This window comes from Apodemus sylvaticus, chromosome 22 (assembly GCF_947179515.1).
Source record: "Apodemus sylvaticus chromosome 22, mApoSyl1.1, whole genome shotgun sequence".
In the NCBI taxonomy this organism is placed as follows: Eukaryota; Metazoa; Chordata; class Mammalia; order Rodentia; family Muridae; genus Apodemus; species Apodemus sylvaticus.
In genome coordinates this window covers 21,087,007-21,159,095 of record NC_067493.1, presented here as the reverse complement: position 1 = coordinate 21,159,095, position 72,089 = coordinate 21,087,007, and the positions used below count along the sequence as shown (strand labels likewise).

General features: G+C 42.6%; 1 protein-coding gene across 1 annotated transcript; it reads right to left on the bottom strand.

The window, feature by feature from the left end:
* Positions 1-19,413: 19,413 nt before the first annotated feature.
* LOC127673009 (cytochrome P450 3A11-like) lies at positions 19,414-52,223 on the bottom strand. The gene is made up of 13 exons (XM_052168523.1): positions 52,153-52,223; positions 50,231-50,324; positions 48,050-48,102; positions 46,091-46,190; positions 42,278-42,391; positions 42,110-42,198; positions 41,691-41,839; positions 38,831-38,958; positions 37,869-37,938; positions 34,990-35,150; positions 23,996-24,222; positions 22,034-22,196; positions 19,414-19,509 (listed from the first exon to the last, which is right to left on the bottom strand). The coding sequence occupies exons 1-13, from the start codon at positions 52,221-52,223 to the stop codon at positions 19,414-19,416; spliced, it is 1,515 nt and encodes a 504-aa protein (XP_052024483.1).
* Between the last annotated feature and the right edge of the window lie 19,866 nt (positions 52,224-72,089).

Genomic DNA, 72,089 nt, shown 5'->3' with positions numbered 1-72,089 from the left:
ATTTGGAAGAAACTGAGTGTGTGTTGCCTAAATTCTGGAATCTGATACTACTCTTCCAACCATAGTTCATTTTTCTTGCAAAATAAAAACAATCTCTATTTTACACATTCTCAATAGTCTTTCATTACCAAACCTAAGTGAGAGGGCACACATTCGTGCACACATGGGTTGATGTAACATATACAGACATACATACCTACATTTATGGGACATAAATGTAGATATGCAGACACACCCATGTACACATAAACACACATATATATGCATGGAAACACATGCATGCACACACAGAATTTATACAAACATATATGCACACACAGAAATACATGCTTGCACACACAGACACACATTTACACAGACATAGATATATACATACATATATGCAGACTGTACTGGCTAGTTTTGTGTGTCAATTTGACACAGGCTAGAGTTATCAAGAGAACGGAGCTTCATTTGGAGAAGTGCCTCCATGAGATCCAGCTGTAGGGCATTTTCTCAATTAGTGATCAACGGGGGAGGGCCCCTTGTTTGAAGTATCATCCCTGGGCTGGTAGTCCTGGGTTCTATAAGAGAGCAGACTGAGCAAGCCAGGGGAAGCAAGCCAATAAGGAACAGTCCTCCATGGCCTCTGCATCAGCTCCTGCTTCCTGACCTGCTTAAATTCCAGTCCTGACTTCCTTTGGTGATGAACAACAATGTGGAAGTGTAAGCTGAATAAACCCTTTCCTCCCCAACTTGCTTCTTGGTCATGATGCTTCATGCAGGAATAGAAACCCTAAGACACAGACATATATGTACACATGCAAATACCCAGACACACTTATGTATAGACATATATATATATATGTTGTCCCTGAGCTGTGACTCTCTTTGGAGATGCCCCTCATCCTTCTACATCCATCTTTGGTCCTGATCTGTGATTGGAGAGCTTATCACACATACCTCCTGGAGTTGCTGCAGTGATTACCTGAGATCTGGGCATCTCACTTGAGGATGAGTGGGAGCAATATTAGTAAATGACAAGCCTTGTGGAGGGAATAATGAAGACAGGTCCAGTGCACATCATTACGCATTAACCATGGAAAGCAGCATCCAAGCAGAAATGTGTAATTCATGTGCTTCTTGACTTAGAACAAGGCTATGACTGATAAAAAGTGGGGGCATATACTGGACCCACCTGACTTATCACCTGACTGTACTGAGCATACTAAATATTTATTGCATCTTGTCTCGCCTAATATTGAGATGGGTTCATGGAGCATGCTTAGTTTAGCAAATCAGAACTTGCACGCTCAGAGAGAAAAGTCCCAGTTGAGCAGGACGTAAGGCAACAGCAGTGGGCTTAAGTCTTCTGTTTCAAGCCCATCTCTGGGATGTCTCCACATCTTAAATGTACATGTTAGCAGATCACATTGGGAGAACAAGGGGGAATCCCAGTCACCACCTCTGTGGCTGAGACCAAAACCTCACAAACGGAGAGCAGATTCAATAATGGCCATTTTGACCACTTGGAACATGGTCTCTTGGTATCCAGATTTTCTTAGAGGAAACTGTCTGAAACAGTGTCATGATCTAAAGGATGAAGAGGCTTACTGAAAACACCAGCTGAGGCAACAGGTTCACGCCAGCTGGCTGTAGAGTCCAGAGAAGCTTTGCCTCAGGTCTGCACACTGCTGCTGCTTAGTGCTCTTTCCAGACTGTAGGTCACAGGGCTGTGAGGTTGGTGTGAAGGTTGGCGAGATGATACAGATCTGGATCTTCTGGGACTCCCTGTAAAATACCACCAGCATTCTCCTGACACAGGTTGCCAAGGTGACCCGCCCGAAATCACTATGAATCTATGTATCCACACCCAGGCATGTGCATGCATTCACATGTATGCCATCTCAGGACTAGAGAAGGCAGGTGTGGATGGACAGAAGATGCCTGGATGAAGTCCAACTAGAATGTCCAGGCACTCACAGAAAGACCAGGCTCTGCAGTGCCAATGGCTCTCATTGTCGAATTGCATTCCTTCTAAGGGACATCAGGCATCAGGTGACAGAAGCTCAAAACTTGTGGCAGCTGGAGTTCAGTTGAAGTCGATGCAACATCCTGCAAAGAGTAACCAGTGTGAGGAGAACCTACAAACCAAGATCACATTCATCTCCAAGGGCTGTTTGGCACCAATGTGGCAGAATGGCTCCAGAGGGTCCCTATGGTACAGAGATTTTAATGTCACCAGCAAACTCATGTGATGCTGGGATTCAACCTGTAAACCAGAAACACATGGGGTGCTAACCATGTATCACAGGGCCTCACTCTCTGAGTTTTAAGCAATAAATCTGGGGTCAGTCTGTAGTTTCACTGGAGTATGTACCCATGAGGTGGTGATGGTGGTGGTGGTGGTAATGGGCCACCCTCAAAAGAGCCATTGTTCACCACAACACTGGAAACACACACTTCTTTCTACCCATGAAGTATTATGTTATTGAGTGATGGATCCTGTATTGACTGGTTTTGTATGTCAACTTGACACAATCTGGAGTTATCACAGAGAAAGGAACTTCAGTTGGGAAAGTGCCTCCATGAGATCCAGCTGTAAGGCACTTTCTCAATTAGTGATCAAGGGGGAGCTTCCTTTGTGGGTGGTGCCATCTCTGGGCTGGTAGTCTTGGGTTCTATAAGAAAGCAAGCTGAGCAAGCCAGGGCAAGCAAGCCAGTAAATAACATCCCTCCATGGCCTCTGCATCAGCTCCTGCTTCCTGACCTGCTTGAGTTCCAGTCCTGATGTCTTTTGGTGATAAACAGCAAGGTGGAAGTGTCAGCTAAAAAAAAAACCCTTTCCTCCACAAGGGAGGATTCTTGATTCTTGATCCTGATGTTTGTGCAGTAATAGAAATCCTGACTAAGACAGTTCCCATTTTGATGACTTGATGCCAGGAAATGTTCAAAAGAAGAATAAATAACAAGGAACAAAGAATTGGGAAAATAACAAGAAGTGAATACAATTCAATGAAAAACAAATGATTTAGGCAATTTGGGGTGATTTTCCTTGAAGAAGAATGCAATAATATTCAACAACTATTTTTTCAAAGATTTTTAATTATGTGTACTTGTGAGGTCTTGGTGGGTATGTGTATAAGAGTGCAGTGCCCACAGAGGCCAGAAGTAGGCACCCAATCCCCTGGAGCTGGGGTTTCAGGTGCTTGTGAGCCAGCTGACATAGGCTCTGGAAAGAACTCAGCTCCTCTGGAAGAGTATAGATGACCTTAACCACTGAGCTATTTCCCTAGTCAACCTCAACACATCTTTTCAAGCTAAAAATGTAGCTTGGAAGAATCCTGAGATTAGGAAATGCCTCTATTCCTCTGGACAGTAGGCCCAGACGATAACAAAAATTCTAATGCAATGAGAAAAACTCAAGCTTAGGTATATTAAAATACTGCTGAACATTGAAGGAGAGTTCACAGTCTCCATTTACAAAAATACCTTGACCCAGATTCATGTTTGATTTAGGAAAACTCAACTTTATTTGTTCCTTTCCAAGTAGTAGACTGTAGAATGCAAGAATAAATATACTGTGCTTCAAATGGCCCTTAGAAGGAGGCTACAGTTGGATCAGGAGCATCTCTCTCTCTCTCTCTCTCTCTCTCTCTCTCTCTCTCTCTCTCTCTCTCTCTTTCTGTCTCTCTGTCTCTCTCTGTCTCTCTGTCTCTCTCTCTCTCTCTCTCTCTGTCTCTCTCTCTCTCTCTCTCTCTCTCTCTTCTCTCTCTCTCTCTCTCTCTCATTTACCCCAATAACCTCATGAAGTCTGTAGAAGACTGATCCCTGTCTCTCCCTGTAGGAAAAGTTTACATTTTCAGCCACCCAAGTAGGACTCCCCTAGACTCAAAATATGTTATTTAGTTTTGAAATGTATACCCAAACTTTACTGAAAATTCTATAAGTGTTTTGGGTTTGGTTTTTTTTCCTGCTGGTGGTGGTGGTACTGGTGGTAGTGGTGTGTGTGTGTGTGTGTGTGTGTGTGTGTGTGTGTGTGTGATTAATTGAAAGGTACCGGACACATAAAGAGGGCATATGAAGATTTTTAATTATGTGTACTTGTGAGGTCTGTGTGGGTATGTGCACATGAGTGCAGTGCAGAGTTTGAGCTTAGAGGATGGAGAGATGGCTCAGGGATCTGGAGCACTGGCTGCTCTTCCAAGGACCCAGGTCAAGTTTCCAGCATCCCCATGAAGGCTCACAACCTGATGTAATCTAGTTCAGGGGATCCCATGCCCTCTCTGGCCTCTACAGGAACTGCATTCACATGGCACAAAGGCATGGGGAGCAAAATAACCACAAAAATGAAATGAAATGAAATAAATGCTACGACTCTCATTTGTTTTCTTGCAAACTTTAAAATCATGTCTTTTAATGTGGGGTTTTATGGGTCCTGGTTCCTTGACACATGGCACTTTCTTTCCCAGCGGGAGATCAGAACAGATGGAAGAGATCTCCTCAGTGGTGACAGACAGACAAGATAAAACAAGACAATTAATCTGTCAAGTGTCCAGAGACTATTACTCAAGACCAAACCCTTTACCTGTCACAATCCTTAGGTTTCGATAGCTGTGATAAAACACTGACCAACAACGACTTGGGGAGGAATGGATTTATTTGACTTCCATTTCCTCGTCACAGACCAGCACTAAGGGATTCCAGGGCAGGAACTCAGGGCAGGAACCTGGAGGCAGGAGCTGAAGCAGAGGCCACAAGGGAGTACTGCTTACTTGCTTGCTCCACTTGGCTTCTCAGCTTGATTTTTTTTTTTTGCAACCCAAAGCCATGTGCCTTGGAGTAGCACCTCCTACAGTGAGCTGAGCCCTCCCATGTCAATCATTAGTCAAGAAAAGGAAGCACACACTTGCCTGAAAACCACCCCAATGGAGATATTTCCCTGGTTGATCTTCAAGCCTCTTCCCCATGACTGTCAAATCTAACTTCCCAGATGCCATATCAAGTTGACAAGAAACTAACCAGCACAGCTTTGACTCAAACTCGAGATGCCAGGGCAGAGGAGACTAAGATTTTAAAGCCAGCATGTGCTTCAAGGCGCCATCTGTCCCCAAGCTAAAAACAAAATGGAGGCAATAGTACTAGTTGTTTCAACAGCAGCTAAAAACAAAAGACTACAGAGGAAAGATTCTGGTGTATGGTTGGCTGGCAAGACCGTGAATGTGCTCTAATCTGTATGCATATTGTTTTTGTACCCCGTGTAAGGTTTACTCTTGTGTTATTTCAAATGCTGGTTTTTCTAGCCCAATTATCTGGGTTCCATCCTGACATAGATCTGTTGTTTATTCTTAAATGCTCATTGCTCCTCATTCCTTCTCGGCCTTGTCAATAAAGGCCAATGAGCCAATACAGAGCTTTAGAGGAGAGATGGTGGGATTTCCTATTCTAGGACAGATAGCTATAGAGACAGAAAGCTAAAGAGTGGAACCATGAGGAGAGGTACAAAAAGCATCAGGAGAGAAGACTTTGATCAAGAGAGGATTAAAAAATGCAAGTAATCTGGAAATGGTGTCTGTGAGGAACCCTGAGGAGCTTGAAGGGTTAGAATGAAATGATATTTGCTCAATATTTGACTCAAGTCTATTTTAATAAACCTTACTTTTCTGTATGGTTGTTGGGGACTATGAAATAAAAGAAATAGAGCTGGCAGATTAATTTATTTCTTAGATTTATTTTAAAAAATAATTAATTTTACACTAATTCAGTCTCCCCCTTCTATTACATTTATTTTTTATTAGATATAATTTATTTACATTTCAAATGATTTCCCCTTTTCTAGCCCCCCACTCCCCGAAAGTTCCGTAAGCCCCCTTCTTTTCCCCTGTCCTCCCACCTACCCCTTCCCACTTCCCCGTTCTGGTTTTGCCTAATTAATACTGCTTCACTGAGTCTTTCCAGAACGAGGGGCCACTCCTCCTTTCTTCTTGTACCTCATTTGATGTGTGGATTATGTTTTGGGTATTCCAGTTTTCTAGGTTAATATCCACTTATTAGTGAGTGCATACCATGATTCACCTTTTGAGTCTGGGTTACCTCACTTAGTATGATGTTCTCTAGCTCCATCCATTTGCCTAAGAATTTCATGAATTCATTGTTTCTAATAGCTGAATAGTACTCCATTGTATAGATATACCACATTTTTTGCATCCACTCTTCTGTTGAGGGATACCTGGGTTCTTTCCAGCATCTGGCAATTATAAATAGGGCTGCTATGAACATAGTAGAGCATGTATCCTTATTACATGGTGGGGAATCCTCTGGGTATATGCCCAGGAGTGGTATAGCAGGATCTTCTGGAAGTGAGGTGCCCAGTTTTCAGAGGAACCGCCAGACTGATTTCCAGAGTGGTTGTACCAATTTGCAAACACACCAGCAGTGGAGGAGTGTTCCTCTTTCTCCACACCCTCTCCAACACCTGCTGTCTCCTGAATTTTTAATCTTAGCTATTCTGACTGGTGTAAGATGAAATCTCAGGGTTGTTTTGATTTACATTTCCCTAATGACTAATGAAGTTGAACATTTTTTAAGATGCTTCTCCGCCATCCGAAGTTCTTCAGGTGAGAATTCTTTGTTTAACTCTGTACCCCATTTTTAATAGGGTTGTTCGGTTTTCTGGAGTCTAACTTCTTGAGTTCTTTATATATATTGGATATTAGCCCTCTATCTGATGTAGGATTGGTGAAGATCTTTTCCCAATTTGTTGGTTGCCGATTTGTCCTCTTGATGGTGTCCTTTGCCTTACAGAAACTTTGTAATTTTATGAGGTCCCATTTGTCAATTCTTGCTCTTAGAGCATATGCTATTGGTGTTCTGTTCAGAAACTTTCTCCCTGTACCGATGTCCTCAAGGGTCTTCCCCAGTTTCTTTTCTATTAGCTTCAGAGTGTCTGGCTTTATGTGGAGGTCCTTGATCCATTTGGATTTGAGCTTAGTACAAGGAGACAAGGATGGATCAATTCGCATTCTTCTGTATGCTGACCTCCAGTTGAACCAGCATCATTTGTTGAAAAGGCTATCTTTTTCCCATTAAATGTTTTCAGCCTCTTTGTCGAGGATCAAGTGGCCATAGGTGTGTGGGTTCATTTCTGGATCTTCAATCCTGTTCCATTGATCCTCCTGCCTGTCACTGTACCAATACCATGCAGTTTTTAACACTATTGCTCTGTAACATTGCTTGAGGTCATGGATATTGATTTCCCCAGACTTTCTTTTGTTGCTGAGAATAGTTTTAGCTATCCTGGGTTTTTTGTTGTTCCAGATGAATTTGATAATTGCTCTTTCTAACTCCGTGAAGAATTGAGTTGGGATTTTGATGGGTATTGCATTGAATCTGTATAGTGCTTTTGGCAAAATGGCCATTTTAACTATATTGATTCTACCAATCCATGAGCATGGGAGGTTTTCCCATTTTTTGAGGTATTCTTCCATTTCCTTCTTCAGAGTCTTGAAGTTCTTGTCATACAGATCTTTCACATGTTTGGTAAGAGTCACCCCAAGATACTTTTTGTGGCTATTGTGAAGGGGGTCATTTCCCTAATTTCTTTCTCAGCCTGATTATCCTTTGAGTATAGGAAGGCCACTGATTTGCTTGAGTTGATTTTATAACCTGCCACTTTGCTGAAGTTGTTTATTAGCTGTAGGAGCTCTCTAGTGGAGTTTTTTGGGTCTCTTAGGTAGACTATCATGTCATCTGCAAATAATGATAGTTTGACTTCTTCCTTTCCAATTTGTATCCCTTTGACCTCCTTATGTTGTCGAATTGCCTGAGCTAGTACCTCAAGTACAATATTGAAAAGATAATGAGAAAGGGGACAGCCTTGTCTGGTCCCTGATTTCAGTGGGATTGCTTCAAGTTTCTCTTCATTTAGTTTGATGCTGGCTACGGGTTTGCTGTATATTGCTTTTACTATGTTTAGGTATGGGCCTTGAATTCCTGTTCTCTCCAAGACTTTAAGCATAAAAGGATGCTGAATTTTGTCAAATGCTTTTTCAGCATCCAATGAAATGACCATGTGGTTTTGTTCTTTGAATTTGTTTATGTAGTGGATTGCATTGATGGATTTCCGTATATTGAACCAACCCTGCATTCCTGGGATAAAGCCTACTTGATCATGGTGGATGATCGTTTTGATGTGTTCTTGGATTCGGTTGGCAAGAATTTTATTGAGTATTTTTGCATCGATGTTCATAAGGGAAATTGGTCTGAAGTTCTCTTTCTTTGTTGGATCTTTGTGTGGCTTTGGTATCAGTGTAATTGTGGCTTCGTAGAAGGAATTGGGTAGTGTTCCTTCTGTTTCTATTTTGTGGAATAGTTTGAAGAGTATTGGTGTTAACTCTTCTTTGAAGGTCTGATAGAATTCTGCTCTGAAACCATCTGGTCCTGTGCTTTTTTTGGTTGGAAGACTTTCTATGACTCCTTCTATTTCTTTAGGCATTATGGGACTGTTTAGATGGTCTAGTTGGTCCTGATTTAATTTTGGTATTTGGTATCTGTCAAGGAAATTGTCCATTTCCTCCAGATTCTCCAGTTGTGTTGAGTACAGTCTCTTGTAGTAGGATCTGATGATTTTTTGGATTTCCTCAGTTTCTGTTGTTATATCTCCCTTTTCATTTCTAAGTTTGTTAATTTGGATACTTTCTCTGGGCCCTTTGGTCAGTCTGGCTAAGGGTTTATCTATCTTGTTGATTTTCTCAAAGAACCAGCTCCTGGTTTTGTTGATTTTTTGTATGGTTCTCTTTGTTTCTACTTGATTGATTTCAGCCCTGAGTTTGATGATTTCCTGCCTTCTACTCCTCCTGGGTGAAATAGCTTCTTTTTGTTCCAGGGCTTTCAGGTGTGTCATTAAGCTGGTAATGTATGCTCTCTCCATTTTCTTTTTGGAGGCACTCAGGACTATGAGTTTTCCTCTTAGCACTGCTTTCATTGTGTCCCATAGATTTGGGTATGTTGTGTTTTCATTTTCATTGTGTTCTAAAAAGTCTTTAATTTCTTTCTTTACTTCTTTCTTGACCAAGGTATCATTGAGTAGAATATTGTTCAGTTTCCACGTGTATGTGGGTTTTCTGTTGTTTTTGTTGCTATTGAAGACCACTTTTACTCCATAGTGATCTGATAGGAGGCATGGGATTAGTTCGATCTTCTTATATTTGTTGAGGTCTGTCTTGTGACCGACCAATTATATGGTCGATTTTGGAGAAGGTACCATGAGGTGCTGAGAAAAAGGTATATTCTTTTGTTTTAGGATAGAATGTTCTATATGTATCTGTTAAATCTAATTGGTCCAAAGCTTCAATTAGTTTCATTGTGTCCCTGTTTAGTTTCTGTTTTCCTGATCAGTCCATTGAGGAAAGTGCAGTGTTGAAGTCACCCACAATTATTGTGTTAGGTGCAATGTGTGCTTTGAGTTTTAATAACGTTTCTTTTACGAAAGAGGGTGCCCTTGCATTTGGAGCATAGATGTTCAGGATTCAGAGTTCTTGTTGTATTTTTCCTTTGACCAGCAAGAAGTGTCCCTCAGAGTCTCTTTTGGTGACTTTGGGTTGAAAGTCAATTTTATCTGATATTAAAATGGCTACTCCAGCTTGTTTCCTGAGACCATTTGCTTGTAAAATTGTCTTCCAGCCTTTTACTCTAAGGTAGTATTTGTCTTTGACCCTGAGGTGTGTTTCCTGTAAGCAGCAAAATGTAGGGTCCTGTTTACGTATCCAGTCAGTTAGTCTGTGTCTTTTTATTGGGGCATTAAGTCCATTGATGTTAAGAGATATTAAGGAATAGTGTTTGTTACTTCCTATCATTTTTGACGTTATTTTTTAAATTTGATTGCTTAACTTCTTTTGGGTTTGAAGAAAGGTTACTATCTTGCTTTTTCCAGGGTGAAGTTTCCCTCCTTGTATTGGTGTTTTCCCCCTATTATCCTTTGTAGGGCTGGGTTTGTGGATAGATATTGGGTAAACTTGGTTTTGTCATGAAATATCTTAGTTTCTCCATCTACGGTGATTGAGAGTTTTGCTGCATATAGTAGTTTTGGTTGGTATTTGTGTTCTCTTAGAGTCTGCATGAGATCTGCCCAGGACCTTCTAGCCTTCATAGTCTCAGGTGAAAAGTCTGCTGTGATTCTGATAGGTCTTCCTTTATATGTTACTTGGCCTTTTTCTCTTACTGCCTTTAATATTCTTTCTTTGTTTAGAACATTTGGTGTTTTGATTATTATGTGACGGGAAGTATTTCTGTTCTGGTCCAGTCTGTTTGGAGTTCTGTAGGCTTCTTGTATATTCATGGGCATCTCTCTCTTTAGGTTAGGGAAGTTTTCTTCCATAATTTTATTGAAGATATTTGCTGGCCCTTTAAGTTGTAAATCTTCACTCTCATCTATGCCTAAAATCCTTAGGTTTGGTCTTCTCATTGTGTCCTGGATTTCCTGGATGTTTTGGGTTACAAGCTTTTTGCATTTTGCATTTTCTTTAACTGTTGAGTCCATGGTTTCTATGGAATCGTCAGCATCTGAGATTCTTTCTTCTATCTCTTGTATTCTGTTGTTGATATTTGCATCTCTGTCCCCTGATTTCTTCCCAAGGCTTTCTATCTCCAAAGTTGTCTCCCTTTGAGTTTTCTTAGTTGTTTCTACTTCTGATTTTAGATCCTGGATGGTTTTGCTTAGCTCCTTCGCTTGCTTGTTTGTGCTTTCCTGTAAGTCTTTAAGAGATTTTTGTGTTTCCTCTTTCATGACCTCAGCCTGTTGACCAAAGTTCTCCTGTATTTCTTTAAGTGTTTTTTGCGTTTCCTCATTGTTGGCTTTTGTATTCTCCTGGATTTCTTTCAATGATTTTTGTGTTTCCCTTGCAAGGGCTTCTAACTTTTGATCCATTTTCTCCTGAATTTCTTTAAGTATGTCCTTCATGTGTTCCTGTACCAGCATCATGACCAGTGATTTTAAATCCAAATCTTGTTTTACTGGTGTGATGGGGTATCCAGGACATGTTGGTAGAGGAGAATTGGTTTCAGATGTTGCCATATTGCCTTGATTTCTGTTAGTGACGTTCCTGCGTTTGCCTTTTGCCATCTAGTTCTCACTGGTGTTAGTTGCTCTTTTCAGTGCTGGACTCACCAGTGCAAGCTGCCCCTTCCCAGTTGGCCTCTGGTGCACAGTTTACCTCCTGCACTGCCTGTAGACAGGGTGCTGCTGCCCAGGCTGTTCAGATCCTGAAGCAGGCACCCGAAGGCTCCTGCTGGGGCCTGCTGGATTCACGGGAGCACACCGACTTCTCTCTGCTGGCCGCCTGGAAGCCCCTCTAGCCTCTTGCAGGACCTGGAGATGTGGTGCCTCCGCCCTGGCTGATCTCAGTCTGTCCGATCTCTCTGGAGTCCGAAACCAAGATGGAGGTGAGCCTCTCCTGACTCTTCTATTACATTTATGTTGTTAGTTTTGGATATGGGCACCATCACTCAAGTCTTACCTGTACAAAGGAAGACTGGGGAAGCATAACTGACTTGGAAAAAGTGAAGAAACTCCAAAGAGACACTGCACCCTTCCCTTGAGATTCTGGAAAATCAAAGCAGGCACATCAGAAACATTTGGAATCCCTTGGGAAGTTTCCTGTAGACATAAGGGCCTGGTACTGGCAGGAGGAGAAGCTTGGCTCCCACAAAAGTCTTGCAGAGTTCTGGTCACTTGTCACTAGTGTTGTACACTTCTTGCTTTGTATTACAAAGGAACCCTCAAGTGAGGACCCTAGGTTGGGGTGCAGTGACCTTGGAACACATTATTTGCTCCTCTTTCCAGTGTGCTGACTAGAATCACATCTCCTTTCCTTGCTACTTTTTGTTTTTTCTTTGTTTTTTGATCTTGAGGGAGTCCATTATATAGCTTGACTCTCCTGGAACTCATTATGTAGAATTCACAGGCATCCACCTGCCTCTGGCTCCTGAGCACTGGGGAAAAGTCACTCAACACCATACCCAGTCTCTTTCTGTTCCTCACTTTTGTCAAACAGATCCGTGGAAAATGGGTGGCCCCAGTCTAGGTTCATAGGGCTGCCAGGGCACAGACTCTGACCCTAAAAACCCTGGGGGATTCCCTTCTATGTGCCCTCTGGTGGATGTCTTGGGGACAGGAGCAGATATTTGAGGAGCTGGGGTGTCAGGAAACAAGCACTTCTGGCTGGTGTCTGGTGGCATCTTGGGTCAGAGAAGCCCCCACAGTTTCCCTGGGATGCTCAGCCATTCTCCCGTGGCTCCCCTGGGAAAACATATGGAACCAGACAACATGGAGCTGGTGTCTCAGCCCCAGCCTGTGTAAGTGAACGTGGACTTTATATGAACACAGGTTGGAAAGGGGCCGTCATCCAGATCCACCCAGAAGACACAAGGTGCTTCGATGGCCTTGAACATGGGACATGCCCCAGCATTCCTAGATAAAGCTGAATCTGTCTGGAAATATACTGCTGAAGAACTCCCATTACTTGTCCTCTACAGCCTCTGCTGCAGGAAAGGAACTGTCAGTGCTGGTCAGTCCAGTGCTTCTGCAGAAGATGGGATTGACAGCTTTCACAGCTGCAGGGCCCCTTGCTCTGCAGAGAATAAGATAACCTGAAAGGTACATTATCTTATTTCATCTTCACTGCCTATCAAGAGCATCCGAGACAGGAATGAAGCCTCTGCCCCAATCCTGTTCTGTTGAGCTCACTGCAGTGGCCACCCCAAGCCCCATCCCTATCTGAAATGTCACTAAGTTGCTAGCACACAAGTCAGGGAGGCCCTCCTGTGCTTTCATGGAGAACCACCGCCCTCTAGTGGCCACAGATGCAGCATCCTATTCTTGGGAAGAGGCTCACAGGCACTCAGTCCATTTTTGTCAATTAACCTGTTGTTAAAGATATTTATCCTTCCTCACATTGCTGCTGGGAGAGAATTTGTACAATTTCCTAGGTGCACAATTTATCAAACCTTAGTTAAAAAAAACATATGCTCTCCAAAGTATGTCAGGCTCTATTAGTATAACCAGAGAAGTCTGGACAAATCATTTGTTCTAGAAATTTCTATGGACTATGACCAGGAGTACTGTGCTCCGCCCATGCCCCCCCCCAAAGCTGTTGGGTTTTTGTTACTGCCTCACTGCATGACTGTCTTCTAAGGCCAGGCTCTGAGAGGCCTTCTAATGGGTCTCCACCACCATGCTGTGGGGAAGCCAGACCACTGCTCTCCCAGCTGGCAGACAATATACAACCCCTTGGCATGCCCAAGTTATGTAGACTTTAGACCCTTGAAACCTCATCTGGTGGGAAGCCAACCTGTATCCTGGGATCAATTCTATCAATCTGCAATGAGCTCTCACAGAATAGGGATGGTCAACACCTCACATTGGTAATGTATGATGGTTTTGATATAATTTAAGTAAGGAGACAGAAATTAATGACACTCACTACCATGTTATATCAAAGAACCCAGCTGGAAACTTTCTTCTGGGTGGCACTGGACACTATTGTGATTTGTACAATGCAGTAGTCTGACCAGTAAATTACTAAAAATGATCCTGAGAGATGGCTCAACTGTTAAGGGCACTGGCTGCTAGGGCAGAGGACCTGGGTTCAATTCCTTGCACCCACCAAGCAGCTCACAACCATACATCCTTCTTTCCCCATTGGACTCCATTGATCCCATTTACCTCCCAATAGTGTTTCATGCTGTGTATACCAATAAGAATTTTTGATATTTCTATAAAATCTAGGAACCACAAACTCCTCTCTTTTTCCTTCCTTCATTGTCTATTTTTGCACAGAAGGATTACCTTTTTCATTTCCCTTCAACAATCTGAGACTGATTGAATATGAATATATTTTAAATATGAATATGATTTAAAATATAAATATATTTTAAAGTACTCATCAAAGATTTAGGATATGGATGGTCTTCCAAAGTCTTCATGTTAGTGCATTGTTTTTCCTCAGGGTAGGGAATGTTGTTTTGAGCAGTGCATGTGGGATCCTGCTATACCACTCCTGGGCATATACCCAGAGTATTCCCCAGCATGTAATAAGGATACGTGCTCTACTATGTTCATAGCAGCCCTATTTATAATATCCAGAAGCTGGAAAGAACCCAGATATCCCTCAACGGAGGAATGGATACAAAAAATGTGGTATATATATACAATGGAGTACTATTCAGCCATTAGAAACAATGAATTCATGAAATTCTTAGACAAATGGATGGAGCTGGAGAACATCATACTAAGTGAGGTAACCCAGTCTCAAAAGATCAATCATGGTATGCACTCACTAATAAGTGGATATTAGCCTAGAAACTTGGAATACCCAAGACATAACCACATATCAAATGATGTCCAAGAAGAACTGAGGAGTAGCTCCTGGTTATGGAAAGACTCAGTGAAGCAGTATAGGGCAATACCAGAACAGGGAAGTGGGAAGGGGTGGATGGAGGAACAGGGGGAGGGAAGAGGGCTTATGGGACTTCCAGGAAGTGGGAAGCCAGAAAAGGGGAAATCATTTGAAATGTAAATAAAAAATATATCAAATTAAAAAAAGTTGAAAAATACAAAAAAAAAGAAAGAAAGAAAGAAAAAAATGTGCAAAGATGATATAAAATCAGATAAAATCCCCTGGATGCTCTAATACCAGCATTCCACATCTGCCATTCAAAAGCAAGCATTACACAGAGGAACATTCAGATCTAAAGCAGCTTTGGTTGAGGCTCTGGCTGTCACCGCAGTTATTCTCTCAGCAGATACCTAACATGACATACAGAACCAAGTATCCCTCACATCTCAGGAGAGATATAGACAGATTCAAGCCATAAAAATGCTAAGAAATCAGTGCGTGTTCCCAGAGTCATACACAGCATGTACTCAAGAAAATAGGAGAGTAGGCTGCTTTCCTGACTCTGTTTTTTAATTTGAAACTCATCATCACCATCATCATCATCACCATCATCATCATCATCATCATCATCATCATGATCATCACTACCACCACCTCAAACACCATCATCAGCATCACCACCACCACCACCACCACCACCACCATCATCATCAATGTATATGGGTGTTTTTGCTACATGTGTATGTGTGCACCACATGAGTGATTTCTGCCCAAACAAGCCATAAGAAGGCCCTGCATCTGCGTCCCCTAGGACTGTAGTTATAGATAGTTGTGAGCCACTGTGTGGATGCTGGGAATGAAACCCAAGTCCTCTGTTAGAACAGCCAATGCTCTTGACTGCTGAGCCATTTCTCTATCCTCTCCCCTAACATTTTGTTTGTTTGGGTTTGTTTTTTCAGAGACAGGATTTCTCTGCAGATTAGGCTGGCCCAAGCTCATTGATTTGCCTGTCTGTGCCTCCTGGGTGCTGGAATTAAAGTTGTGTACCACCACAACCAACTTCCTCTCTACTAACATTTTATAGCATGCTTCATTTACCTGACATTGGACACCTACCCGATTCAATTTGGACTTCAAACTATATGGATCTCTTAGGAATCAGGAGTCATGGGTCCTATTCACAACAGCTTTAAAAAAGTAACACCTAGCTAAAAAGGAACAAGATCTCTACAGTGGGAAAAGAATAAGATAACTAGAAAATGGAAAAATCTCTCATGCTTATGGTTTGGCAGGATTAAAAGATGAAAATGTTTGTATTGCCAAACTCTATAGTTCCTAGACAATTCTAACCAAAATTCCAATGATTACCTCACAGACCAAGAAAAAAGTTTACATTTCAGATGGAAACTCCAAAGTCTCTGAATAACCTAAACAATCCTAAGCAGAAAAAGGCAATGCTGGGGTGAGATAAATATTTGATTTCAAGATTTCAAGGTGAAAAAAATAGCATGGCACAGATCAGATGGGGGAAAGTTGATCAGTCAGATAGACTAGGCCAAGAAATGAACCCACCCAACTACAGCCACTTGCTCTGTAAAAATATATTTGTTTTCAATTTATGTTGGGGTTGGGGCATGTGTGTGTGTGAATGTGACTGTCTTTGGAGGCCAGAAGATGGCTTTGGATGTCCTGGAGCTGGAGCTACAGGTGTTTGTGAGTTGCCATATTAGATGCTGGGAATGAAAGCTGGGTTCTCTGTGGGAGCAGCAGTCCTTTTGTAACCGCCAAGCCATCCTCCAACCCCCACCTTACTTTTGACCAAAATGCCAAAAACATACATTGGAGAAAATGAAATTTTTAGAAAATAACTAGATCTGGATATTCACATGCAGAGGATGAAATTAGATTCTCATCTCCTCTCCAACAGAAAGAGCAGTTCAGACTAGACAAAGATCCTAAGCTGAGACATGACACCGCAGATAAGGCCACAGAAATCACCTTAAGATATGGGTGTAGGCATGAACATTCTGAGAAGAAATCCAATAAACAATAGAATCCAAAGAATCAACAGAGTACATGAAAGGCAGACCACACTCTGTCAGAAAGGAAGCCATCTCAGTGACAGACTGGCAGCTACGTCAGTTAGCAGATTAATATCTAGGATCCAGGAACTCTAAAGATTAAACATCCCCAAATCATCCAATCAATAAATGGATGACTTGAACAGATCCTTCTATAAACTACAAAAAACCATTAAGCATTTGGTGGAAAAATGGTTCAATAACACACGCCTTTGGGGAAACTCAAATTCACATTGTGTGGTGATACCATCTTATTCCAGTGAGAATTATTATATTAAGAAATCAAGACCAGCCAGGAGGATGTGGGGGAGGGCTCTTCTACCCTGCTGGTTAGAGGGTAAATGGATGTGGTTGCCATGGAAACCACTATGGCACTTGTTGGTGACTTCTCTCATTGCTGTGACAGAATACTTGGGAAAAGCAGACTTGACAGAAGGCAGATGTATCTTGCCTCCTGGTTAAGTGTTTAGTCTATCATGGTGGGTATGGAATAGGGACAGGTGTCTGAAGTGGTTGGTCCCATTGCCTCTTCAATCGGTTAAGCAGAGAAAGGTGAAGCCTGATACTTTGCCTTCACTTTACTTTTTAACCAGTCAGGAACCCTAGCAAGCTCATGGGATGGTACTGTTCAGATCCAGGGTGGGTCTCCCCTTCTCCATTAAACCTCTCTGGAAACAGCCTCTGGGTGTGGCTTCTAGAGTATTCCTGAAGCAGGGGAATCTAGGAGAAGGAGGGGATCAACTGTCATAGGAGGTTACAGAAAAGAAAAAAAAAAACAAAACAAAAAACCCATAAAAACAAAATACCTACAGGAAAAACAAATAAAGCCACTGAAGGCCAGAAATATTTAGTTCTCTGGTGTCTGGTAGACATGACAACATTACACTCATGAAGTCACAGAACCTATGGTTACTTGCACAAAACCCACCCAAGATCAAGCCAGTAAACATCCCAGCAGGGGTTGCAGAGACACATGAGTCTTCATCACATAGCTGAGGAACTTGTGAGAGTTGATGGCTGCTAGAGGAAGAAGAGTCAGTTTTTCTTCCAAGGACACAAGCCCAGATAGTAGTCTCTGCTCCAATGGATGGTCCCCAATCTATGCACATATGGACAGCACTAATTAGACTTAGTGGGCTATAAACAGAAAAGAAGATATAAATTTGGGGGGATGGATTTGGGGGGCATTCAAAGGAACTAGAGGGGAGAGTAGGGGATGTATACAAACAAAATATATTGTGTTCGTATTGAACACACATATGAAATTCTCCAGGAATAAAATGCTTTACTAGATTTTGTAAAAATATTCTGTTTCTTATTCTCCTTGATCTATCTATCTATCTATCTATCTATCTATCTATCTATCCACATATACATATATATACATATACATATATATATATATATACATATACACATATATACATATACATATATACATATACATATATATATATACATATATATACACACACACACATATATGTATATATCTTGCCTTTTACTATATGTCAAACCCTCAGGTCACTGGGTCATAGTCACAGTACTGGAAGGTGCTATACACAATACTGGATTGGAAAAGTAATAATCATTCTCACCCGACTGTGAACCTCTGAGCTACAGTAATTACTTGACTGAAAGACAAGCCCACTAGAGCAACTATGATACAGATGTTATGGGAGTAACCAATCACTTTATTAGTTGGATGTCAGTCCCACTCCATGAGATGAAACCTATAATTTATAGGGTCTATGAGGCCACAAACCTGAGACTAGATACATCCTGTGTCCTAGGAAGAAACCTACTACTATTAACCTATTAAATGGATGTAGCAATAAAAAGATTCTAATGAAATACTGCCATATCCATAGAATAGTGTATTACTCATTAGAAAAGTTTCTTCATTCAGTAGTCCATTCAGTAGTATTTAACAAGAAAACCTACAACTTGTCAACAAAAAGAGACTTTGGAATGCACAACTCTAAGTAGGATGACTAGATCATACATCTTGCCTTAAAGCTCAGGGATCTACCAAAAAAATGGAAAGAAGAAAGATTGTAAGAGCCAGAGGTAGTGGTTGACTTTAAGGAAACAGCACTTCCAGACAGATGTCAGGTACACATATGAACTCATAGAGGCTGTGACAAAATACACACAATCTGCACAAGCTTAAGCCAAACAAAATCCTAGCTGAGAGGAGTTTAAGGTCCTACCCCTAGTCAAGGAGATATGGTCATCTGAGAGCTCCTGACAGAAGAAATGTCAGCTTTCTTCAAAGGAGTGACACTGGATATATGAACTACATTCCAGGATAGGCCTCACACCCAGGAATAGCCCTCCAGCACAAAGTGGACTACACAGATTTGGTTTGGTTTGGTGTGGTTTGTTTTGTTTTGTTTTGGTTTGTTTTGGTTTAGTTTGGTTTGGTTTGAAATAGTGTGAGAGAATATAAAGTGAGTGGTAATTGACATGGATTAAAATCTAGGAAGAGTTGGGGGAAAGGAATTAATATAATCAAAATACATTCTATGAGGCTCTCAAAGAATACAAAAACACTTTTAAAAGGAGTATTTTTTTTAAAGAAGTGTTTATTTACATTTTCCATGCAGCATTTATTGTAGAATATGGCAACTAAAACATCTAATTACAAACATATGGTTACTATCAAAAGAGATCAAAAGAAATTAACAGAGACTACAAGATGAGGATGGGGATGGTCCCACGAGAACCAGTGAAGGCGAAATTCCTGTGCTGTCACTGACTTAACTCATCTCCTTTATATTAGATGGCAGCTTGTATTGTCACTGAGAAAGCTCAATGGATGTGCTGAATCTTTAACCATACATCAAAACCAATCAATTAAGCCCCATTTTCATCTGAATTTTATTCATGGTGAAAGTCAGTGTCCAATGTTCTTATACTCTGCCTTTCTGAAGAACTCAGCAGAACTTGAGGAAAAGTCACGCTCCAGTTATGACTGCATCCCGAGGCACGACCTTTAGAACAATGGGTTTTTCTGGTTGAAGAAGTCCCTTTCTGCTTAATTTCACAGGTATCTGCAACAGGGAAGGAAGACTGTTGAGAACCAGTGAATGAAACAACAACATCACCAAAAGAAAAGTAATAAACCAGTGTTAGGGATAATATGCAATGCAGAAACAAAAAAAAGCTGCATTTTAAGTCATATGTTTTTACTTCTTTTTTCTCCAAGCTGTCTCAAGTGGATGGTGAGAGTATGCATCCAAACACACGTTGTGCAAAATGGTGATTAAGAATCTACTGTGTTCACAACCTGAAACAAACTCATGCTGGTTTATATTAATATTCTGTGCTGATTTAAAGTAAAACAAATGAGTTTCACATTTTTATCTTTATTCTTAGTCTTTATGTCATATTAATTTTTTAAGTCATGAAAAGTTATTTTTGGTTTTGAAACTTGCAAGATAACCATGGAAGGATAAATTTCAACTCTATTAACAATCCTCAGCTCCAAGATTATGTATCACCACTATACTCAGCATGTTCAGGGCAAGTCTTCTGGAAGAGACATATGTTACTTGCTTTTCTAGCATCTATTCTTGGCTTCCAAAGATATGGTAAAAGTGAATGTCTGACTCCACAGGGTTTTCAATAGTACTTTAGCATCATACTCTTTAGTAATGAAGGGGAAAGCTTCCAATAGACAAACCTTCTATTCAGAGAAAAAGGAAGGGGAGCAATCCTCTCATGGAGACAGAGAAGTATCAATTTTAAGACGACTGGAACTTGAAAGAGCATCTGCCCTATGCCAAGTTTGCTATGGGGTCTCAAAACAAGAACTGTGTTTTGTCTGTCTAAATCCCTGTGCATAATGTAAATGCTTTACCAATAAATACTAAAATAAGTGGGGTTATGTGTAGATAAAGCTATACAACTGTCTTAAGGAACAGATCAAAGAATAAACACTTCTGTCCTTTTGTCCAGAAAAGACTTCCATCAATAAAGAGGAGCCATACTCTAAATACACAAGTCCTGTAATTTTAGCCATACCTTTACATGAAACAAGAATAAGATATTCAGGAAAATGCAATGCAAATGCTTTTTCTAAATGTCTTATTTTACTCATTTATAATTTAAGTACTATACACATGATTTTGATGGAGAAATGCAATAAAGATATACATGTAAATACTTACATAAATAATACTAATTTTTAAAAGAATGTTTTTATGAAATAATATTATAACTGTAAGCCATACTTTCAAACAGTTACCAGGTATTCAATGTGAAAACTCTCCTCAAAGAACTATTTGGAGTGCAAGGAAAGAATAATATGAGGTGCGATAGAAAAGAGAGGGAATATCCTTCAATACAAAGAGAACAAACATAAAACAACTGGAGGTTTTAATGATATAGAGGTGATGAAAACAGCCTACAGGACCCAAAAGCTGAACATGGAGTAAACAAGGACAGAAACCTAAGACGAAGGTTCACTTGGAGAGTGAACAAGGACCTGAAGTATGAGAACAGAATAAAAGGAAGAATAAATATACATACTTTATGGAAATATGCCAACTACCTATTTTCTAGAGAAATGAGCCAGAATAATCAAAATGTTCCAGGTTGAAGTTCATCATAAAAAGCAAATTTATAAAGACATATAGTTTATGTATAGGAGTGTTTTCCCAGCACTTTGTACATATACCATGTGTGAATTCTTGAGAAGCCAGAGTGGGCCATCAGAGCCACTGGAATTGGACTTACAAATGGTTGTGAGCCATTATGTGACTTCTGGAACCTGAACACAAGTCCTTCTAAAGAGCAGAAGATGCTCTTAACCACTGAGCAATCTCATGAGACCAAGCAATTGGCTTTTAAAATAATAATTCTCAACTTAGCATGACATGGGGAAACCAGAGATGAGCTTTTAAAGCCACATTTTGGGTGAATTGTTTTAGGATTGCTGAAATGACAAGGCATCTTGAGTTTCTGACTTCTTTTTGAGACACACAGCCTATGTTTGCTTCATATACACTAAGTGGCCAAGGATAACTTGAAATTCTGATCCTCTATCCTCTAAATCCTGAGTGCAGGGATTATAGGTATGTACCATCACAGCTTGTTTGTGTAGTTCTATGGATTAGAACCAGACATTAGTGCAAAATTAGTAGGCATCTTGCCAACTGAGAACATCCCAGACCCCATATGAGTTTTAAAGGTCTTCTGTAACTCTAATGTACATACATTGGTTGAAAAGACTGTGAAAGGAGGGCTTCTGTGAACTACGGAAGAAGAAGACAATACAACAAAGACTGAAGACATGACCATTGCACCTCTGCTTGGCACATCATATACACAATCTCAGTGGACATGACTAGATTTTCACACTGGTCTCCTCTGACTCTTCATAGTGCTAAATTCTAGTCTATACAGACCTAGAACAAAGAGCCCCTTAGCTAATACCTAGATACAAATATCTTAGATAGCCAAAAATCAAATTATTAGACCTCAAACACTCATTATTATTTTTAGACATAGAACCTTAAGTTCTAAAAAATCCTCCCATAAAACACTGTTTATAGAGATAGCTTTCTCCCTCACCTGTGTTTCCTTGCAAGGCTGGAAGGAGAAGTTCTGCAGTACTTTCGTGAGAGCAAGTTTCATATTCATGAGAGCAAACCTCATGCCAATGCAGTTCCTGGGTCCATTTCCAAAGGGCAGATATACATAAGGATCAATGCTGCCCTTGTTCTCCTTGCTGAACCTGGAGACACAATAAATGATTAGTTGACAGAAGATGAAAGCATAAGAGGTACACATGTGAAGTTGCCTTTTGACATCTAACCAGTAACTCACAGGTAGTTTGGGAAATGTTCATTGAATTTCTACTTGCAGGTATTTGGCTATGAGAATTTTACACTAAAGATCCTTTCAACTCTCTTTCCTTATAAGACTCTCCATGTGGCTGAGATAAGATAAATGCTGTTTGAAAAACTGTATCCTTATGTGGGCACACACTAGTGTATTATGGGGTAGGGGGAAACTAACCATTTAATGATTGGTTGATGGGCCAGTTCATTGGGGAAATTAATGTCTAGCTCTGAAAATCTGTTCAAGAACCCACAGTTGCAGACATCATAGAGAAGAATGCAGAGCTGTTGTTTTGCTACTTGGACATGATGCCAAAATGCCTTCTAAATATTTATCTTTACACACAAAAGATTACTGCTGATCTCAGTCTGGGTCAGTAAAGCTTCAGTTTGCAGTGGGAGACAGTTAGCGCAGAAACTCATGACTGGTCATAGTGCTGAGAAGTGGTGGTAGCAGGCTGGCGAGATGGCTCAGTGGTTAAGAGCACTGACTGCTCTTCCGAAGGTCCTGAGTTCAAATCCCAGCTGCCACATGGTGGCTCACAACCATACATAATGAGATCTGACACCCTTTTCTGGTGTGTCTGAAGACAGCTACAGTGTAATTACATATAGTAAATAAATAAATCGAAGAAAAAGAGGAAGAGGAGGAAGAAGAAGAGGAAGAGTAGGAGGAAGAGGAGGAGGAGGAGGAGGAGGAGGAGGAAGAAGAAGAAGAAGAAGAAGAAGAAGAAGAAGAAGAAGAAGGAGGAGGAGGAGGAGGAGGAGGAGGAGGAGGAGGAGGAGGAGAAGGAGAAGAAGGAGAAGGAGAAGGGGAAGAAGAAGAGGAAGAGGACTCAGCCCCTTCAAGATTCAGGAAACATCACAGAAGGGGCAGAAAAATGTAATAGACAGGGCATGAAATGGATGGGAAGTACTATCTTCTGGACACGACATGCCCATTGCACTCATGAACTCATAGCATCATTGTGTGGATACCTACACAAGACTAGACACATCATCATTCCATTATGGGAGGGAAATAGAGTTCATGAGATGCCACCTCACTAAGGAGCTGTTGACAATAAATGCTTGGTGAAGGTGGAGAAGTTTTTCTTCAATGGAGCAGCCACTGGTGAGTTGACCATTCTCCAGGAAAAACCCCTACACCTATGCTTATGTGAGCCTAAGTAAACTCACAAGTCACCAAAAAAAATCCAAAAATACATGATACAGGAGGAGGACTGGTTGAAGACAGACAGGGATTCCATATGAGTGGGAGGGAGAAGAGGCAGGGCAATGTGAAGTGAAAATGACCAGAATTCATTATCCATTCAAGAGATTGTCAAAAAATACAAAGGAACAAGAAAGGAACTACATCTTTAAACACTAAAAATCCATTTGGGATGATGCTGTGTCCCAACTCTGAAAAGCACATTTCATTTCAACTTCAGGAAAAGTGGGTTTCTGACCCACACTTAAGCGGGTCCTTAACTATTTGAGGAAGAGGGAGGAAAGCATTCTGTAGCTAATGAGCCATACTTTCTTCGCATCTCACTTCCTCTCTCCTCTCTTTTCTTCTTTCTCTACCATTCTCATCACAGAATGCAAATGGATACAAAATGATACTTAGATCATCTTCCTATAAGAGGCATCATAGAGTACACAGGCCTGTAGAGTACAGAGTGGGTTCCTGCCCATGAGGTTCTGATACCTTTCAGGGCGGAATTCCTCAGGCTGTGGCCAGTGCTGTGGGTCATGCTGGAGAGCATAAGATGGAATCATCACTGTTGACCCTTTGGGGATAAACACACCATTGATTTCAACATCTTTTTTGGAGACTCTCTCCAGTCTACTAGCAATGGGATATAATCTGAGGGTTTCACTCAGCACCATATCCAGGTATTCCATCTCCATCACGATATCATAGGTGGGAGGTGCCTGGAAAGAAAGAAAAGGATTTGTGCTAAGATCTTAGATTAACTTACAACTGTGTCTAGTGTTGAATTCTCAGCACCCCCAAAGTCAAGCTCAGCAGCTCAAAGGATTTAGTTAGTACTTACAATTCATTTTAAGGCATTTTTAGTTGTTTTAATTCATAAATGTAGATTTTTTTGTATATGTTTATGTAAACCATATGAGTACAGCACCCACAGAAACCAAAAGAGGGCACTGTAGTAAGCCACCCTTTGCTCATCCTCATTACAAGATGGCGCTGGCCAGATGCAGCTCCCTGGTAGTAAATTACTTTAGTACATGCACAGTGTGCTGTATTCGTTATCACACTTACATGCTAATGAAGAATTCACTTAGTTTGCCTATGAGGAAACGACTGGTCATCTCTCCATGGCAGACGGGGCTGACTAGGATATATAAGGTCAGGCAGGGAGAATGTTGGGGGCCGCCAAAAGAAGAAATAAGCTTAATTCAAGGTTCCCGAAATAAACCATAAGAAGGAAAAAACTCCCTGGTGTTGCGTCCTCCTTGCTGGTGAGGGTGGGCATGACATTTTGGTGACCCGTACGGGGAGTACCTTCTATGGTCGGGGGTAGTGCACACTGGTAAATTCCTGGTAAGTGGGGTTAATTAAAAATTCCCAGTATATGGGAGGAATTAAGATCCCGGTAATGGGACAAGCTACAGCTCTAGGTATTAAGAGGCTATGAAGATGCCGGTAATGGGACAAGTTTAAATTATAAAAGGAAGGTCAAAAAGAAAAATTAATCGGTAAAAGAGTCCACAGAGTCTCCTGTCTGAAGTACAGACAACAGAGGAGAGTGTGGCTAGTTAGCCCCACCCTGCAGATTAAGGCTGAGAGGGAAGAAGTTCATGGCAGAACAAAAGGAAAGAGGATTTGCATAGTAATGTACTAAAAACAAACTCTGCAGTTAAAGTGAGAATTACAAGAAAGTTTATGACCCTGCTTTTACCGCAGTGCACTTTCTGCTAGCCTGTGCGGTTAACTTGGGGGAGCAGTTTAGATTCTGCCACTAATTACGCAATAGCAGTGATAAAGAAACTTATTGGGATGGGGACTTCCCAGTCACATCCGATTTTTCTGGCTCTTCATTGACCTATCTTTGAGAAGGAAGATTCTGAGAGTGAAGGAGAGATTCAGGCTCTCCTGAGCCAGTTTAGAGACAGGCGGTCATAAGAAGAAGAAGCAAACTTTAGAACAAAAGACAAAAGCCCGCCAAGGTGTCAAATTTCCACTCCGCTCTGCCAGCCCTGCCTCCCTACCAGGAGGGTGTTTCGTTGGTGCGTCCCTCCCCACCCCCTGCACTTTCTGGGCATTCCTTTTGCCCAGAAGTCTGTGGGTGGGTCGGGTGAAACCATTCTAGAGTACCCTGCCCTTTACAAAGAAAAGAGAACTCTCCCTGGGGCTCCCAAAGGGAGGGAGAGCTTGCTTTAGGAATAGACCTCTTAAAGGAGCTCCACAGAGAGCTAGCTCACACCTGAGGAATTTATGCAGCTTACCAGAGATAAATTCTCCCAGTCAGAGACAGTTAAAACGGCCTGAGAAATCAAAAGTAAAAACCACTCAGGCAGAATGTAAGTCTTAAATTACAAAGAAATTCCTGGGCTCTCCTCCCCTCCTACCTCTCTCCACATGGTCATGGCCAGTATACTGTGTCTGTGTGTTCACCCTAGGCACCCCCTTCTTCACATTTTTTAAACCTCTTTCTCTTTTTATGAACCTAATATGGGTTAAAAAAGCAGGACACTATAGAATAACTATCAGTGGTTGCCACTATGTCTTCCCTCCCTTCTCTGGCAGAACTCCCAGAAGAAAAAGAAGATAAGAAGTTAACTCTTAAACAAGAGAAAAAGCAGGTTTCAGAAAAGCAGTTTCTCCATGTACAGGACATGGTATCAAAAAGTATAATGATAATAATAATAATAATAATAATAATAATGGTTAAAAGCTAATTTCAAAACTCTCCAAGAAAGAGAAGAAAATGGGAGACATCCTATTTTCTCTCTGAATCCTACTGGAGATATCCTTAGTTCTGGTTAAGATATTTGGATCTTTTTGGGACATCAAGTTCCATTTCTGTCTGTTGCCTATCTTTGGTGCACCAAACTTGTCACAGAGTTAGAAAGAGCAATTATCAAATTCATCTGGAACAACAAAAAACCCAGGATAGCTAAAATTAGTCTCAGCAACAAAAGAAAATCTGGGGGAATCAGTATCCCTGACCTCAAGCAATACTACAGAGCAATAGTGTTAAAAACTGCATGGTATTGGTACAGTGACAGGCAGGAAGATCAATGGAACAGGATTGAAGATCCAGAAATGAACCCACACACCTATGGCCACTTGATCCTCGACAAAGAGGCTGAAAACATCCAATGGAAAAAAGATAGCCTTTTCAACAAATGGTGCTGGTTCAACTGGAGGTCAGCATGCAGAAGAATGCGAATTGATCCATCCTTGTCTCCTTGTACTAAGCTCAAATCCAAATGGATCAAGGACCTCCACATAAAGCCAGACACTCTGAAGCTAATAGAAAAGAAACTGGGGAAGACCCTTGAGGACATCGGTACAGGGAGAAAGTTTCTGGACAGAACACCAGTAGCGTATGCTCTAAGAGCAAGAATTGACAAATGGGACCTCATAAAATTACCAAGTTTCTGTAAGGCAAAGGACACCATCAAGAGGACAAATCAGCAACCAACAAATTGGGAAAAGATCTTCACCAATCCTACATCAGATAGAGGGCTAATATCCAATATATATAAAGAACTCAAGAAGTTAGACTCCAGAAAACCAAACAACCCTATTAAAAAATGGGGTACAGAGTTAAACAAAGAATTCTCACCTGAAGAACTTCGGATGGCGGAGAAGCATCTTAAAAAATGCTCAACTTCATTAGTCATTAGGGAAATGCAAATCAAAACAACCCTGAGATTTCATCTTACACCAGTCAGAATGGCTAAGATTAAAAATTCAGGAGACAGCAGGTGTTGGAGAGGGTGTGGAGAAAGAGGAACACTCCTCCACTGCTGGTGGGGTTGCAAATTGGTACAACCACTCTGGAAAGCAGTCTGGCGGTTCCTCCGAAAACTGGGCACCTCACTTCCAGAAGATCCTGCTATACCACTCCTGGGCATATACCCAGAAGACTCCCCACCATGTAATAAGGATACATGTTCTACTATGTTCATAGCAGCCCTATTTATAATTGCCAGATGCTGGAAAGAACCCAGGTATCCCTCAACAGAAGAGTGGATGCAAAAAATGTGGTATATCTACACAATGGAGTACTATTCAGCCATTAGAAACAATGAATTCATGAAATTCTTAGGCAAATGGATGGAGCTAGATAATATCATACTAAGTGAGGTAACCCAGACTCAAAAGGTGAATCATGATATGCACTCACTAATAAGTGGATATTAACCTAGAAAACTGGAATACCCAAAACATAATCCACACATCAAATGAGGTACAAGAAGAAAGGAGGAGTGGCCCCTGGTTCTGGAAAGACTCAGTGAAGCAGTATTCGGCAAAACCAGAACGGAGAAGTGGGAAGGGGTGGGTGGGAGGACAGGGGAAGAGAAGGGGGCTTACGGGACTTTCGGGGAGTGGGGGGGCTAGAAAAGGGAAATCATTTGAAATGTAAATAAATTATATCGAATAAAAAAAATCATAGAAGAGAAAAAAAAAGAAGTTAACTCTTAAACAAGAGAAAAAGCAGGTTTCAGAAAAGCAGTTTGTCCATGTACAGGACATGGTATCAAAAAGTATAATAATAATAATAATAATGGTTAAAAGCTAATTTCAAAACTCTCCAAGAAAGAGAAGAAAATGGGAGACGTCCTATTTTCTCTCTGAATCCTACTGGAGATATCCTTAGTTCTGGTTAAGATATTTGGATCTTTTTGGGACATCAAGTTCCATTTCTGTCTGTTGCCTATCTTTGGTGCACCAAACTTGTCTATATGTGTGTCGATTCATGTTATCCATTGTTTGATTGGCTGAATGATTATTGTGTTTATGTTATATGTTGAGAAGAAAAAAATAAAATGGTAAAAAAAAGGCATTATCTACTGGCAGTCATGCCAGTCTGCAATTTACACAGAAGAAGATGATTTAAGGTGCTTCACATTCTTAACTATGAGTTAAACACAGCTGGAGAAAAAGCTACTTTTTAAGAGGCCAGCAGCCTCAAACTCAGTGGTTAATTCTCCTGGAAAAATTTCTACCATGGTGATGGTTGGGTTCAAGGTGTTTTATTCCCCTGAAATTACAGCTGGAAAAAAATATATATTTGGTTTAAATTAATGAGATTTGTGTAATCGCTTCATCTTTATTTCTAATTGGTCTTATAGGTAGAAATGTTTTACATGCCTTGACTATAGAGTATTGACTCATAAGTTATTGAACATAATTTAAAAAAATATAATAATGGTAACAAAAGATAAGTTTAAAACTAACAATTTAGGGTTAAAGCTATCTTAAGCAACACGTGGCATGACAAAAGCCAAGAAAAACAGGTGTCTAAGGTATTTCTAAATTGACATAATGTTTTATGTGATTCTTATCCTAGAACTCAGACTTATAAAAAATTAAGACTTAAAATAATGTCTCTTCAATAAGTTACACTGTCATACACTCAAACACACAAACTGATAGACAAACTTTGCAATATGAAAATAATATGTTTGCTATTATTTTAAGGAGAAAAGATTATTTAAAACTGGGTTTTGCTTTCAAAAATTGTAGTTATGCTTTGATATTACAGGTTCTTTTGTTATTTGACCTTCATACAGTGGGGTCTGGTTACAGGCTACTCCTTGCAAGATTGATGGGTGTAGGTCTGGCCTTATCTTACAGGCTTCACCTAGAGAGTTCTGGCCAAAAGAACATTTTTAACAGATTCACTCAGATGTGGTTCAAAATAAAGTTTCAAACTTAGATCTATAAAATGTTAATAAGGCTATATAGAAATTATAAAGGCATTACAATTCAGCCTTAGATCCACCCCGAATATTAACACAGGAGGCTAGAGTAGCCCTCAAGAGAGTAGAACAAGAGTTGCAAGACACAATATTGTTTCGCTACAAGGAAGGAGAGAAAATTGCTTTATGCATTTTGTCTACATTTTTGCAGCCTACAGGCCTGCTAATGGCAGGAAGGTCCCCTGTTGTGGGTGCATCTTAGAGCCTTACCAGTAAAATCTATTGATCATTACCCTACTGCAGTTGTTAAATTGGCCCTTTTAGGGATACAACAATGTCTACAATTTTTTGGGAAGGATCCTACATCACTGATCGTTCCCTATACTGCCTCTCAGGTACAGGTTTTGTGTGGGACGATTGGTGGCTGGGCCATATGGCGCTGCTGTTTTGATGGATTAATAGATAATCATTATCCCAGACATCCTTTGATTTCATTTTTTTAAGGAACATCCTGTGGTGTTTCCAAAAGTAACTGCCCAAGCACCTTTGCCGGGTGCTCCCAATATATTTACAGATGGATCAAAAACAGGCTGTGGAGCTTATATGATCGAGCCTAATGAGCCCGTTTTGTGTCAATATCAGCCTGGCTCCCTACAGGTGGTTGAGTTGCAAGTTGTGTTAGAAGTTTTCAAAAAATGCTCCTTTCCATTTAATTTACTTTCGGATTCATCTTATGTGGTAAATGCTGTTAGGGTATTAGAAGTAGCTGGCTCCATAAAACCTACTAGTACGGTGAGTCATCTTATGAAGGAATTACAGAAAATTATCTGGTCCAGGGATTCAAAATTTTTTATACAACATATTAGAGCCCATTCTGGTCTGCCAGGCCCGCTGAGTAAGGGCAATGACCTTGTTGATTGATGCACCAGAATGAAATATGCCTTCCTGGCCTCATCCCTGGAAGCTGCATGAAAATTTCATCAGCAATTTCATGTTTCAGCTAGGACATTACAACAAAAATTCCATCTTTCCCATGCAGATGCACAACAGATCGTGCTGGAGTGCCAGCAATGTATAGTTTTTCACCATCCCCCAAGTCTAGGAGTTAATCCAAAGGGCCTATTGCCCCTAAAATTATGGCAGATGGATGTGACTCATATATCTGAGTTTGGAACCTTAAAGTATGTTCATGTTTCTGTGGATACATGCTCTGGCATTATCTATGCTACTGCTATGGGTGGAGAGAAGGCTCGCAATGTGATTGGACATTGCTTTGAAGCATGGGCTGCCTGGGGGCAGCCTTGTCAGTTAAAAACAGATAACGGTCCAGCTTATACTGCTCAGTCATTCCAGTCTTTCTGCAAACAGATGAATGTACAGTTAAATCATGGCCTTCCCTATAATCCCCAAGGTCAGGACATTGTAGAGCGTGCCCACCGCACCTTGAAAGAATGTTTAATAAAACAAAAAAGAGGAATAGGGAATGGAAGAACTCCAAAGAACGACTCTCATTAGCTCTCTTCACTTTAAAAATTTTAAATCTGGACTCACAAAATCAGTCTGCAGCTGAGCGACATTCGCTTCACTGACCTCAATCGACTGAAAAGGTAAAATGGAAAGATATATTGTCCAATCTATGGGTTGGCCCAGATCCCGTCATAACGAGATCTAGGGGAACTGTTTGTGTTTTCCCACAGGACCGGAATGATCCCATTTGGGTGCCAGAATGACTGACACAAAAAGTGATACTTCAAAAGAGCAGAGAAGATGCTGAGGCTCCAGTACTAAGGGATGCTGATCTTGATACTTTGTCTCCCCCTAGTGTTGACAGAGAAGCTCACACTTTAGGCCATAGCAAAAGCCTGGCCCATACCACTCCCTGTTCATTATAATTGCACCCTGCTGCCTACACTGTTTTCCACTTCTTATGACAATGGTCTCCCATGTGTTAAGCTGACAGGAGAACCTGCGCATTTGTATACAGCCTCAAATTATTCGCTCTTAGGAACCTTATGTTTTACGGTTAAAAATAGTTCTTTGCCATGCATATGGATAGGCAATGGCACCTTGGGCCACTGGATAAATCCTCTCAAGAATTATCAAGCATCCCCAGGCATCTTGGCAGCGGCACTCACAGAAATTAGTCAAGGAGCTGCTAAAGGAGATGGAGGTGGAGGCAGTTCTTCTAATATTAACATAACTACCCTTCTATTTCTACACAATAGCCTTAGACCAGGAGAACCGGGAATCATTTACACTCAGCAGACCTTCCCTCAAAAGAGACTACTGCCTACTTGCTTGCCTTTTGTGAGTTTTCCTCTACAGATGACTCAATGCCAATCACCTTTCTCTAGAGATAGGTCAATTATTCCAGGATTTAGTTTCTCTCCACCTGTAGGACACTATAAGTTTAATTAGAATCAAAAGGGAGCACAGAATGCATGGCCATGGTATGATTGGATCTTGTCAAATTACCAAAATGCTTTTACCTCACTAGCTCCTCTTGCTTGCATTAAGGAAGAAGATTTTTTTTTCTTTATAATATATCTGCTGTTAGGGACGTTAAAAGAAGGGCAGTTAGACTTCTTAATATAACCATAAACTCCCTTTTGCAAAACATAAGTTATTCCTCTGCCCCGGTTTGCCTCAAACCACCCTTTTTCTTCTTTATTAATACCGATGTGTCTGGTGATCGCCTAGATTGTAACAGCACTCATACACAATGCTATCTATTGGAATGTTGGGATGGCGGCAATGATACTGCCTTGGTAGTTCACCTACTCATGTTTGTGCCCATTCCAGTCATAGAAGACCGAGACACTTTTCCTGTAGGACAATTGTTCCATGTCAAGAGAGATTTTGGTATTACTGCTGCCATTATTACAGCCATTACTATATCTGCAGCAGCCACTGTTACTGCTGCAGTTGCCATGGCATCTCAAGTGCAGACTGCAGAGGTAGTGGATAGTATAGTTGAGCGGTCTGCATGAGCCTTACAGACTCAAAATCAATAAAATTCCCATTTAGAAGCTGGAATACGACTTTTGAATCAGAGAGTAGATATTCTACAAGAAGAAATTGATGCACTTGTAACAATGGTGCAGGTATCTTGTGTTAAACATACCCCAGGATTGTGTATTACTCCCCTCCAGGTGAATATGACAGCTCTAAAAGAAAGTCAGTACAATATCAGTGAATTCCTTAGAAAAAATTGGTCTCTTGAGGGAGAATTATTACCAAACAGCTTGTATTTCAGATAGCTTCGCTTAATGCCAGAAGACTGAAGCCAATCACCATGGAGGACCTGACCTCATGGATCTCCAGTGCCTTTTCTTGGATCAAAGAGTGGGCTGGGTTGTTAGCTATAGACGCCCTTATGTGCTTAGCAGCTTTCATCTGCCTTTGGTGCTTCTGCCGTATTAGACGAGATCATGCAGTTCATAGAGCCGTAGTTTATCAGGCTCTTGCAGCTATGGATGCTCAGGAAGACGTCTCTGTGTGGCTGGCCTCTCTAAAATCTTAGAAGCCTTCGCTCCAGGGTACACTGAGCATATAGTACTGTACATACTATACTGTCTGGAATCCAATGATACCCAAAGACGGGCAACTTCTCAGCGCTTGGATCAACCTATGACATGGGGCCTGGTGAGCGATAGGGTAACCCTTTGACGGGTAAGACCAAGTCGTGGCAGAGATGACCTAATCCAGGGGTCATTGGTCAGCAGAATGCCAGTGACCCGATTAGCCCTGACCTGGGACGACTTCTATTAAAACAAAAGGGTAATATGTAGTAAGCCACCCTTTGTTCATCCATCCTCATTACAAGATGGCGCTGGCCAGATGCAGTTTCCTGGTAGTAAATTACTTTAGTACATGCACAGTGTGCTGCATTCCTTATCACACTTACATGCTAATGAAGAATTCACTTAGTTCGCCTATGAGGAAATGGCTGGTTATCTCTCTATGGCAGACGGGGCTGACTAGGCTATATAAGGTCAGGCAGGGAGAAGGTTGGAGGCCACCAAAAGAAGAAATAAGCTTAATTCAAGGTTCCTGAAATAAACCATAAGAAGGAAGAAACTCCCTGGTGTTGCGTCCTCCTTGCCGGAGAGGGTGGGCGTGACAGGGCACCAGATCTCCTGTAACTAGAGTTAGAGCAGTTGAGAGCTACCATTTTCATGCTGGGACTCAAGTACGAATGGATCCTATGAAGGAGGAGCCAGGGCTTTTAACCATTGTGCCATCACTCAGACTCCTTACAAAGTAGAATAACTGTCACTTGGGACCTGAAAGATGGTCAATTATTGAAGTTTGTACTATGCAAGCCTGAGGATGAGAGATCAGATACAAATCATTTATAAACCCTAACACAGTAGCACCCATCTATGATCCCAGCAGCATGAGACAGGGCATGCCTGGTTCTCATTGGCTAGACAACCTCACCCAATCTATAAGCTCCACGTTTAGTAAGAGCCTGTATCATAAAACATGGTAGAAAGAGAATCAGAAATGTACATAATGTAGGTCTATAACCCCCCCCCACCCCCCCCCCCCCACACACACACAGAGAGAGAGAGAGAGAGAGAGAGAGAGAGAGAGAGAGAGAGAGAGAGAGAGTGTTTGACTCATGACTTAGACACCAAGGCTCACACCTTGGCTTCTTCTCCTATGACTATAAGTAGAGGGAATCATGGCACAGAGCTGAGTCAACCCAGGCAGCTTAATCAAGACTAAGGCTAGGCTCTCTCAGTGCACAGTTGGGACAGCACAGCAGGTCCAGCAGCATCACTGAACCCTGCAGAGATCTGTATGATAAGTGCATGTCTTTAACATCACACAGGTTGTGTGCATACTGCTTGCTTGGTCCTAGAGAACAGGAACAACAGACCCAGCCCTGTCACAACAACCTTCTGTTACCATGGGAGGTTTTATTGACCATTTCTCTTTCTCTGTCCCTTTTATAATTTCTAAGTGCTGCTGGGGGAAACCAGTTTGTGGTTGTGCTCTTGTTAGAAATTATCAAGGGCTGCTGAGACATCTCAGAGAGCAAAGTCACCTGCCAACTGAGACTCCTGACCGAATTAGGACCCTTAAAACTCATGTAGTAGCAAGAGAGAACAAATGCCTTCAGGTTGTTCTTTGTTTAACCTTTACACACGTGCTGCAGCACATATGCCCACATACATATTAATATTCATAACATACATAAGTACATACATACATACCTGCATACATACATACATATATACATACAAATATGTAAATAAAAATCACCAGAATAGGAAGGATGGCTCAGTGGTGTGACTGCTTACTCACTTACTAACACACAAATTCACACACAAAAAATGCATACAGTGCATACACCCCCCCAGACACAACATACACACACGAACCCTTACTCACATACTCTGTCTCTCTCACACATATACACTCTTTTTCTCTCTCTCTCTCTCTGTCTCTCTCTCTCACACACATACAAAAACACACAGACACACTCTCATACACACATACACACACACACTCTCTCTCCCTCAATCCCTCTCTCTCTCTTTCACACACACACTCTCATACACAGTCTCTCTATCCCTCTCTCTGTCTCTTTCTGTCTCTCTGTCTTTGCCTCTGTCTTTCCCCTATCTCTGTCTCTTTGTCTGTCTGTCTGTCTGTCTGTCTGTCTGTCTGTCTCTCTCTCTCTCTCTCTCTCTCTCTCTCTCTCTCTCTTTCTCTCTCTCACACTGTTGGAGGTGACAAGAAGGTGTCTTTTTTGAGGCTTTTTCTTTTTCTCCTACACCATCCTCTCACCTTATTGGGCAGAGCTCTGTCGATCTCCTCCTGCAGTTTCTTCTGGATATCAGGGTGAGTGGCCAGTGCATACAGGGCAAAGGAAAGTGTGCTGCTGGTGGTTTCATATCCACCAAAAATGAAGATAATTGACTGGGCTGTGATCTCCATGTCGGAAAGGGCTAAAAGTAAGAAAGCATTTCAGGTGAGTCATGTCAGGATGGACTCTCACGGAGTAGATGAGGAGAAAATTATATGTCAAGTCAGGATGGACCCTTACAGAGGAGATGAGGAGAAAATCAAATGAGCCCCCATTTTCCTAGACAGACTATGGAGATGCCATTCAGTCACTCTGAGACTGTCATCATGTCACCATGACACCATGACAGCAATGTGACACATCCAAGAAGAAAAAGGAGAAAGCTTCAGGTAGGTTGTCCCAATGTGTCTACAGTTCCTCACCATTCCCAGTGGTCAGGTTCAAAACATGGACTTTCTTTTTTGTAAGTTTTAAAGTGTGTGTGGGGTGCCATGTTTGTGAGGAGGGTGCCTTTGGATGTTAGAATAGGGCACCCTATTAGATTATACTTATATAATTTATATATAAGTATAATATATTATTATACTTATATATAAGTATATATATACTTATAGTATATTATTATACTTATATCTATGTATCATAATAATAATAATATATAGGGATTATACAATAATCCCCTAGAGAAGTAGTTATAGAAGGTCCCTCATACAGATTAATTATTTTTAATTCTATTTATTTATGTGTGTTTCTCCAGGTGCCCATGGAAGCCAGAAGTTGGTATTGTGATCCACAGGGCTAGAGTTACAGGAAGTTGTACCTCTTCTACCATGAACGCTGTGATTCTCTTGTTCATAAATTCTTTCTCCCAATTAGTGTAAGTACTTGTTACAAAACTGAAACTGGACTATAAATCTACAATTGGTGGCTGTTTTTAAAATTAATATTTATTTCAGCAATCAAAAGTTAAACAGAAGGGCTGATATATGCAGTCAGTAGATAGGGGTGCTTCCTTAGGAATCACCTAAGTTCAGTCCCCAGCACTTTATGAATCAAGTATGGTAATATCTGTATTCTTGGGGACACTGAAAGACTGACTGGAGGGAAGACAGCCAGTTATAGAAGAATTCTGCTTCTCAGCATCAGGGGAATCACACCCTCAAGAACTGAACTCTTCCTAGGAGCTCTTTTTATTGTTACACAGAAGGCAACTTAGCAGGTCAATTTCCATACACCAAAACCTCTTATCTAATCTATGGGCTGTCTTGAAAGACCCATCACCTAAGCTGTTCTCAGCCATAGGAAACAGCATGGTTTGCCAGGAATGCCTGTAGACTAAGGTGTGCCAAGCTCTGGGAATTGTTCCAAAGAACACCATAAAATCTCAGATAACAATCACTAACAGAAGGCTACTTCAAAACCAAGGTGCTACCACTCCAGATTCATGCCAGATACAACAGTTCTGCTAAAACTCTGCTGCGAGGTAGCACAGCCCTGTAGTCTCAGGGATTAAAGGTCCTCAGGCACATTGTGAATGTGGGTCAGCCTGGGCTACATAGAAGCCTGGGCTAAAGGAGGAGGTGCGGGAGAGTTTGAAGTTATCTGATCACATGAAAGGGTTTCAAGTGGGCAAACAAGAAAGAACTCAAAACACAAAGTACAGGATCACTTCAAACAGTAAGTGTGGGGACCCAAGGGACCATACTGCTGCACATAAGCAAGTGAGTGCATGGGAAATGCACAGATGGGTAAGAATGGAAGACACCCTCTCCATTAGCTACTGATGCACACCTGGAGAATAAAGTCAGGAACTGAAATGCCATCAGTTTGCAGCCGTGATAGTGAAAATGACCTTAAACAACAAAAAAAAAATAAAGACAGATGGCAGGCTAGAGACATGGCTCCAGGGGTAAGTGTGCTTGTTGTACAAGCTTGAGAACCTGGGTTTCAATCCTCAGTTCCCATGTAAAAAGGCAGGTGGGCAGCAAACCCCTGTAACCACAACACTGTGAATTGTTGGGACCTCCTAGCTGCCAACTTAGCCCCACGTTTGATAAAAGACCCTGTCTCCAGGAAATAAAGCAGAGAAGGATTGCATAAGACACTGTGTGCCTTTGTCTCTTCTCTGTACACACACCTAGGGGTGTGCACATGTGCACATACTCCTGCACATGCATGTACCACACAAAGAAGATAAAAATCTGGAAGTTATTTTTTTATGGTTTTTCAAGACAGGATTTCTCTGCATTGCCCTGCCTGCCCTGGAATCTATGATGGAGACTAGACTGGCCTTGAACTCACAGAGATGCAACCCCATCTCCTCCCAAGTGCAAGGATTAAAGGCACACTCCAACACCGCCTAGCTATGAGTGATTTTTAAGTACATAAAAGAATGAAGAGGACCAATGCATTTGTACAGAGAGGCTTTCCCCAGAAGCTACTTACACATCACACAAAGGAAAGGTAAATCTTTACCATGGATTAGGCTAGAGAAGACATGTCCAACACAGGCTCCCAAAGAGGTTCAGCACCACTTGGATACATGCCCTCCCAACAGGATGTTAAGGCACAGATGTCTAGGAAGAGCACTAAGAATGCATGCTGGCAAAGACACAAACACCACCTGTGCTCCCTCAGGTTATAAACAGACCACAGGAGACATACATCATGATCACCCTTCATGCTAGGGGCATACTTTTGCACATGTGCATCCCGAAAATTCCATGTTGATAATAGCTACTTCTGTTGTTTGACAACAGAGGTATCCCTCTACCAAGAAAAACCTCCTTACATATTTTATGAGCAACCCACCCACTCCCTGAGAGCTTCCTTGTCCATCAACCTGGAAGGGTTTGCTTACCTTTATGAGACTCTTTGTCTTTGGTATTATTATGAGCATTCATCATCAGCTGAAGAAAGTCCACTCGGTGCTGGAAACAGAAAGAAAGGTTGCAAAAATGGATGATCAATGCTAAAGTCAGAGGTCAGAGGTAGATCAGGAATGCAGAAACTTAATTATCTTCTTTCTGACAATGTAGTTCCCTTAAATTCATTTCATAACTGTGGCTCTGGTTGCTTGAGTCATCATGGAAAAAAAGCCGGAAATGGATCAGCTGGGAAGAATCTAGATTCCACATCAACCACTTTTACAATAAATTACAATACAACTTTAAACAATCACTTTTATTCTTAGAAAATGTTTTTGAAGGAGAGGAAAAAATATTCCCCCTTTTGATCATTTTTAATTGTTATTGGAGAGTTTCATACATGTACACAATTAGATATGATCATCTCCAATCCACTGTTTCCTCCAAACAATTCCTTCTATATCATCTGTAACATTTCTTCCTCCATACTCCATGCCCTCTTCTTAATCACCCACTAAGTCCAACTAGGAAGGCTCACTTGGACATGCCTGCAGGGCCATCTACTAGTGCATGGGAAACCTACCTGTGTCCACACCCCTACAAACACAGCTATCAACTGCCAACTGTTCCTCAGCAAAGGACAGAGCTTGGAGAGATCCTTTCCCAGGTATGCAGGAGTTCTGACAGTCTTGATCATGTTCAGGTCTTGTGCCATGCCAATGCTTTTTCATTCCTTATGTGGGATGTTCTAGTTTTCATTCCTATTGCTAAGGGTCGATTCCTGGCTTATTATCAATCAACTTTTTAAAAATTCAACTTCTCTTCCCTGAGAAAATATATTCTTTCTCTCTCTCTAAAGCTAGCCTTTTCTACATGCCATTAGCACACAGCTCACTTGTTCACAGCCCAACATGTAATCAAACTATGAGCCTCTCATGAAACTACCATGTTTTACCTTCTGCTTAGCATCCAGGCGGTTTTCCTTCATTCTGTCCACAAATTTTTTGAAAAATGCTATTGAATCCTTTGGGAACATGCAGATATTTAACATCTCATAGATTGGGGTGAGAAATGGGAAGAGTACTGGGGAAAAAAAGGATGTTTTAATTGAAATGGAAGTTTCATTTAAAGAAATCATAAAGCAATCTGTATAAGAAGTCACCAATTTCTCAACCAGAAGTCATTCTCTCTGTGACCTTGTTTACACTGGGTCAGCACCATACTTCTTCTGTGCTTTGGAGTAGCCAAAGCTGCAACCTGATTCTTAAATTTAACTGTGCTCCTGGACTTCATATGGATTCAGAAAGAAAGTTCAGGCGCCATTAAGATGGCTCAACAGCTAAAGGTTTCCTCAGAGAAGCCCAACAGCCTGAGCTTGATCCCTGGATCCCACTCTGTTGAAGGTAAGAACCAACTGCTGTAGGTGTCCTCTGACCTCCACATGCCAAACAGTCACCAAGGCATGTGCATGCATACACATACGAACAGCCAAGACTACACAGAGAACCCTGTCTCAAAAAATCAAAAACAAAAACAACAACAAAAACAAACAAAAAAACAAAAAACCCATGCACAAAGACAGGTGGCCAAAAAGCAGGAAGAATTAAAACTCATATACTCTGCCACACTTCCAGATTTAAACCTATATCAACAAATATATAGACAGGTCTAAATGTAGATATCATACAATGCTTAAAAGGAGACACAGAGACTATTAGGTGACAAGGATGGAATGTGGGTATAGGGATGTATGAGATGGATATGAAAATATAATTGACAAGGAAAGTATTAAAACCCTAAATGACACAACATGGTTAATTATACCAAGAATGTATACAAAAAAAAAAAAAAAAAAAAACCAGTTGGCACTCCCACAAGAGCCAGGTTTGATTTCCAACATCTACATGGTTGCTCTCAACCACCGGTAACTGCAATACAAGGAGATTTAAGAGCCCAATATGCCCTCTTTAGGCACTTCATGCATGTAGGCAAAACACCCATACACAGAAAATAAAAATAAATAAATCTTATAAAAATGATAAAGCAATTAAGCTATGTAAGAGAAGATCTGCCACGGCAGGGTAGTGCATGTCTGTAATCTCTGCACTCAGAAGGCAGGGGCAGGTTGAGTTAGGTGAGTTCAAAACCAGACTAGTCTACAGCCTGAGTTCTGGGATACAGAAACATAGACAGGAAAAACCCTGACCCTAAAAATTTAGAGAAGACAGAGACAGAGAAAGAGTTGAAGCTGATCTAAAATCACACATTGCAACATCTAAGTCCTGCATTTATGGCAGACATTTATATATAAAGAAGCCACAGGTACTATAGACAATGTATGTTCAGTTGCTTAATATGTTGAAAATTCAGTTATGCTGGGTAGTGGTGGTACACGCCTTAAATCCCAGCATTTGGGAGGAAGAGGCAGGCAGATTTCTGAGTTCAAGGCCAGAACTACAGAGTGAGTGCCAGGACAGCCAGGGCTATACAGAGAAATCCTGTCTCGAAAAAACCAAAAAAAAAAAAAAAAAAAAAAAAAAAAAAAAAAAAAAAAAAAGAAAGAAAGAAAGAAAGAAAGAAAAAGAAAAAAAGAAAGAAAAATTCAGTTACTTTTTGACTCAGCAATGCTGATTCTGAATGTGACCCCCAAAACATAAAACTAAATATTTAAACATAACTTTGTATATGAAAGCTCATGACAGAGAAATTCTCGGCAAATGTGTGAAACTAACTTCCATGTCCATTAACAGATAGGGAGTATAATTTGCTCCCTGGACAAATACACAGAACACAGTGACACTTGATTCATTTAATATTGTGCTTAATAAAAGAGGCCTGTCCCAGAGACCACAGAGTCTATGATCCCATTGATGTGAAATGCCCAGAATGCTCAGATACAGAGGAAGTGAACTGGTGGTTGCGTAGGTCAAGATTGCTTGAAAGTTCCAATGTGGCTACAACGAAGTCCCCTGTGATTGACATTGGTAATAGGCCAGGTGCCCTTCAGTCAGTGCTGATCCCTAAGAGATCAGAGTACTGAGAATAAGGGACTGTTGAGTCCTGAGGCCTAAATGGAGCATCTATATCAGCACCCCTACCCATGAAGGCTCAAGGGACATCATGAAACAGGGTGTGGCACTAAAGTCAGAGGCAGGAACAGGGAGTGTGAAATTCCATATCTAAGACATGGCATGAGCTTCTCCTAAACTGACCTCCTGCAGCAGATGAAGCCAGTTATACAGGTCAGCCTCCTAGCAGGCAGCACTGAATGGACTCAACTGGATACCACAGCAGAGAAAGGGAGAGGAAATTGGGAGGAAGATGTGTCTCAGTGTCTAAGTGGTGTGGGAAGTAAGAGTTAGGGGTGGGGGTAATCAAGACAGATGGGATGCATGTATGATATTGCGACCATGGAGAGTTCTGGACTTACAGAGTGCCAAATTTGTATTTATACAAATGAAAGAAATCTAAAATAAAACCAGGGCTCGGAGGTGCACACTGTAATTGCAGCCCTCAGGAGGCAGAGGCAGAGGCAGAGGGATCACTCTAAGTGCAAAGGCAGCCATTTCCAGGCCAGCTAGAGCTACATGGTGAGACCCTCTCTCAAAGAAAAAGGAAGTTCAAAACCAGAAATAATTGGGCGACATGTCTTCGAATGCTCTCAAAATACTGAGCTGTGCCTTTAGGGGAGGAATTACACAACAGGTGAACTACACAGCACTAGAGCCGACCGTTTGGGGAAAGTGAGAAAGAAGAAACGGACAAACATGGCCACAGACAAGAACAATGATCAGAAGACAGAACCGCCCACTCACCTACAGACAAGAACAACGGGTCAAAAAAATCAAGTCTTAAGAGCTTCTTGGTTTTCTCCACAAAAGGATCATTAGGGTTGTTGAGGGAATCAACGTTCACTCCAAATGATGTGCTGGTGATCACATCCATGCTGTAGGCACCTAATGCTCTGAGGAGAAAAAGGTGGGGGAATTTAACATATGCATCAGAGAGTGGGAAAGAATTCTCAGGGAACAGACAAAGAAAGCCCCCTCAGTATAGACTAAGCTCTTCCCAGCCTTCCCAGCCTCTACACCTGCAAATTTCTGACTCGCATGCTTCTTCCTTTTAAACTGTCTATAATGTCATCTACTGTCAAAGGGGCAAGGACAAGCAGTTGGACCTTCTGAGCTGCACCCCAGATGCCCTTCCTCTCCCAGAAATACTGTGAAGGACTTACTGTTTCACAGTTATAGGCTTGCCTTTCTCTGCCTCTTGCCTCAAGTATTTTACCAAAATGTCTCCATACTGTTCCATGACAGGGAACATCTAAACAAAACAGAAAAGCATCCACAGTTAGGATGGGGACTCCAGTCACACAGGCTGCAGTTAAAAGAATTTCACTCACCTCCTTGAGTTTTCCACTGGTGAATGTGGGGGAGAGCAAGGCTCGAACTCTCTTCCATTCCTCATCCTTAGCTATGGAGACAGCTTTGCTCATGATCCCCACTGGGCCAAAATCCTAGAGTCAGAAAAAAAACAAAAACAACCTCAGAATACCTCACAGCCTATGAGAAATCACCTGTGCACTCAGCTTCCTATTGTGGTTCCAAGCCTTTATATTCCAGGATCCTTAAATGGACATTGTTCTGTGGTTGGAAAACTACATCTAGGGGTTGAGGAGAAGATGCAAACAAGACTTAGTCAATCTCCAGAGCTGTGCAGATGGCATTTGACTTGGAGAAAGATAGAAAGTTAATTTTACATCAGACAAGTTCTCCAGCTTTGTATTTACAACATGAGCAATGCGAAAAGGCTATCTTCATATACTGTGTGTCTGTCTGTCTATCTCTCTCTCTGTGTGTGTGTGTGTGTGTGTGTGTGTACATGTGAATGCTAGTGGATGTTGGACGGTAAAAGTAGCTTGGTCCCCGGTTGAGCTAAGACTTGAAGCCCTGGAAATTCCGAAGGTACTGAAGACACTTCGCCTGTTCGAGAGCACCAGGCCCCTGTCACTAGCCACAGTACCCCCACCCCTAGATTTTTGGCCATCAGTCACATAAGGGCAATGCCTTAAGCCCCTGCACATGTAGAGGACATGACCTGTGGTCACACAGGCTCAAGACAGATCTCCATTTTAACAAGGTACCTAAAGTCCTAGAGGGTTTATCCAATAAGCAGTCCTTCCCAGCCACTCCTCCCTGCAAAAGGTATTTAACCTCAGGCCCACACTGAGAAGTGGGGTAAGGTTTTATGCATGTACTTTCCTCCAGGACAATAAATGCCTTAAAACCATAGCCTGCCTCTTTTCATCAGTATCTGCCTTGGGGAGCCATGGAGAAGGCCTTTGTCTATGGAGCCATTGTCTAGTCTCCTGAAGAAGGCCTCTCTCTGCTCCCAGCCATGGCCGCCACCTAGCCTAAGCTGAAGCCTGCCACCAGCCATGACGCCAAAGACTCTACTCGCTGGACCAGACAGAGCTCCCCTCTTCCCACCCCACCCCCATCCCAGGCTTGATCCAGCCTGTGGGGGCCCCACTCTGTTCTCAGCTCTTCCTCCATTTCCAGTGGTGCCTGGATGTCCAAGAGCCTGAGAACCAGACAGCTCCAGCCTCTTTGCAAACTCGAGGACCACTGAGTCAGCTCTGGCTGTCCCACACCTCAGACTGTGCTTTCCCACCCCAGGAGTGGTGTCCTGAGGCTTCGCTATACCAGACATCCACCTGGCAACAGCATGGGGTAAGTAAGCATGGTCAATTTCCCTCATCCTGAATCTCTGAGCAACTGTGTCCTGCATGGATTGGACTCAGGACCCCCATAACCCTACAGTTACACATGCCTGTATGTGCTCATATGGAGACCAGAGGTCAGGTATCTTTCTCTATAGGTCTCTATGGCATTTTTGTGGCCATATATGAATCTAGAAGGCTCTGGTTTGGCTAGAGTCGCTAGCAAACAAGCCCCTGGGATCTACCTGTTTCCACATGCAGCGCTAGAGTCACACAGGAACACTGCTCTGCCCAACTTTCTTGTAGATGCTGAGGATCCAAACTCAGGTCCTTTCCCCACTGATCAAGCCATTCTCCTAGGCCTGGGACCCTTAAATGTTTGATATTTGGGTTTTTGTAATTTACTATTGTATGGGTTTGACCTAATGTTACTTGTGTTATTTTGTTAATTTTTATCTTTAAATCTGCTCACAGGAACATCTGCATATAAGGCCCTGAAGGATAGTGCCCCCCAGTTGGCTCCAGTTAGAAAATAAAGGAGCCAGCAGCCAACGCCTAGGTAGAACAGACAGAATCGGGTCTTTTAGGATTCCAGGGCTTGGGAAAGAAAGGAGGAAGAGGCAGAATCACCATGAGAGGGGCATAGGACAGACCAACCACGTAAGAACTCAGGTAAGTGGCTCTAGTGGCCATGTTTCCAATTGGGTCTGCAGTAGCAGAGATGAAATATAGATTTTAAAGAATATTAACTCCAGAAGATCAAGGTGGAGTGTTTGCTAGCCTCAGGAAAGATTAGAAGTGCCCAACCATTAAGCTAGTCAAGGTATATTAAAATTAACTGGCTAGTGTGTGTGTGTATGTGTGTGTGTGTGTTTACATTTGTGTGTCTGTCAGTCTGTCTGTCTCTGTCTTTATGTGTTATGTCTGTCTCTATGCATGTGTCTGTATGTGTGTGTTTCTATATATCTGTCTCTGTATGTGTGTGGCTGTGTGTGTATTTGTTTCTGTGTATGTATGTCTCTATGTATGTGTCTGTCTCTGTGTGTGTGTCTTTGTATGTGTATGTCTTTGTGTGTGTATCTGTCTGTCTGCATGGGTCTCTTTCCCCTCTGTGTGTGTGTTTCTCTGCATATGAGTATACACATGAATGCTAGTGCACATGACCATGTGTGCTCATGTGGAGACCAGAGGTCAGCCATCTTTCTCTATTTTTCTATGGTGTTTTTGAGGCAAGGTTTCCCCTCACATCTAGAAGGCTCTGGTTTGGCTAAGTAGCTAGAAAGCAAGCCCCTAGGGGGCAAATGGATGGAAGTAGAAAATATCATCCTCACTGAAGTAGCCCAGGCCCCAAAAGACCTGCATGGTGTGTACTCCCTTATGAGTGAACGTTAGCCACAAAATACAGGGTAACCATGCTACAATCCACAGACCAAAAGAAACTCAGTAATCAGGAGGACCCAAGCGAGGAGGCAAAACCTCACAGAAAGGAAATCAGAATAGACTTGGGAGATAGAGGGAAGGAACTGGATGGGAGAGGGAGTGGAGAGGGGAATGGGGGAAGAGGATCAAGTGTTGGGGGACAGAGAGGGCTGGGAGAGATAACAGGAATAGGTAGTGGGCATATCTGGGACTAGCCAGAATCCTGGAATGGTGTAGGTTCTGAGAAGTCTTTGGGAAAAACCCTAGCTAAGACTCCTAGTAGCTGTGAATAAGAGACTGAAGTGGCCAACTCCTGTAAACACGCAAGAATTCCGGACGAGGTAGGGGGCACTTCAAGTCACACACAAAACCACCCACCCGAAAACTGTCTCACTAAAAGCCGTGCAAGGATAAAGATGAATGAATGACCAAGTAATGACTAACCAAACTTGAGACCCATGCAGTGAGAGACACTATAAATGACAATCAGCTTTCAGACTCACTCTTGAGAGGCTTCATCCAACAACAGATGGAAACAGATGCAGAGACCCTCAGGCATACATCATCCACAACTTGGGGAGTCATGTGGATGAGTCGGGGATAAGACTGAGTGAGCCAGAAGGGTCAGGGACCCCAAAGAAAACATACAGAGTCAACTAACCTGTCCATGGGGGCTCACAGGGCCTGAACCACAAACAAACTGCTTACAGGGGCTGGACTTAGGCTCCTTATATATTACTGGCTTATGTTCAGCTTGGTCTTTGTGTAGGCCCCCTAACAATTAGAGCTGGGCTGTCTCTGAATTGGTTGTCTGACACTGGATCTTCCTCCTGCTAGCTGGACTGCCTGGTTGGGCCTCACTGGGAGAGGATGCATTTAATCCTGCTGCTGTTGCTAGAAGTCCCAGGGCAAGGTGAGACACAGTGGGGAGTTCCTCTTCTCTGAGGAGAAGGAGATGGGGCAGTGGGGGAGCAATCAGTAAGAGTTGGACTGGGAGGAAAGAAGGGAGGGGAGCTGCAATCAGGATATAAAATGAATAAATAAATTAATCAATGAAAAAACAGTGTGACCTACCGGTCGGTTTGTGAAAACTGAAAAGCATTCTTTCACCAGCACATTCTTAATCATCTCTGTGTCCGTGATGGCAAACAGAGGCATCTGACCATCAAACAACCTGTGTGGTGAAGACAGCTGATGAACCAGGTTCTGACATGAGAGCCACACCCAGACATTGATCCTAATGCTGCAGGACCCGCACTCTGCCTTATACAATACAGGGTCACAGGAGTTCCCAGTTCAGTTTAGGGTTTCTGATCATGTACACAATGGAGTCTCTGTAAAATGATAGGTAATGTCATCCAAGACCCAGTGAGTCACTTAAAGGCAAAACAACTCTATATGGCAGCACACTTAGAAATAACAAGTGGAAATTTGCAAAGTCTAGATGTGTACCTGTGAAAATTGCCTATACCATTTTCTATGAATTCTCATTTGAAATAGTGCAAGAAGCTGGAGCGGTGGCTCCATAGTTAGAAGCACATACTGCTCTTACAGAGGACCCAATGGGTTCCTAACACCCACATTGGGAAGCTCACAACCACCTCTAACACCAGCTCCAGGGATACCCAATACCTCTGGAGTACACCGGAGTCAGAGGCAAGCAGGCTGGCCTCTGAGTTCAAGGCCAGCCTGTTTACAAAGCACGTCCAGGACAACAAGGGCTACACAGAGAGGAACTCTGACTTGAAAAAGGAAAAAAGAAATTAACTGAAAAATACTGTAATGTGTCAAATGTGGTGTTGGGATGCAGCTCAGTCTTAGGATGCCTGCCTAGGGTGCAGACCCTGGTTTTGATACATTGAGATGAAAACACAGAATTCAACTGAGGCGCCTCCTGTATGGAAGACAGGGCAGGAAGAGCATGAGAACCAGGAAGCAGAGGGGAGAGCTGCACAGACTGCCTTCAGTTCTCCTGAATTCACTGCAGCTGGGATCACATCCACACACTGTGAGCATGACTGTCAACATTCCAGCAGAAGGTTTAAGGTCCTGACCCTGCCTGAGGATTTGCACACAGCTAGTTCCTGGAGGGGGGAAACAAAATGGCTCAAAGGTAGAGGCACCTGATGATGTCAACTAGGAGCTATATGGTGGAAAGAGAACAGACTGGCACAAGCTGTCATCAGATACACACTTTTACCAAAAATCTTGTGGGTGGGGGGGTGGTTAGGAGCTGGCACAACAGATAAAGGCACTAATGATCTGAGTTCAGTACCCTGGAAGTAGAGAGCTAACTTCCACAAGTTATCCTCTGGCCTACATGTATGTACCAGGATACATGTCCCAGTTCCAGGGAAAAAAAGTTGATGTAAAATAAAATATAAACAACAGCAAACTCTGTATATGCACACAGGAATTTTTTTATGCTACTCATGAATTATTTACCAAGCCCTTAGCTAGGTCATCAACCCTCACCCCTACTGTGAAATGGAATACTAAAGTCAATTTAAAAAACGTGAAGAAATGTGGGCTTCTATATGGAAATGAGCAGTGTGGCAAGGAGACGGAACAAGACATTTGCCAGAGCAGATCAGAGGGACCTGAAGCAATGCATGTTATGTCAGGAAAAGGAAGACTCAGAGGAGAAAACAAATTAGAAGAGGACACTGGATAAAACACAAGGTCTGGCGAGATACTCGGGGGCCAAATACTCGCAGAGGACTAGAGAGAGGGGAGAGAGAAGGAGGTAGAGGCTGTGTGAGGGGAATAGGGAGGGGGCAGGTACCAGGTTGCAAAATGAATAAATAAATAAATTAATAAGAAAAAAAAAGCTCAAGTCCATGGAACATCAAAGCCTGTCAAAAAGCCACAGTGTGCAATGTTCTCATGTCAATTGACATTTGAACCCTGGCACTTAATGACATGCGGTATCACCTTTATACAAGGCTACATTGAGGCTGGCATCATCCTTACACAAGTGGAGTGCCTTCTTCTAAAAACAGTTAACTCAATGGAACTTTCCAGAATACTCACCCCCATATTTTTCCATACTTTTTATAGCACTCAGTGTCGAATTTCCATAAACCCTGGAAAGAGAAATAGCATGAAATCCATTATTGTCCTGTATGTACTGACCCTTCTGTACCCAGAGCACCAAAACCCACAAATACCATGAAGTCAGATTTATTGTCTCTGAAATGTTTGACACATCAAGAGCAGGATGGGTCAGTGGGAAAGGGCAGAATGAGTGCAGGACATGTGACATACCCTGTGGCCTCTACATGCCAACTGATGGACAGAGACATGTACATGGACAACACACACACACACACACACACACACACACACCCTAATAATGATGATGAAAAGGATTGTGATGATAATTAACACAAGTGCTTTAAAGAATGTGCAAGGTAAGCACAGAACCTGTAGGAAGAAAATCCTGAGCAGACAACAACACAAGCTTTGCCACTCAGCTCTGGGCGTGAGCTTGGGAATGTCTGTCTGGAGGACTGACCATGGGCCAGGCACAAAGCAGGTTAGTCACAAATGATTCACATAGACTTAGAACCTACACGGCATATTACATAATTTTCTAGTAATTTTGCTAAATCCTCCATTCGCTAATTGCTTTTAGCAAACCTTTAAAAGAAAATAAAATTGCATTATGTAGAAAAGTAAGATAATTGACAACTCCCATCCTGTCTCAGATATTTTCACTTGCTACTCAGAGTCATACATAAGTTTACTGCTTTTAAAAGAAGAAAGGCAGCTGTGGATGCATTAAAAAAAAAAAAAACTTAAATATGTCATAAGGCCTGGAGATGTGGCTCAGTGGTTAAGAGAACTGGTTGACCTTGCAGAGGGTCCAAGTTCAATCCCCAGAACCCACATCCTCCATCTCACATCTATGTCTTACTTAGGTCCAGGGAATCCACCACCCTCTTCTGTCCTCCATAGCTATTGCACTCATGTGCACAAATATACACATACAACCGTATACACACAAAATCTTTCTAAATGAATCAGTCACTAACCAGAACCCCAGTACCTAAATGAAGAGAGAAGCTAAATGCTCTAGTTCTGAAGAACCCAAACATGAATGGTACATGCTGGTCTACTGCTACAGAAAAACCTTCATGGGTTCAAAGATTAAGCAGAGAACTCAAGTTACAAAAAGCCTCCCAAATGTGGGGGACGGGGGTCTGTGATAAGCTGATGCTTCAGGAATATTCAGAGAAAAGAACAGTCTCACTCATAAGACCTCGTACAAAGATCATTTTAATCTAGTAAATACAGATTGGTGTCCTAGAAGTTGGAAACCCCTTCAAGATTTTCTCCAAATAGCAACAGCAGTGCCTTCCTGGACTCTACACTGAGCAAGAAACAAACTCTTCCTTTACTGCTCACAAGATCCGAGCATCATGTCCGCGGCATCAAGACTGAATGAGACAGAGATCTGGGCATTTTACTCAAGGTGAATGTCAATAAATAAACACTAGGGCAGTGACATGGCTCCGAATGAAAAGGAACTTGTCACCAAGCCTGATAACCTGAGCTCCATCACTAGGAATAAGATGTTTGGAAGAGAAAACTGACTCCCACAAACTGTGCTCTGACCGACATACGCCTATTACGGAATATACACACCCTCACCCAAAAATAAATAAATGAGGGGCTGACAAATGGGAGCTATGGAGATGCTTCAGTGGGAAAAGCACCCTGCGGAAACCAGAATTTGACTCCCCAAGGTCTGTGTAAATGCCTGGCAGGAGGTAATAGAAGCAGCTTGTAAGAGTCAGAGACAGGGGAACCCGGAGAGAAAGCTGGCTAGCTATACTAGTCAAGTAAGAGAGAGCTGGGTCAAAGTGAGAGACTGCCTCAAAGGACCAAGTGCAGAGACACACAGTGTCAACCTCTGACCTCCTCATACACACACATATACCTAAATATATCCATGGGCACTCACACAAATGCAAATGCCTGGATACACTCTATAAAAGTATATATATATATATACACACACACAAACACACTATTAAGTTTTAAGTTGGCAATAGAGCATCAGGGCACTTGCAAACATTCTCAAGAATTGAGAGAAGACGCAGTATGAAGGCCTGAAGTCTCAGGGTTTCCTCATAAGGAACATTTAATAGAACTAAGCCATTATTGGCCACAAGCAGAAGCCATATGGAAAACTCAGTCAACACTCACCTTATAGTAATTCAGCAAAGTGCCTAAAAAAGGCAGAGGTTTGGGCCCAGGAATTCCCTGTTTCTTAAAAATTCCATGTGTACGGGTTCCATATCTATAAAGGGAAACAGAAAGACTTGTATTCACACACAGAGAAGAGAGGAAACAAGCAAGACCATCATCAAAAACTGAAACAAATCAACAACTTGGCTCCCTCTCCAGTTCCCAGAGAGCTTTGGGAATGGTGAGTTTGCATGTCAGTCCATTGTTGGTATCCATGTCTGCTGAGTTCCCATGGATCTAGGGATAACTAACACTAAGTCATACCTACTATAACTCATATCCATAAACTAGCAGGGGATGTTTTCATGCACTGTGTAGTCAATTACTGATTCCTATACCCAGAGATCCAGTACAGTTCAGCCTTTCGTACTGTATTATCATGAAGCATCTCCTGAGTCAGTATTTTGTAAACACTGTTCTCAACCATCTTCTGATTGGTCAAATCAAGGGTACAACAGCATATAGCTGGGCAGGAGAGAAAAGGGTGGGACTTCTGTGTCCAGAAAAAGGAAAAGGATCTCAAGTGGGACCTGGGGACTCAGTAATCGAGACACAATGAAGAAGGAGGTGCCAGAGCAAGACTACGATGGCAGGGTTGGGAAGTAGGCTGGGAAGTTGGCCAGGCCAGCACAGTCCGGTTAGAAGAACTCATAATCTGCTGAGATTAGTGACTGAAGGTTTAAAATTATATTTATAAAGGTCTCTGTGTCATTATACAAACCAAGAGTAGGCATAGAACACCCCATATGTTTACAGTAAACCTCAAAAGAAGGCATTAAAGAAGAGTGGGGGGGATCCAATGGATCCTCAAAATGTCAGTATGAACTTTAATAAGAGTTACTACCACTGGGGCTGTAACTCAGAAGTAAAGAGTTTGCCTGGCATATATAAGCTCTGGCTTGATCCTCCATACTGCCAAAACATTAAAACACAAAATTAACTCGGTTGCCATTCCATTTGGAGCCTTCAGGATGACTCCGTAGGCAAGGCACTGACTGATAGTGTTGATAATCTGAGTTTGGTCTTCAGGACCCACATGATGATAGGAGACAACTGTCCCTGTAAAGTTGTCCTCTGACCTACATACAGACACACACATACACACACTGTAGCATGCGATGGCCCTAACAACAGTAAATAAAAACATGAAATTTTGAAAACTGAGACCTTGATACAGTCCAGATATGGGCAATGTCACCAGTGTGAAAGAATCTCCTGTATCCGAGTGGTGTAAAGAATGCTCCGAGTTATCTCTGATTGGGTAATAAAAGACTGAAGAGTAAGTGACTTTGGAGAGGACAAGTTGTAGGCAACAAGGCAGGTGAGGGTCCAGGAGAATAAGGACCAGGAGGCAGGTAGAGGAAGAAGAAGGTCTCCATGAGGTCAGGCCTGAGAAGGAGTCACCATGGGCGCTCACCATGAGGACACACATGTAGTAGAGCTAGTCAGAGAATGAGTCACACAGCGAGTAAAATGGAGCCCATGGCTGGGATGTAGATGCCTTTGTGGGTTAGAATAGATTAGAACCTGCACAGTCACAGTGCATAAAGCTTGCTAATAAACTTAATAGGTCTCGATTATTTAGCAGTTAGCCAGGCTAGAAAGCTGCCACCTTTAAATACCATCCTAGCTATGCCCGTGGAAGGAGTCCGATCCCCTGGAGTTGTGAGTTAGAGATGATTCTGAGTTGCATGTAGATGCTGGGGATCAAATTGGGGTCCTCTGAAAGAGCAGCCAGTGCCCTTAACCACTGAGCCATCATCTCTCCAGCCCCTGCTTCTGATATCATCTTGATTCTCCCAATAATAACAGAAGAGAGGTCTGAGTATCACCCTAACACTGATGACATGAGATGGGAAGGATCTGTGAAGATCACTCACCGGTAGAGGAGCACCAGGATAATTGCCAGGAGCGCCCAGGTTTCCAGTGAGAGAGCAGGAACCAGGTCCATCCCTGCTTGTCTGTCAGCCGTTTACTCCTCTGTGTTCTCTCTCCAGCTGTGTGTGTGACCCTCTCAGGGATTCTCTTCTGCCCACTCTGCTGCACTGAGAACAGCCTGCAGTATTTATATGCTGGGAAGATGGGTGGCACTAGGGATCCGGCCAATAGATGAATCACCTCTGCATCACCTGGACTTTGGTACTCTCTTCTCCTAGACAGTTCATTGAGTTTATCTACAGCCTATTTTGACCACCTTTGAGCTAACGTTCTGTGTGACATCAGCAAACAACAGTGCCATACAGGTAAGATCAAAGGTTCTTGGTTTCTATCAGAAATTCAAGCAAATTCAATAACATGAAATATCCTGTCACCAAGGCTGGCGTCATTCAAAAATACACAATCAGTAGAAGCACGGGAATCAGAAATGCAAAGATAATGTTCAAAGCCACATAATGTGTTTGAGACCAGCCTGGGATATGGGAGACCATGCCTCAGAAAAATTCGTCTGATAAATCTATCCACCACTTCAACACCTGCCATCCCTTGGCTATGGTGCCAGTGAGAAAGAGACAGGCCTGCCACTCACTGCTAAGAGATAGGGAGATAGTGTACTTTGTTGTGACCCACTGGTGACTGGTGACTGACTGGTGACCCACAGTCTCTAATGGATAGTTCCAAACCCACAGTCACACATCTGGCACTAGATAAAGGACACAAAACAAGTCATAAATATGGTAAGAAGATTTGCAGGAAAGAACTGAGACTGACAGGGGTGGGGTAAGAGAGAGGAGAAAATGTAATCAGAATGCATTCTATACACACATAAAATTGTGAGACACACAAAGAGAGACAGAAAGAAAGAGAAGGAGAGAGATTGACTTAATTTAAAAACAATAGCTATTAAAATTCAACCAGCTGGGCAGTGGTGGTGCAAGCCTTTAATCCCAGCACTTGGGAGGCAGAGGCGGGTGGATTTCTGAATTCAAGGCCAGCCTGGTCTACAGAATGAGTTCCAGGACAGCCAGGGCTATACAGAGAAACCCTGTCTCAGGGGGAAAAAAACAAAAAACAAACAAACAAAAAAAACCAAACAAACAAAATAAAATTCAACCATTCACAGTTAAACATCAGGGGAAGCCCAAGGAATCCTGTGGAAGAGTTGGGGATAGGACTGAGTGAGCCAGAGGGGTCAAGGACACCACAAAAAAATCTACAAAGTCAACTGACTGGAACCATGGGACTGACAAAGACTGGACCACCAACCAAACAACATTCAGGGGCAGGACCTAAGGCCCCTACACATATATAGTAGATGTGCAGCTTGGTCTTCATAAGGGTCCCCCAACAATTGAAGCAGGAACTGTCTCTAACTCTGTTGCCTGACATTAGAACCCCTTGCCCTATCTGGACTACCTGGTAGGGCCTCAATGGGAGACGATACATCTAGTCCTGCTGAGACTTGGTGTCCCAGGGACGATACACAAGGATGGGCTTTACCTTCCCTGAAAAGAAGAAGAGAGGTAATGGGGGAGCAATTTTTGAGGTTGGGACTAGGAAGAGAGGAGGGAGGAGTTGCTTTTACTAATTTTTTTTTTTAATTACGTAGGAAAAAACCAACAAAGTCGCAAGCCCAACCAGGGTCCAAGTATAGGACTCCTGTGTGTGGGAGAGAATACTGAAAAAGAAGATGGACTTTAGAAAAGTCACACAGACAACACTGTGCCCCTAAGGTCTAAAAATCTATTGTTTTCTGAGCTGGAACCCCAGAGTGCAAAGGGTCACAACCACAGGTGCACACATACACATGCACCCCATACCCACCAAGCTGACATCACACAATGATTGCTAATATTTACAGTCGTGAGGACTTTGCCCACATTGGCAGCTATCATCCACTATACAACCCGGTGAGGGATAACTCTGTCACAAGTGAACAAACCGTGCCCCAAATGATAACTGATTCAATCAAGGTTACATAATGCATCCCTAACACAACCAGGATCCAAGAGATTGTATAGTCCTAAAGTTCAAGGTCTCCATCTCTTTTTAATTATTAATTGAGATGAAATTAGATCATCTCCCTTCATCTCCTCCCATCCCCCAACTCCCTATCAAATTCAAGACCTCTTTTTGATTATTATTATTGTTCTACATATATAAATATATATTTATATCCTGTTATATATATATATGTGTGTGTGTGTGTGTGTAGATATATACACATATATGTAGACATGTACATATATGTAGATACATACATATATATGTAGATATATACATATATATGTATGCATGTATATAGATAGATAGATATAGATCCTGTTGAGTCCATTTAGTGTAGCTTGTACACATATATATGTTTTCAGGTCTGACCACTTGGTGTGGACAATCAATTAAAGGACTCATCCCTTGGAACAACTGAGTCTCCCTGTCTCAGGAGTCAGTGATTGCCTGTAATTCTTCATCTACCAGAGGGGTCCTGTGAGATTTCCCTGACCACTTTAGCATGTCTATTCAAAATGTCATTGTTCATATCTTGAATAGATTGGTGACATTTAAAGGGTCTGACTCTGCCTGCATTTCTGAGAGACACCATCTGACAGGAGACTTTCGAGTCCTCTGACTCTTAAAATCTTACTGCCTCTCTTCCTCAGTGTTCCCTGAGACTTAGGTGTGGGGTTGTGTTGTTGATGTTCAGGTCTTCACCTTTAACAGACTCCCCTTTGCCTGATGCCATACAGGATTAGTTGGGAAACCAGCACTTCATTCCAATTGGGATGCTCCCCAGTGGGTAATAAACACCCTGCACTCATCCCTCTAAGCAGGAGCAAAGTAAGGGGGAGGCAGGAATTCCATGATGCCCTTCTTGCTCTAAAGGATGAGCCATGCTATTGATTTCATAGCAAAGAAAACTGACAAGGATTCCACATGATGGTTACGTTCCAATCCTTCCAAGAGACTGTCTCGAGGTTAGCTAGCCATTAATATGCACACAGCACTCCACAGATGGTGGCTCTACACTCTCTTTGTGGTCCTCATGATAAATCCTTGAGATAAGTAAGCTATTGTCCCCATGTTGGAGCTGAAGCTATGGATCAGAAGTTAAGATCATTGTCTGCTCCTGTACAGGACCTGGGCTCAATTCCCAGGATCCTTCTGGTGACTCACAACAGTTTTTAGCTCGAGCTCCTGGGTATTTGTGGCCATATTTTGGCCTACACAGGCACCCAGGCATACACATAGTGCACAGACATACATGTCAGCAAGACACCCATATACATAAAGATTTCTTCATAAATCTCTAAAGCCCGTGTTACAGAAGTGGAGACCTACAGCTAAGGAATGAATTTGCGCAAAGTGATTGTTACTCGATATTTTTTTATTTTTGTCTTTTTACGATAAAATTCAAAAGATTTCACAGAGCCATAGCAACCCAGAGACTTAGTAAGGAGGGCACCATGCCCAGCACATCTATAACTTACTCCAAATCAAACTCAAAAAAGAGAAATATATGAGTGCCTTTCTTGTGAGAATTACTACAAAAAAAAAAAAGGCCCTAAGTTAAACAGTAAGAAAGAAAATTCAGTGACAGGGATCACAAGAGAACACTCCATGACAACCTGGATTCAACTCAAACTCAAGGTAATTAGGAGAGAAAACAACGTGGGTATCAGCTGTCACACTAACAAAGGAAGAAAAAGACACAGGCTCTCAAGGTAGCTCAGAGAACAAAGTCACCTTTCTCCAAACCTGACACGCTGGGTTCAATTCCCAGCATCTATGTGATAGAACAGAAGAATGAATTCCCACAGGTTGTCTTGTGGTCTCTTCATCCTACACACGTAAATACTTACACACAAACAAGTAAATATCTAATAAATACTTATGTTGTTTTGTTTTTCTGAGATAGGGTTGTACTGTGTAAACCTGGCTAGCCTATACTTGCTGTATAGATCAGGCTGGCCTGAAACTTGTAGAGATCTGCATGCCTCTGCCTTCTGTGGGCTGGGATTAAAGAAAAATGTGCCCAGGAAAGTGGGGAGAGGGAGCATGGGGGTTCAAGATCTGGTGTGGGGAGAGACAAAAGAGAAAGCCAGAGGGCCAGGAGGGTGAATGAAAAACTGCAGCTGCTGAAAGTGAGGCGTTGGGACATCTCTGTGTGATGCCAGAGACCTGGAATAGGGAAGGATCTCAGGAATCACTGTGGGGGGCCTTAGCTGAGAATCACAGCAATGGGGATATGGAACCTGAAGAGGCCACCTCCAGTAGTCAGGCAGGACCCCCAGTGGAAGGATTAGGACACCAATTCACCCACAAAACTTTTGACCCAAAATTTGGTCCCTCTACAAGAAATTCAGGGACAAATATGGAGGAGAGACGGAGGGAATGGACAATGGACAACCATTAATCAGCCCAACTTGAGACCAATATCATGGGCAACCATCAATCCCTGACAGTATTAATGATAATGTGTTAAGCATGCAGGGAGGAGCCTAGCATGGCTGTCCTCTAAGAGGCTGCACCCAGCAGTTTACTCAGATGGACAAAGAGATTCACAGCCAGACACTGGACAGAGCTCAGGTGTAGGGGGGAGCTGCTTGCCCGTTAACTGTCATTAGCTGTCATTAACTGTTAACAAGTCCTTATTTGGGTGGAGCCTGTTGAGTCTTGCGCCTTCCGCGTGGATACAACCTATCAGCAATGCCCACGTGGCTAAGCCTGATTGGCTGGCTATTAGTATTTAAGGGCTGGGCTGATTCTCTTGGGGTCAGAAGAAGAAGTACAGGAGGGAGAAAAAGAAGTACAGGAGGGAGAAGAAGAAGTACAGGGGAGAAGAAGTACAAGGGTCCTGAGTAAACTGCTTGAAGAAGATCTTCCTGTGTTGTGTCATTCCTTGCCGGCGAGGGTGGACGCTACAACTGGTGTCGAAAACCGGGAAACTCTCCTCGTTCGTGGGGTTTGAAGATCAGAACTTCTCGCAGTCAGGGTAGCATGCTGGTAAGTTCCCGGTTAAATGGGACAATAAAGTTCCAGGTTAAATGGGACAATAAAGTTCCAGGTTAAATGGGACAATAAAGTTCTGGTGAGAGACAATAAAGTTCCCAGGCAAGGTGGGACAAAAGGGACCATTAAAAACGGACAGCCTGTTCCTCCCTGTAAACAAAGAGGGAGGGAAAAGTTTGCAGAAGGCAAACCGAAAGTGAAAGTAAAGTCCGCGGAGGTTTAAGTTTGCAGATTAGCAACCTAGTGAAAAGTAAAGAGTTACAATTTATATATATATATATTTTTTATTCGATATAATTTATTTACATTTCAAATGATTTCCCCTTTTCTAGCCCCCCCCCACTCCCCGAAAGTCCCGTAAGCCCCCTTCTCTTCCCCTGTCCTCCCTCCCACCCCTTCCCACTTCCCCGTTCTGGTTTTGCCGAATACTGTTTCACTGAGTCTTTCCAGAACCAGGGGCCACTCCTCCTTTCTTCTTGTATCTCATTTGATGTGTGTGAAAAGTAAAGAGTTACAATTTATGGACCCTGCTCTGATAGCAGTGTCCTACATTTTTTCCTGCGTTCTTTTTGGGGAGTCGTGTTCTGGTTTTGTTGACCGTCGTGCACCCCTGGTGATCGCAAGTAAAAGGACTTAGAGCCTTAATTTTTAAAATGGGGACCTCACAGTCTCATCCAATTTTTCTGGCTCTTTAGGAGTTGCTTTTATCAAAGAATTTAAAGATCAAGAAATCGACCTTAGAGAGATTTCTTAATGAATGTAATACCGTGGCACCCTGGTTCGCTGTTTATGGCAGCCTAACGGTCGCCTGCTGGGATAGGTTAGGGAAGGATCTGGACTTAGCCTGGGATTGGGGCACACTCAAAGGAGGAGTAAAACCTATTTGGAAGCTTGTTAGGGGCTGTTTAGAAGATAAAAAATGCTGTAAGGCCGTAGAGGATGGACAAACTGCTTTAGAAATCTTACAAGAGGAAAGATCAGAAAAGGCAGAGAGTGTTAAGGAAAAAGGGGCAAAGTCTCTCTACCCTGCCTCAGAAGGGTTAGGAGATTTCAGTTCGGAAGATTCTGATCTTGAGGAGGAGGAGATACATGCTCTGGTTGAATAGTTGGAGGGAGCAAGCCTAAAACAGAGGAAGAAACTTAGAGATAAGTCAGGGGTGGCAGCACCATCAATGGGTGTGGCCGTCCCCACCCTGCCAGCACCTTCCACTCCTACACCTAATCTAGAGACTACCCAGTATACAGGGAGTTCCTTTTGTCCACAAGTTTGGTCACAGATTCGCACCGAGCTCTCTTTAGCTTATCCAGTGTTTCAGAATCCACAAGGGCAAAGGAGTCATGAGCCTTTAGACTTTAAAGTTATCAAATCTCTGGCCGAATCAGTTCGAAATTATGGAACATCCGCTGCCTTCACGGTGGCTCAAGTTGAGGCTCTTTGTTTAACAAAACAAAAAGAGGGAATTGGGTATGGTAGAACACCCAAAGAACGACTTTCATTGGCATTATTTACTTTAAATTTTTTGAATCTGGATAATGATGGTTTGGCTGCAGCTGATTGGCACCAATGCCCTAATAATACCTTGAAGGGTTATGTTAAATGGAAGGATGTGCTTACTGGATTATGGCATGGCCCTGATCCAGTGTTGGCGTGGGCGAGAGGTTCTGTTTGTGTGTTTCCTCAGACTTAACAAGATCCACTGTGGGTGCCTGAGCGGCTGACCAGACGCTGCAATAAAAATGAAGATCCTCCTGCTGTTACTGATTCTCGGCGAGATGTTGATGCTGGTGTAGATGGAGCCAAGATGGGCGATCTTGTCAGTGTTCCCGAGACCCATGACGATACGCCATGATACTAAGCTGTTTCCTTGTCTTTCTAGTTCTAACAAGTCTCTTGATATACCTTATTCACCTTTAAAGAGGAGGGAAGTGTAAATGAAAACTATGTCCTTGCCATCCTTTTGATAGTACTTTCAATTGTTTGCCTGTGGTGCATCTGCAGGATGAGGTGTATCCAACAAAGACAGGTTGCAATGATGGTACAGGCATTCACAGCCATTGAAGCTGGACAGTCCTCCTAGGCCTGGCTGGCAGCCATGAAGGCCTAATAAGATGCTTTCCATGCTCAGGATGTGAGGCTAAGCACTGCACTCAGGGGCCCATGATTGGAGAGCCCTTGAGGGGGGCATGTTTGACTGCACATGGGTTGGTACCCCAGAACCCGTCTCTGAGCAAAAGGTACCGCATGGGTTTGACGAAATCCACTGGGCTGATGGCTCAGAAGGGCGTCGAAACAAGGTCCATGAGTCCACCCGATGGGCAAATGATATATCAGAGGTCAAACCTCTACTCTTGCCTGAATGCGTGTTTAAAAAGAAAAAGGAGGAACTGTAGGGAGTTGCTTGCCTGTTAACTGTCATTAACTGTTGTTAACTGTTAACAAGTCCTTATTTGGGTGGAGCCTGTTGAGTCTTGCACCTTCCGTGTGGATACAACCTATCACAATGCCCACGTGGCTAAGCCTGATTGGCTGACTATTAGTATTTAAGGGCTGGGCTGATTCTCTTGCGGTCAGAAGAAGAAGTACAGGAGGGAGAAGAAGAAGTACAGGAGGGAGAAGAAGTAGTACAGGAGGGAGAAGAAGAAGTACAGGGGAGAAGAAGTACAAGGGTCCTGAGTAAACTGCTTGAAGAAGATCTTCCTGTGTTGCGTCATTCCTTGCCGGCGAGGGTGGACGCGACACTCAGGGACTCTTAGGGAGAAACTTGGGGAATGATTGAGGGCCCCAAAAGGAATAGGAACTCCACCAGAAGACCAACAGAGTCAAATAACTTGGGACCTCGGGAGCTCTCACTGAACCGCCAACCAAAGAGTATAGATGGGCTGGACCTAGCCTCCCAACACCCACACATATGTAACAAATGTGCAGCTCAGTCTTCAGATGGGTCTCCCAACAACTGGAGTGGGTTGTTCCTAAAGTTTTTGCCTGTCTGTTGTGTGTAGTTTTATAAGCACGACCCGCCTTTGCCCAGGAGCTGTTGCCTGGGCTCTGGCCTCTCCTGGCTCCCTTATGTTCCTCCTGGCTTTGTCCAGGGATCTGTCACAACCAGTCTACTCAGAGCTTCCTTTTCTCCCTGCCTTATGTCCTGGAGGGGTTGAGTTACCAGCCCAATCCCAAGACATTTAAATCCATGGATAAAATACACAAACACTGCTCCATTACCTTTAGAACTTGCCTCTAGGCACAATTAATTCCTGGACACAGATACCTACTGACAGAAAATGCTTGCCTTTATCAATTTATTATCTCTGTCTCTCCCACAGCCCTAAACTTTGTGACTTGCATCAGCTAGGCCCTGTCAACATCCTTGGTCCCTACCCAAAGCAGAACCCACAGGCCTAGCTGCCCTGAGACCTTACATGACTACTGCTTTCTACTAGTTCCAAAGCAAGGGAGAAAAAGCTCCTATCTCTTTCCCTGCATCTCCTTTTCCTCTTGGGACTCAGAAGTCCCACCTGTACCTTCCTTTCAACAATTAACCCCTGGCCTTCTTTATTGATAAGTCAAAACCAATTGAGTTATAAACCTTAAAGACAAGACTTGCCCTTATTCCTGTCTTTGGAATCTGTTCCCCTAACTGGGCTGCATTTTCTGGTCTTGGTAGGAGAATAGCACCTAGCCCTGCAGAGACTCGATGTACCAGGGTGGAGGGATACACAGTGGGGCCTCCAGGCCTCCACCCTCTCAGAAAAGAAGGGGAGAGGGAATGGGGGAATGACTGTGGTGTGGGACCAAGAGGAGACAGGGATCGGGAGGTAAAGTGAATACATAAATTAATTAATGGGGCAGAGGGAAGTAACAAAATAAAAACAAGTACTGTAGCCATCCAGCAGCCATGGATGAACTGGGTACATGAAAAGGGGCTGGAAATGAAAAGGGAATTGGGGTGCAAGAGAAGGATGAAGCCAAGACAGAGGTTCTGATCAAGGCTCAAAGTTGAATATTCAGCACTACATTTACTTAGGGAAAGCCCACAGACCATCCTTTGTTTCAGCTGGATTATATTGCAAAGCAAGCAGTCTACTCCTGTAGGAAATTGTAAATGTGGCAAGGCTGGAGGTCTTAAAACCATCCTGGCAAGCACTCAAGGTCTCTTTAGCCTACTCAGTGCTGGGGGAAGGGAACAGAATGCCAGCACTACCACCACCCACCCACCCAGGTTCATAGCTACTTTAAGCCTAATTCCAATGGATCCCTTTTTCTGGATTCTGCAGGGAAGACATGTACACACACACACACACACACACACACACACACACACACACACAAAAGGAGCCTATAAAATGAGAAGAAGTCAGGTCTTCCCAGAAGGTTGGAAATATTATACTGAACAACTATTTGTGTATAGAAATGTTAAACTATTAGATTTCATCAACCTAACAAAAATATTCTCCAAAAATACAAAGAAAACATTCCTTTTTTTTTACATTTCCTGAGAATATTACACAAGTATACTGTATTTACATCATTTGCCCCATTCTCTGTCTCCTCGACAACTTTCCCTATTACCCCACTCCTCTCAACTACACACACACACCCCGCATATACATGTCAAGACCATTTAGTGCTGCTTGTGTGTACATCAGATTAGGGATGACCAGTTGCAGGTGTGTCAACTCCCAGCTAACAAGCCACAGACACCCAGAGTCACTCTGAATGCAGCCCAACACAAAACCATAAACTAATTTAAAACATTTTAAGCTCTGGAGTTTGCAGGGAGATTCAGTCTCTTATTTATTACTCAATTTTTTACTCAATTACTCAAAACTCTGGCATGAGTTTTGTAGATGACAACACTTTGTCATAAGGTCAGTCAACTCAAATGTTTCACAGTTTCATCATTAACACATTCAACTTTTTCTCTGGACATCTCCACCCCAAAATTTTACAAAAATAACAGATTTTTCAGAACACAGTCCCTCAGCTGACTTTTTTCTGTTGACACTTGTCTTCCTTTCACAAGACCCACTTGTGCATACAGGAGTAATCGGGAGGCAACGTTTGAAGATAACTGAAGAAAATAAATATTTATTTGACCTCTCCATCAAACTCAATGAATGTCAGCAGTAGCAAGAGCAAGGAAAATGAGTGTATACAAAGGTTCATTTACCAGTTAGAACTCTAGAACACTAACTGAGAAAAGAAAGAGCTTCCTCGATCACAGAACGAATCTGTTGCTAAAAGTCAGTAAACACCAATCGCTTTCTGTATTTTCTTTAAGTTACAATTACTGTGTATTGGAAGGGCATACCACAGTGTGGGTGAGGAGGTCAGAGGACAATGTTGAGGAGCTAGTTCTTGATTTTCATTATATAATCTCCAGGAACACACTTAAAGTCCTTATGAACGGCAGCAAGTAACTTTACCCACAGAGCAACTAACACTATCCTTTTGTTTGTTCAATTGGTTGGTTGGTTGGTTTGATTTGATTTAATTTAGTTTGGATTGCTTTTTTTTCAAGATAGGGTTTCTCTGTGTAGGCCTGGCTGTCCTACCATTCTCTCTGTAGACCAGGCTGGCCTCGAACTCAAAGATTCCCCCTGCTTCCGCCTCCAGGGAGCTGTAATTAATAAATAGATATGGGCCACATCAGGCTGGCCCCCATCCTTTTTTTAATGTGACAAAATTATGTTCTAATCTAGCTATCCTGGTTAGCTTTAACTGTCAGTTTGGCACAGAGTCACCAGAAAAGGAATCTCAGTGAAGGGACTATCCACATCACATCTGATGAGGACATGCTTTGAATAAATTATCTTGATTACTAATTAATGTGTTAGGGTCCAACCACTTTGGGGACACCTCCTCCCCTACACATGGGGTACATAAGAAAGCCAACGAAGCATGAGCCTGGGCACTCCAGCAAGCAGCAAGCAGCACTCCTCTATGGTTTCTGCTTGAAATTCCTGCTTGAGTTGCTGCCCTGACTTCCTTCAGTGATGGGCTGTAACTTATGAATGGGAACAAAAGCCATGGTCCCCTTTACTGTTGGTCAGATTGTTCTATCCGTGTAACAGAAAGGCAACCAGAATGACAGCCCAGAATGATGAGGCTCACTATGTAGTCCAGGCTGCTCTGGAACTTGAGGTCCTCTTGCCTCTGCCTATTGCATGCTGGGATTACCAACCTATGGTCACCCCTCCCAGCTCACAGTCCCTTTTGCATTCTGTGGTAAAGGCTGTCTAAGGAAACAAGTGGCTATGATGTCTGCCATGCTCTATGATTCATTGTTCTGCCAGCCTAGATCAGCTCCTGGTACCCCAGTCTTATCTCACACTTTTCCCTAGAATCCTGAGGCTCTTCTATTTGTCCAAGCTGAGTCTTCACTTGCCCTGGACTTAGATGCCTCTGTCGGAGAGCAAGCAGTGAGATGAGACGTGAACAAGAACAGTACAGAGACACTGAGCCAGGAATAGTGGTGCAAGTCTTTAATCCCACCACCAAGGAGGCAAAGGCAAATGGATCTCTGTGAGTTCGAGGCCAGCCTGGTCTACAGAGTGAGTTTCAAGATAGCCAGAGCTACATAATACAGAGACCCTCTCCTACAGGTTTGCTTGAGGGAAAAGCAGTGAGATCCACTGGTTATATAACCCACTGAAAGATGTCTTCAGAGGAACCAAGAGCTAAGGGAAAGTACAAAACATGTGAGGTGGCCCGAGAGTGTCAGGGCTCACCAACATGTCCCTCCACATGCTCTACCAAAGAATACTAGGGCAGAAGATTAATTACGAGTTAATTACAACTGCTGTCTTGATTCATTCCATGTTGATGCCACAAGTTCATTGAGGCTGGTGACTTATTTATCAAGAGCAGACAGGGTTAGTAACTGTTGCCAAGATGTGATGATGACACAGAGGTGGCAGGAAAGCTGAGAGGGAGGAGAGAGAGTGCAAAGGGAGAAGGAGGAAGACACTTGGGTAAACTGACACACGGGTATTCCAGTTCCCACTCTGGGGGGATGGGGAGCAAAATTTTGACTGGAGAGGAGGGATTGAGAAGGGGGAAGAGTGAACATCTTTGCTAATGACACAAGGGTGTATTCGTTGTGGCTCATAAGAGAAAATGGTGTTTGTTTCTCTTGAGAATGAGGGAGGTGCCAGGCAGTGGTGGCACATGCCTGTAACCCCAGTACTCTGGGAGGCAGAGGCAGGCGGATTTTTGAGTTAGAGGCCAGCCTGGTCTACAGAGTGAGTTCCAGGACAGCCAGCACTACACAGAGAAACCCTGTCTCGAAAAAACCTAACCCCCCCCCCAAAATAAAACAGAGAGAGAGAGAGAGAGAGAGAGAGAGAGAGAGAGAGAGAGAGAGAGAGAGAGAGAGAGAGAGAATAGAGAAGTAAGAATGCTCTTCATTGTAAAAATCAATGTCCCCACAACATTTTGTCACCATTGCTGCAGAAGCAGGCTCCCCTCCATGTTATTTTTGTCATTGGTTTGTTAAGGGGAACTTTCTGTTCTTTTTTGTTTTATGCTTCTTTTTTTATTCTTGAGGTGGGTGGTTTTGCATATGTATATGAGAGGCATGTGCATGCTCACACAGGTTCATATATGTGACATAGCACAGCACATGTGTGTGGAGGCCAGAGGCTGCTGCCAGGTGTCTCTCTCTGTAGCTCCACACTACATCTAGGATCTCGGGGTGAGCCCTGAGCTCACGAGCCTATCTAGTCTAGCTAGCCAAGCTGGACCTAGGAACCCTGTCTGGTTCTACCAAATGGATGTAGTGTCTTCACCCCTTTTTTAGGGAGAGTAGGGGTCTGAATTTTGATCCTCAGGCTCCCACACAGTGATTTGTCCTCTGACTAATCCATCTCTTGGGTGTCTGGATGAGTAGTTGACATTTCTTTGGTTTTTATTTGCCAAGGCAGTTCAACAACTGTCTTTTGGGGGGATTCCTGCTGCTTTTCAAAATGATATTTATTTATTCTTTGAATTTTTCATATATATATATATATACACACATATACATATGTATAGTATACCTTTATGGCCCATCCCTCTGGAAGGTTCCATCCTATTGCTTGAAGAGTTAAGGTTTCTAACACATGAATTTGGAGAACCCTCATAAGCCACAATAATTTTAATCACTTAATGTGTATGTCATTTCATGGTTGCAAGCTACAGCATCTGAACTTGATTTTAGTTATGACTAATAATAAAATAATCTAGTTACAACAAGCAAGGTTTTAGCACACACACAGGGGGGGTATTATTAATGTGTATGAGAGCACACATATAATATATATACCCAAGTATATGTGGACGTTAGAGTGTGTAGATGGAGAGCAGAGGACATCCTCTGACATCTATTTTTTTCAGATGGTGTCTCTCACTGACCTGGAACTCACCAAGTAACTGGGAATGGCTCCCCAGTGAGGCCCAGAGACGAGCCTGTATCTCTCGACCGCTTCTTTGATTACAAGCAAATGCTGCTGTGCTGGCTAATTTCATGTCAACTTGACACAAGCTAAAGTCATCTGAAGGAGGTTCCTCTGTAAAATCAGGCTGTAGGCAAGCCTAGTGCTTGACTGGGGAGGGCCCAGCACATTGTGGGTGGTGCCTTCCCTGGGCTGGTGGCCCTGGGTTCTATAAGAAATAAGGCTGAGCAAGCATGGGGAGCAAGCCAGTAAGCAACACTCCTCCATGGCCTCTACCTCAGCTCCTACGTCCAGGTTCCTGCCCTGTGTAAGTCCCTCTTCTGGCTTCCTTCAGTGATAGACTACAATGTAGAAGAGAAAGCCAATAGACCCTTTCCTCTCTAACTTGTTTTTCTTTCATGGTGTTTCAACCCAGCAACAGAAGCCCTGACTAAACCAGTCACCACAGCCATTTTTCTGTTGGATTTTGATGATCTAACCCAAGTCCTCAAACTTGCAAGGCAAGCACTTTAACAAATGAGCTCTTTGACCAGGACACAGTCTGAGAGTTTTGTGGAACTGGTGTTAAAGATCAGTCTCTGGATAGTCAGCAGGAGGCTCAGTGATGGATAGGACCCTTGAACACATCATTGCTAGGTGAAATAGAAAGACCCATCTTAAGTGACTGGAGTCCTGAACTGGGTGGGGGGAGGAGCTAATCCCCCCTCTCTCCCTCCCTCCATCCCATTCCTGGCTTCCTGACTGGATGCATTGGGAAGAGTTGTCTCAAGTTCCTGACTGCTGGGACAGCATACCATGACACAGACTGCCCACACCAGGCCAGGTGGAGACATCTCAGTAACCTGCAGCAGCTCTTTGTAAAAAGAAGTTGTTTCCATTTCTCCTAACCTTAGCCTGGACAATGGCTGTATAGATTTGTGCATGACTGCTTTTCAGTTGGCCTTGGTGGGTATCATTATTCTATTATATCTGACTTTCCTACTCCCTTCTCCTTCTGCTCTGGTGAATTATGTGAAACTAGATGTTTCTTGATGTAATGATTCTTAAACAATCAAAACTGAGATAGGGGGCATAGCACAGCACAGTCCTAATGATCCAGGTGCAAGCTGTGTGCTCTCATCTTGGAAACAATGCAATACCTGCACAATGGTAGTTTCAGATTAATGTTTGACTTCCAAAGAAAGTTTGAAGAAATTATTAGGAAATGAAGCAGAGCCAACATTGGGACCCTGAGAAAGATAAAAGCTATTGAAGTTATTACGTAAGTTTTGCACAACATTTGAGAGTGGTTCCTGGATAAGAAACTACAGTATGCATAAAATTATATACTAGTAAAACTATGTCAAAACACAGAGACTCTTAGAAGAGTCATTGTGTGCAATGTGCAGAAGCAGAAAGCTAGTAAACTGCAGAGCTAAGGGTTAATTTGACTCTTTATGGCTACTGCCTGGCAGCTTTGCCCATGTCATTTATCATTAGAGCGTCACAAGAAAATGTATGTAGCTGACCTCGGAGTTCTGACCTCTGACGTATAATAACTGAAAAGTTAAAGTTTAAATTATGATAAGTTTGCAATTATTATTTTGGCCACAGACCTGGGAACAGGGGGAGCTTGAAACTTTGGGGCACAATTGTAAGTCTTGATTCTTTGTGAGATGCGGTTATTCTTTTGATTTTTGTTTGGCAATGATCATACAATGTCTCTTTTTCTACCTGCTTTTGGAGTAACAGTAAAAGGCTGGGCAAGGTAGAGGCAAGAAGAGAGGATGCTGTGTGCATGAAGAGAGTGAAAATGTGAGTACAGAGAGTGTGAAAGAGTGTGAGGAGTGTGTGTGATGTGTGTGGGTGAGTGAAAGGAGATTGCACAGAGGTGTAGAGAGGTGTGCGAGTTTGAGAAAAGAAAAATGCACAGGAGAAAAGCAGAGCACTCTGGAAAACACACAGCTACAAGCTGCTACCAGGAGAGTGAGCGGGGACAGACAGACAGAGACAGACAGAGAGATAGAGCAACCTCAAGCCTTGATGTTTGCCTGTCAGCCTGGACCCAAAATGAAATACTTGTCTCTGTGTGTTTATCATTCGCCTTCGAAATATCCCTGCTTCCAGTTGAGAACTCCAATCCTGTGTTGAGGCTGGACCCCGACACCTGGCACCATGACACTTCCATCAAAATGAACTGAAGCTTTGACATGTGGGCTAAAGCAAAGCCTTCTTTCTCAAGTTGTTCTTGTCGGCTATCTTGTCCCAGCAACAAGGGCACAGAAGAAGTGGTGCTGGGATTCTGGTGTAAGTGGCTCCTGGGCTTTCTGTGGACTCTGAAGACATCTGTTATGTACTCTATAGACAGCTGGTAAGTTGACATCTGAGAATATGATTGACGGGAGCCCTCTTGGATGATGGGAGCTTCCTCATCCTCAGTTGTCCAATTATAAAATGGATGTTATAACGTTTATGCCTTTCCCTTCCAATGGTACCCAGAACTGATCATTCCCTGGTCTGTGACCTGTAGTGGGCCGTGGGAGCTAGATCCACGAACCTGGCCATGCCACCTTTTACCAGGAAGAACAGTGAACTTGTCACCATTTAACCCTTGTGAAATGAGTTCAGTCAGTAGTTCAGAGAGGACAAGTTATAGAGTAACACCAAATTGCCTAATAGGTTTTCGTTATCAACAATAAAAGATATGGAAGCTGATGAGACAGTTCAGCTGTTGAGAGCACATGCCCTTCTTGCAGAGGACCTAGTATGGATCCTAGAACCCATAATGGTGGCTCACAACCATATGTAACTCCAGTTCCAGAGAACCCAATGTCCTCTTCTGACGTCTGCTAGTACTATGCACAGACATGATGCATTTACCTATGTGCAGGTGAAACATTTATCCAACTATTTTTTTTCCATGACAGGGTTCCTCTGTGTAGCACTGGCTGTCCTGTAACTCACTCTGTAGACAAGGCTGGCCTCAAACTCAGAAATCCATCTGCCTCTGCCTCCAGAGTGCTGGGATTGAAGGTGTGTGCCACCACTGTCTGGCTATGTATTTTTAATATAAAAGAAGAGGAACTTGGGAGGTAGAGGCAGGCGAATTTTTGAGTTTGAGGCCAGCCTGGTTTACAAAGTGAGTTCCAGGACAGCCAGGGCTACACAGAGAAACCCTGTCTCAGAAAAAAAATTGGGGGGGGGGGCAGATAAAGGAAGAGACACGAGCAGATATAACTCCTCCTTAGGCCCACAGGTGCTCAGGATATTCCACACCTCACAGCCACTTCAGCAGTTGATACAGACCCAGGGTGGGAACCAAAGTTGATCCTGCTCAGCTCTGCAGATACATGACAAGTGTCATGGAGGCTTCAGAGGGAGCTATAGCTCCAATAGCTCCAACGGTATCTGATGATTAAGAATGATAATCATATCTGACTCTGGGTGAAGCCCACAGGAGAGAAGAGAGAGAAAGCTGCAGAGCCAGGCAAGTGTCAACAAATACAGGAGAACTCGAATCACATCTGCTTTCTGTCTGACTGCCACAGAATAAAAGTGGATATTGATAACCACAGAAACTACAAGAAAGTATACATACTCATGGAACCTAAACAGCACATTGCTGAGTGGCAGTTGGGTCAAAGAAGACATCAAGAAGGAAAAGTCTGAATTCCTAGAAATGAATGACAATGAAAACACAACACACCCAAATATACAGAATGAAAATATAGCACACCCAAATATATGGAACACAATGAAGGCATCCTACAAACACACAATTATACACAACAAAATGAGGGCATCCTATGAGCGAGGTTTACAGCACTAAGTACCTACATCAATAGACTGAAGATATCTCATATCAACAACTTAATGAGACACTTGGGGTCCTTGGAAAAATAAAAATAAACAGGGCCCAAGAACAAAAAGTGTACACAGAAAGAGATTGTCAAAATCAGGGATGGACTTAATAAAATAGAAATATATGTGCACAAACTAGTTTAGAATAGAAAGTTGCTAGTAACCAACCTTCTCTGCAGGGTCATACACTTGAGATGCTTTAATAAACAGAGAGTAAAACGCAGAGATGAACCCCCATAAAGCCTTTGTTGAGAAAAAGAGAAATGTAGACACAGGGAAATGCCTAGACTAGGGTGGTGGGATATGCCTGTAATCCCAGGACTCAGGAGTTAGAAACTGATGGAGCTTAGTGAGTTCACAGCCAACTTAGTTTTCATAACAAGTTCTAAGCCAACCAGGGTTACATGAAGAAATATTGTCTTAGAGAGAAAGAGGAGTAGGGGCAGTGTATTGAGATTTATAAACCATTTTCTGTGCTTACTCAGTATACCTAGCACTCTGGAAGAATTTATAAAAAGAAACTATCTTACTTTCATGTCTCTAAGTTAACAGTACTCATATTTCAAAGCAAGGATCATGATTTATCATGTGTGCTTACAGCCTTTTGAAGCCTTGTTAGAAAAAAAATATTATATATATTACATATTGAAACTCGAAGTGCTATACTTTGTTTTTAATGTGTCCCATGAGAGATGGTGTATGGGAAGTTTAATCCCAAATCTGATGATATCAAAAGATAGTGAGACCTTGAAATTGGGAGCCACAGGATGTTCGTGGATGTCCCTGAGCTCTGGTCTTCCACCTCACCCAGGGGACACCCTGAGATTCATCTCCCAGCTTTCCAGCCGATCAATCCTCAGATGCAACCACAGTTCCCAAGGACTCAAGCAGACTTGGCATGAGAGGCACACCGAGGCATCTACATGGCTTTTTCAGACTCACAGATCAAAAGTGATGGAGCTGTGGGGGTCTATAGAGATTTCTAGGAGAGTGTGGGAAGTCAGACAGATGTTTGCTGCAGAGCTGGAGCCCCTACAGAGAGTCCCAAGTGGATGGTGTCTGTGGGAGGTATGCAAATTAAGCTGAGCTTAGTACCCAGGCAGAGGTCTATAGTACAGCCTATCCACCTAGGAAAGCACAGTCCCTGTAGGAGGCAGCTCAATCAAGGAAGCACCCATGAAGCCCCTGACAAGTGACCAACCTCATCGAGGCAGAGCAGTCCAGGGCCTTGTGGCCCTGCTGCAGTATGCAGAGCATCGTACTTGGAGCCCTAAGATTTAATGCTTTCAATGATATCTCCTACTACGTCCATTTAGATTCTCGGGGGTGCACATGTGGTTAGGGCTGACCGCTCCTGATTGGATGACCCTTCAGCGGGCTCAATATGAAGAAGAGTGATTCTTCCTCCCTCGGCAGCCATTGATGGCCTGTAGCTCTTCCTCTAGTGGTAGGCCCTGTGCAACATCCCCCATCCATATTGGCAATGCTAGCTGATAGTGTTACGTGGGTCCTGTGTAAGCAGTCACACTGTAGAGATTTCACTGGTGCACCAGCACTATTTAGCATCAGTCGTCCTGGACCTGAAATCCTCCTGCCTCTTCTTCTGCCATGTTTCCTGAGGCTTTTAAGTGTAGAGGTTGCATCACAAATGTCCCAAAGAGGCTTGGGAACTCTAGGGCCACTTACTCTTCGTTTTGACCAGTTGTGGATGTCTGTAGTAGCCTCCATCTGCTGCAAAAAGAAGTTTCGTGGATGAGGGGTGAGAGCTACCCTTAGCTGTGGGTGTAACTTATAGGACTCGGTGGATGAGGGGTGAGAGCTACCCTTAGCTGTGGGTGTAACTTATAGGACTTGGTATGGTTTGCAGTACCACCCTTAGAACAGCAGGAGGGAGTGAAGGATTGGAAGGACAAGTCAGGACTGGCCAGGAAGGTATGCAGGCAGGCCTGAGACATCAGTGTACCTGCTGCTCCCTAGTCTCGCCATGTGAAAGTTTTAGTGGAAATGGGACACCTGACCCAGAAACTCAAGGCAGAATACTTCAGTCTATAGGAAAATATTCTTTCCTTCCTGGAACTCAAATCTAGTTTATTGGCCACGAGGTGACTCCATGGGTAAAGGAGCTTGCTGCTGCGTCTTGATGACCTGAGTTTGATCCCCGAGAACCCGCATAGTAGAAAGATAGAAAACATGCTCCAAGTTGTCCTCTGACCTCCACAGGCACCCCCGTGGAATTCCTGCACATTCACACATAGAGAAAGAAACATAATGTTTAAAACATTTTTTAGATTTTTTAAAATTTGTATTTGGTGTGTATGTGTGTTGTGCCTGCATGTTGTAAGCAAGAAACCACTGAACAGTTTAATAATAATTAATAATAATAATACTATTAATATAACAATAGCAATAAGCCAGGCAGTGGCAGCCCAAGGCATTATCACAACACTTAGGAGGTGGTAGCAGGTAGATCTCTGTGAGTTTCAGGTCAGCCTGGTCTACAGAGTGAGTTCCAGGACAGCCAGGGCTACACAAAGAAACACTGCCTCAAAATAAGATAAAATAAAATAAAATCAGCAACAACAACAACAACAACAACAAC

Bases quoted from the DNA above. Each gene is read 5' to 3' on its own strand.
- LOC127673009 (XM_052168523.1), bottom strand. From the start codon at position 52,223: ATGGACCTGGTTCCTGCTCTCTCACTGGAAACCTGGGCGCTCCTGGCA. The intron at 42,199-42,277 runs GTGAGTGAAATT...TGTTTTGTTTAG, and splicing joins CCAGTGGAAAACTCAAGGAG to ATGTTCCCTGTCATGGAACA. The intron at 37,939-38,830 runs GTAAAACATGGT...TTCTGTTTCCAG, and splicing joins GCCTGGATGCTAAGCAGAAG to CACCGAGTGGACTTTCTTCA.